This window comes from Tetrao urogallus, assembly GCF_951394365.1.
Source record: "Tetrao urogallus genome assembly, chromosome: 4".
Classification (NCBI taxonomy): Eukaryota; Metazoa; Chordata; class Aves; order Galliformes; family Phasianidae; genus Tetrao; species Tetrao urogallus.
In genome coordinates, this window is record NC_136817.1 from 5,543,255 (window position 1) to 5,604,202 (window position 60,948).

General features: G+C 38.7%; 3 protein-coding genes across 3 annotated transcripts in view; 2 read left to right on the top strand and 1 right to left on the bottom strand.

The window, feature by feature from the left end:
* ANXA10 (annexin A10) overlaps nt 1–7,840 on the top strand; it is a gene marked incomplete at both ends in the record, with an annotated part of 24,664 nt that extends 16,824 nt beyond the window's left edge. Inside the window, 6 exon segments of the mRNA XM_079534580.1 lie at nt 2,124–2,177; nt 2,298–2,391; nt 3,544–3,639; nt 4,334–4,392; nt 6,341–6,463; nt 7,772–7,840. Coding sequence (XP_079390706.1) covers nt 2,124–2,177; nt 2,298–2,391; nt 3,544–3,639; nt 4,334–4,392; nt 6,341–6,463; nt 7,772–7,840 — 495 coding nt within the window.
* Nucleotides 7,841–9,509: 1,669 nt separating this feature from the next.
* On the top strand, nt 9,510–15,741 carry LOC306945950 (tripartite motif-containing protein 59-like; the record flags this gene model as incomplete). Its single annotated transcript, XM_079534848.1, has 9 exons — nt 9,510–9,995; nt 10,194–10,280; nt 10,477–10,710; nt 11,560–11,582; nt 12,416–12,561; nt 13,372–13,457; nt 13,547–13,648; nt 14,547–14,655; nt 15,707–15,741. 9 exons carry the CDS (start codon nt 9,510–9,512, stop codon nt 15,739–15,741), a joined length of 1,308 nt encoding a protein of 435 aa, XP_079390974.1.
* A 4,642-nt stretch (nt 15,742–20,383) lies between these two features.
* Nucleotides 20,384–58,640, bottom strand: DDX60 (DExD/H-box helicase 60; the record flags this gene model as incomplete). Its single annotated transcript, XM_079534866.1, has 37 exons — nt 20,384–20,483; nt 20,592–20,654; nt 21,722–21,873; nt 22,814–22,956; nt 24,157–24,304; nt 26,130–26,251; nt 26,820–26,961; nt 28,005–28,109; nt 28,632–28,832; nt 29,743–29,847; nt 30,047–30,199; nt 30,665–30,809; nt 31,736–31,894; nt 34,451–34,578; nt 35,352–35,480; nt 35,567–35,671; nt 35,779–35,888; nt 36,082–36,227; nt 36,716–36,831; nt 37,524–37,619; nt 38,576–38,695; nt 39,506–39,655; nt 40,626–40,781; nt 41,805–41,968; nt 42,805–43,057; nt 44,108–44,268; nt 47,112–47,227; nt 47,896–47,998; nt 49,256–49,417; nt 50,868–51,009; nt 51,502–51,660; nt 52,181–52,342; nt 53,427–53,534; nt 53,920–54,261; nt 55,031–55,208; nt 58,083–58,152; nt 58,277–58,640. 37 exons carry the CDS (start codon nt 58,638–58,640, stop codon nt 20,384–20,386), a joined length of 5,478 nt encoding a protein of 1,825 aa, XP_079390992.1.
* Between the last annotated feature and the right edge of the window lie 2,308 nt (nt 58,641–60,948).

A 60,948-nucleotide genomic window follows, 5' to 3' on the forward strand; every position in this document is an offset into this window, starting at 1 on the left:
TACGATCACACAGCAGCTTTGACTCAGCATTACCAAACTGCAGTAGTGATCTTCCTGAGAACACAAGTTCCTGTTCTCATTGCAGTCAACATGCTCATTGAAAACCAGAGTGACAAATGATGACAAAACTAATGGCAGCAACACGAATTGCATTTACATCTCTATGTATGTTTGCATGTTTGGGAAAGTGTTTCTAAGATATGAAATCACATTAGGTATCACTGAGGCAGACACATTAAGGGTGAATGTTTCCAAGGTAGAAACTATAAATGAGAAATTTCACCTAATATTGGAGAGCTTTTCCCCTAATAATGAAAATTCCTACATGCTTAAAAACTGAAGAGCTTTAATCTAGGCAACTTCTTGCCTTTACCCAACCCATGAGAAATTTTTACATATAAAGAGAATAACTTTAAAATTAGCAACACCAGATTAACTCATTGCTCCTTATTTTCTACACACCTACGGACACCTGATATCAGCCGCTTCTCAGCTAAGGAAGTCTAACTGCTATTTGATAAAGAATGGTTGCAGGAAATTGCAATTTTACTAACCTATACTGTGTATCTTTGAAGACTGCTAACTGAATCATCCATGTCTGGACAGAGTCTATATTATAAGTCCGTGATATTTCATCAGTTCCAACGCTATGTAACTCACAGAAAATTATTCTAAAGCAACATTTCCAATGTATCCTTAGGTTGTTGGGGTTTTTTGGAAACACACTGCTTTGATTTCTAGTAAATCTCTGGGCTGATGAGGCACACATCTGACTGCAAACAGCAGCCACTGTGTTTCAGACACAGGTAACCAACTGTTCAATTGCTTTAGCACAGTCATTGTGGTTTTGATATGAACACCAAGGCAAATCAGAATCTACAGAAACCTGCTACCAATGAATGTACACTAGCAAAATCCTCTGGATGGAAATGATTCTGAAATAGTAATCCCTACATAAATTTTACGAGTTACAACTTCACGTTAGTCAATGTTCTCGTATGATAAAGAGAAGATTTTTACACTGTTTGCTGTGTACAAACTGAAATAGAAACATTTCCTAGTATTTAAAAAAAGATCAAGTGTTGCATGGGATTCACCAGCTAACTGTGCCAACATGAGTCACTGTCAACCGGTACTGGAGGCAGTGGGCACTTACCTTACATGGAGCACCATGCATCTTCCTGCCCACTTGTCTTTTTCCCCTGCACCCACATCACTTTACGTGGTCACCCCAGCATGATTTCCTTCAGGTAATTGATCTTCTTAGTAGGAATTCTGCTCTTAGCTACGTGAAATTCTTACAATTCTATTACAATACAACTGAACACTTTTAACAGGAAAGAACTACAAAGCAGTCATTCCAAGAGTTGACAGATGATGCATAATTTCAGTCCTCATGATCACATGCACAGAAAAGCAATTGTAAATTCTCAAGTAAGTTGCTTCAAACACATATCATTAAGGCAATGGCAGCATATAGCTTGAGACTACTGAAGAGTTGGCAATCAGGGCTGATTCATATCCTCAGAAGACAATTAAGGTTAAAAAAGTAATTCCTAAACGTGTCTGCTTTTTCCTTTTTCTAACTGCTATGTAATTCAGATCATAGTGTGCTTCCTTAAACACACCATCTTGCTTTATGTAACTGAAAAGCTACTAAATACATGGCAATGTCCAAAGCGCTCTTCTTTGGCTTATGTAGCAAAGTTGTCAAACAGTTTTTAGACTTAGACCTTAATTGTAGACAACGATGGAGAAAAAATTCTCCTGGCAATACACACAGTGATAGGAAACAAGCAGTCAATGATAAATACTACCCTTCTGCTTGCTTTTCTCTGATAGTTACAGTAAACAATAGAGCACTCACAGCACTGGGAGGTGCTAAAACGTCACTTAACATCAGACTAATAATGGGATGGGTTTACCGGGCAAGTTTCTCTACTTCCATGATTTTTTCCTCTCATAACAGTCTGCTATTTCAGTTTCCTCTTTTCAGAAGACATGAAGCTGTAAATTGAAATTTGAGGATATTTTCCACAGTTAACAATTCAACTACTATATTGATTCAGTGTTTTTCTTGCATATATCTCAAGAAGTGAAACATAATTTTTCTTCCCCCCCAGGGAACAAGAATGGAAGGATATGCAGATCCTGCTACAGCTGCTCAGGATGCAATGGTAAAAACAGGCAGATGTGGGCAGGTCTCACATTAAAAAAAAAGAGCAAATGTTGATGTTGAAAAGTGATTCAGAATTATTTAAAATCTTCTGCATTTTTTTCTTTTTCTGGTATAACAGATTCTATGGGAAGCCTGTCAGCAGAGAACAGGCGAACACAAAAACATGCTGCAAATGATCCTGTGCAACAGGAGTTACCAGCAGTTGTGGATGGGTAACCCAGTGCTCTTTGACCATACAGCGTAAAGGAAACATCTGACTTGCTAATAAGGCCATGGTTTATATATCAAGCTCAGTGAGCAGCAGAATATGAGCCTGAACCATAACTGTGAACACTTGGAGCTTTCAGAATCTCTCTGATGGGATTTTGGAAGTAAAGCAAAATTGAACTGTGTCCGATGACTGCAAGTTTCAAGGGGGAGACTTGCACAGTCCACATCTGCTCTATCTTGAAGAGCACAAACACACAGAAACATAGCGGGGTGCTTTTATTTGAAACTAGACAGTCAGGAATAATTACAGATTGGAAAAAAAAAAAAAAAAGGGAAATCTTCCACTGCAGTTAAGAAACTCATCTGCTTGATGACATGTTTGAGATATGTTTTGTTCTGCTGTGGAAAAGCCTGCTTGGTGACAAGTCCATCATTGCACAGGCAGTTGTACTTCTTCTGCCAACTTCTAACAGTAGCTCAAAACTACTGCGGTGTCATGAATTAACCAAGTAATTCTGTCACAACTTCTGTAAGGATGGTGATCATGGGATGAACTAATGTAACACACCTGGCCATGCTACTATTCCCCCACTGCACAAGACTTTGAGGGTTCTGCCTGTAATGTAGTTCACTTTAAGTTTTGTCATTTGCAGTCACCAAAAATCTCCTGCTTTCCTAAGGCTTAAGTAAGCATGCACTGTACTGGAGTATACGTAAGCCCAGACAATGCCCATGTCTGCACAGAGACATGTTAGGCATACTGTGTGATGGCTTCTCATGATCTATGACCATTTGGCCAGCTTCAGCCAAGCGAAGCATGGGACATGTCTTACTGACCTGCAATACTTACAAGGTCTAAAAACAGGAACTGCAGGAGTATTTATTAATTATTATTATTTGTGAAAAACACACTTTGCTATGCATTTATTTTAAATCGCTTACTAGAGAACCTATAAAGAGAATGTCCTGGAAGCCAGGTTTCAGACTACTCATTTAGATTGCCTTAGTTGCATGATATGGACTTAAGGAAACACTGGGAACAAATCAATAGGAAAAAAACCAGTCAAGGGTTATCATCAGGAGGGTGGGGAGGGAGAGGAATGTTGATCACTGTTAATGAACTGGAATCAAAGTGAGATTTCTCTTCCCCCAAGTTTTCCAGGAGTTCCGAACTATCTCCGGGCAAGACCTAGTAGATGCCATCAATGACTGCTACGATGGATATTTTCAAGAATTACTGGTTGCAATAGGTACACAACACATTATTTTACACTTAATATCTAGATGACGATAGAAAGAATTTTCTTTTTCTGATACTCTTCTCCACTTTGCTACGTTGTTTGAGTCAAAGTTCAGAAATCATTAGAAAAAGATACTTGAACAGAACTTCTGTTCCATGCTCACGTAAATCTAGAAATGTACGTGTGCAGCACCAGATTGTGACTGAGCAGTACTACTATCTTTCTTTATTTGATAAGGAACTCGCTGTCATCAATAATGGATGCATTAGCAACTGACTCCACATACCTTAAATCAGCCAAAGAATCACAGAAAGGCCTGGGTTAAAAAGTACCACAGTGCATCTAGTTTCACCCCCCCTGCTAGGTTCAAGCAGACCAGGCTGCCCAGAGCCACAACCAGCCTTGAATTTGGAAATTTTTCAGGACTTAACTGATATGCAAACAAGTTCTAAGCTTCATGTGCTCATTTACAGATTAATAACATTTCTACACACGTGTCACAAGAGAGCATGCACTGATTTTTAGTAAGCCCTTCTATGTAACGAGTGCTTATCTCAAATAAGTACCAGAGTTTTATAACCGATGCATACAGCCATGGACTGGGACCTGAATTTTGAGTTGAGCTGTGGATAGCACTACAAAAGCTAACAAGAGTGATTTCACCATAATTTCCTATTTACCTGTAGTAACATGTCTTTCCTAGTTCTCTGTGTCCGTGACAAGCCTTCCTACTTCGCCTACAGACTCCATCATGCAATTCATGTAAGTAGCCACTCTTCTCCACGTAACAAAAAAATAGCTCCCTATTTTTGTTTGCTCCCTTACACTTAAACAAATAGTTGCAAACCAATCTCTTCAATCCTTGAGGTGGGACTGCGTGCTTTAACACTTTTGGCACCTGAATACATTTCAAAGCAGTAGTACCCACATAGTGGAATGTAACAGAATTTAACACCAGTAATTCAAACATTTAGATTCCTTCAGAGAGCTGTTTGGTAATACTTTTTTTTTTTTTTTAACAGCTCTTATTTTCTTTGGATTGTAGTTCCACCTGCAGTTCAGAACTAAATGTGCACTTTTTGTACCACGCATTATTTCCCCCCTCACAATTCAATAAATATTACAAATTGCATTATAAATTAGTGTGACTTGAAAACCAATAGTCATATGTTCTTGTGTGGCTCTATGAACATTTGCAGGTTCTGTTCTCTTGGCGTATAAAAACTATCACATTAAATCATGCGAACGCCAAGAAGAATGAAGGTAAACGCAAAGAAACACCTACAACCTATTCCTACAAGCAGCGTGAAGACATTTCCTTTGTTTTTCATTCATTAGTGAAAATAAGATTTTATCTTACATAAAAAAAATCAAGTTCAATCTCTTATGTATAATCTTCTAAATGCTACCTACAGAAGATCACCATAAAAGACGCCATGGGTAAAATATTAAGAATCATTTTAGAACAGGGAAGGCAAAGGATTAGATTCAAGGCCAAACCACAGAGCAAAACCATTCAGCAACATTTCAGCAGAGCCCCAGCATCCTCTTGCAGCACTACTGCCACCTGCTTTAACTAAACCTGCAACAAGCGACAGCAGAGAAAGGAAAGGAAAATCCTATACGTACTGGCAAGAGGCACAAATTGAATTGCCCAGAGGCTTCTGGCATATGGTGAAAAAAGCTTGCCAAAAGTACCAGCTACAGGAAAAGTGACGTTCCTCAAAGGTCCTATGGAGACCGATTACAGAAAATGTGGGTGAAGCACTGAAGGAACTAGAAAAAGTTTTGAAGGATTAAGAATAAACATCCACATCCTGTTTTAATTCATCTCTCCCTGTTTTCACAAACTGTTTTAGCCAACGCACAACTCCTGGAACAAACACAAGATTTTCACTGTGCCTACTCTGGCAGCCCGGCCTTGCCCACACTACAACAAAAGCTTTCTGCACATGCACTGCAATACAACCAAATTCACACTGGATTCTCATGTCTGAAATCACAGTGGTTTACAGGAGAGGTTTCAATCCAGCCATCTAAGGGTCATCAAATTCTCCATAAACAGCTTTATTATTATCACTTACTATTTGCCTTCTGGGTAAAGAGATTCCAATATGAAGGAATAGATCATAAAATTAACAGTTTGGCTTTACACAACCTCAGCAGGTCATCATGACTTCAAAGTTGTTTTGATGACTTGAAGCACCACCGGATGCCTTCATGCTCCACACTGTTACAATACAAATATTCGTTTAGAAACCCTTAAAAAAGAACAGCGAAATACAAGTTACGTACATTCAGTCATTGATTCAGAAAATCTCACTGAATTCACAAGGGGGAAACAGCTTGTGAAACAGATTATTGACTTCAATACAGTTTCAATGCACTCCACAATGTCACAACAGCTAATTGTACAACAGGTTATCTATAGCTACTGGAAAAAGTTTCTACCTTTCCTTTTGAAATCTTCATTGTACAGTTACAACACTCACATATGGAGAATACCTACTCACAGATGTGAATTCCATTATTCAGGCACATGAGATCTGTAGAATAAAGCCTCTGAACACTTAGGCATTTAAAACCTTAAGTACCTTCCTAGATAGCCAAATTAATTGTCTATCACAAAGAAGTAAAATAACCATACACAGATGGGCAATAGAGCAATAGATGCTCGCCTAGTTTTTTCACGTATTCTTCTCTTTTTCAGGATTTTGGGTTCCACAATAAAACAGTCATAAGGATTCTCATTGCCAGGAGTGAAATTGACTTGATGACTATACGACAACGATACAAAGAGAGATATGGGAAATCGCTCTTCCACGATATTAAAGTAAGTTTCTAATAACTTCTAGATATATTCAGCATATAAACTATTTGCAGAGCCCTCTCAGAAAAATCCATTCAATCCCTATGGATTAAAAAAAAAAATACAATATCCACAGTATACGTTTCCAATGTCTCCGGCTTACCTAGGTAAACAAGCAGTAAATTCTCAAACCTTTATGATTTTGTCCCTCCTCAGTAGCAGGAGTGATATATAAAAAAATACTCTGAGAAATATTTTTCATAAAAAGTTTCTTACACTAATTGATACCATCTTTTGCACTGTCCTGCAAGGCTAACACCAGATTCCTGTTACCTTTGGTCTTATCCTCATGTTTAAATCCCAGCTTTGAGAATAATTCTTCCTCTAGAATTCCTGCTCTGCATGTTAAACTTTGATATACTGGTGAACAGTATAAAAATGACAATGGCTAAGACTCTGAGCATTTTTTTATGCTGCTATATTCCAGCTGTGAGGTGTGCAACAGCTGCAGGGAACTGCTCATTAGTTTTTGCTATTGGCCTTGAGAAGCATTAAACAGAACTTACCAAATTTTTTGCAAGGTAATCACTTGTAAGCATCCAAGCAACCAAAGCCTGAGATATGTGAAATTAAAAAGTCCTGCCCCAGAAACCTTACAACAACATTGCAATATTTTACATAACCTTACAACTACACTCCAATCCTTGCCACACACAGAAGAAAAACTGCAGTGAAGTTGTTGTGGTTTAACCCAGCAGCAGCTCAGCACCACACACTGCCTTTCACTCGTTACCCCTCCTCACGGGATGAGGGACACACACACACACAAAAAAAAAAAGGGGGGAAATTATGGTTTGAGATAAAACTTAAGACAGAAGAGCATGGGAAAAAATAACAGCAAAGATAATTGTATTCATATATATATTTACAAAGAAAAAGGATGCACTTGCTCACTACCTGCTGACGGTTGCCCAGCTAGCCGCCAAGCAGGGGCTGTGTCCCCTTCAGTTTTGCAGTTCCACAAGCTGTTACAAGATACATCTCTGCCCAGTTTAGGTCAGAGCTGTCCCAGTTCTGTGCCCTCGCAGCTCCTTGTACCAGTCAGCCTCACAGTGACAGGACAGTACAACAAGCTGAAAAACTGAGACGTCCTTGGTTCTGCACAATACTGCTAAACAAACAACTAAAACAATGTACCAAAGGAAAACACTTTTCCTTTAACAAGAAAACTCGGCATCATAACAGGAAATATCAAGAACATCAACTCTCCCAGCTGAAACCAGTACAGAAATACAGTCACAGATTTATTTTTTTCCCCCCCCTCTCTTGCAGCATTTTGCTTCAGGGCATTATGAGAGTGCTTTGCTTGCTATCTGTGCTGGAGATGTTGAAGATTATTAAGAAAGAAGATGATGGATTTTGAAGGCTGTATGAATTGATTTTAAGAGGAAATTCAAGCTATACACAACACATCGTAATTGTGGGAGGTATCTAATCTACTCAAAAGATCAGAAAAATCAGTGCTAAACATTTGACAATTTTATATCTTTTTCTGAGACAAGAAAAATGTAAAGAAACACTGTCAGGAACATGGTTTTACCCCTATTTCAGACTCATGTTTCCGCTACTGTTATTACTGTAAATTAATGGTAGAATTGGTAAAAGTACTTGATGTAAGCACACGTTTATTATTTAATCATGCAACACTCCAAAACCTTAAGACAAGGGACGTGGTGATCCTTCAGTTCTGTTCACACCTGTTTTGATGAAGAAAAAAAATAAATCACGGGAAGATGAGGCATTTCATGGCTTTCTGCAGAGAACTTCCACTCTAAAGGAGTAAATCTGGAAACCTTTGCGCCTTTGTCATTTAAATCATCGGAAGCCCCTCGCGGTGTGAGTTCTGCGCTGGCTCACAACGGCTAACGCTTCCTGCCCAAAGGTTCACAGACGCTGAGGACGACATTTTGTGACAACTCACACCACAGCCCAGGAAGCGTAGAACAAAGCCATAAACCCAAAGACAAGCTCCTTTATAAGATTATCTACAGTCTGTACGTTAAACTGCCTAGCACGTGTATTTGTGTCTCCTCTCTATCGGTTCTGACAACAGACTTGCAAGCATGGGAAAATGAGGTAATATTACACTTCAGGAACTTTCCAGAATCGCTTCTGCCTTTCGCTTTGCCTCATTTTCCTACAGATCTTCCATCCTAAACCAGACCTTAGCTTTGTTCCAAATAGGCACCGTGACTTTCTGCCAGCCGGGCTCAGTGTTACAGAACAAAACACTACCATTACAACAAATATGTGCTCGACTTGGTGCTGCCGCACCACCTCCCGTCTGAAAACAACACATTCCCAGCGTAACTTAGGCTTTCACAAGCACTCTCGCCATAAAGCTTAGCATAAACTTGAGATTTTAAGCGGGCCCCTCTTGCGCTTGAGAAGCTTCAAAATACTTGGGGTAGAAAATAGAATCATTGAGGCAGAATTTCAGACTGAATGGTTCTAAAAAAGAAGCCGCCTGCCCAAAAAGTAAGACGGCGATAAGCTCGCTGCCAATATAATTAGCATTAACGAAACGCTAAACTTGAGCTACAGTCTTGCAAGCGTAATTACAGGTAACCAACTCACCTCACCGCTGTGCAGGGGAAAACGTTTCTCTCAGCCGCAGCGTTTTTCCCTCAAGCGCAAATCCCCCCGCACCGACCCCCTCATGGCAGCGGCCAGGGCGAAAACTTCGCGAAGGCAAACGCTCACAAAATGGCGGCGGTAAGGCAAACGGTCGGCAGGCGTCGCGTGAAAGGGCCTCTCGCGAGCGGCCCAAGCCCCGCTCCGTTTGGACGGCGCGCCTGCCAATCTCCCGCCTCCCCCAATCGGCTCCGTGCCCCGCCTCCTCTCCGCCCCGTGCCACTTCCGGGGAAGTTGGCGATTGCAGTGGGCGGGAGTTACCGTTGCCGCCGGCCGGATGGCGGCGGGGCCCGCCGAGCGGAGCTGCGGGCAGCGGGGAGAGCCGGGATCGGCGGAGATGGAGCCGCGGCCCCGGTCGCTCTTCTGCTCGTCGCAGATGGAGGCCAGTCTGACGTGCGCCGTGTGCCTGTCCCTTTTCGAGGAGCCGGTGACGCTGCCGCTCTGCTCGCACAACTTCTGCCGGGGCTGCGTGTTAGAGTGTCTGGCCTCGGCGGAGGCCGCCCGGCTGCAGCAGCGGGGCCACGGGCAGGTCCGCGGGGCGCGGGGGGGACAGGGACAGGGAGCGGACGGCGACGACGCGGCGGGGGCCCGAGTGTCGTGCCCGCTGTGCAGGAAGCTCTGCCCGCTGCCTCGCGGCGGCGCGGCCGCTCTGCCCGTTAACACCACGCTGGCCGAGGTGGTCAGGCTGTACCGCTCGAACGCGGCCAAGGCCGGGGGAAGCTGTCAGAAACACCCGGGCCGGCTGCTGCAGCTGTATTGCCGGATGTGCCGCCAGGCGGGGTGCGGGCAGTGCGTGTCTGAGGAGCACCAGGGCGTCTTTCACTCCATCAACCTGATCGACACGGTGTACCAGGAGGAGCAGGTGAGCCTGAAAACGCTACTTGAACGTAACAAGAGCACCGGGAAAGCAGTAAACGTTGTTAAAAAGCAGTAAATGGTGTCAGTGAGTCACCGCTTTTGTTTATATGCTGTAGCCCGTGATGTGGTTCTAGACAGCTTCTTAACGTGTTTATTTTATGGGGTTGTTGAAGTCATACTAAGTGTTGCTGTTGCCTTCCAGTTGAACTTCTTCAGCAGTCTAAAAGAAATGAGAATAATAAATGAGAAGCTGATGAATGAGATCTCCAGTCCTGCAGATGATACTGATGTGAGTTACGTGTGCTGGTTTTCTAAGTTGATAGTTTCATGTAATAGCTGGACAACAACACTGGTTTTTGTGATAGGATAAGCACAACACAGCGTGCTGGTACTTTATGTGGCACAGATGCATCCTGAACTTAAAGACATTGCTCTGTGTAGTCGTTGCTGTCGCATCTTCATCTGTTATGTTTTCATGCTTCTAGACGGTGCTGAACAATGAAGCAGAGATCATTGCGCTGGCATTTGGAGAAATTTCCAAAACTCTGGAAATGAAGAAACAGCAGTTGACAGAAGATCTTGAAAATCAAAGGCGTAAAAAGGAGAAAGAGTTTCAGATTTGGAAGAAAATGAAAGAAACTCACAAGAAAACCATTGAGAATCTTTTGAACGACTGTGAGAAGCTAGTTCATGAATGTGATCCTCAGCAATTCCTGGAGGTGATGATCTTTTTCTTTCTTTTTTTCTTCTCACTTGGTATCAGTCGTATAGCTGAGTTCAAATCCTGTGTAGCGCTTGATACGTTACGTAGTGGGATAAAGACTGGATCAGGAAAAGCAAATTTAGCCAATGACAGAAATTACTTGACACTCTGCTTCTTTATAGGGTACTTTTCATTTTGGAAACATTTGACAAGCTTTCTTTAAAGATTATCAGTGACACGTAGTGAATTCAGTAGGTGCTGTTTTCTTTACATTTAGAAGTGATTAAACTAATATTGACTATACAGCTTTTGATTTAACCCTTGCGTATTTTGCTGACAGCTATGAAAGTCAACCTCCTTCGTGCCAGAGGGAATTATTTTGATAGTTCTCCTGTCAGACGTGCAGAACAGTTTGACTGCTAAAAAATCAAAATACAGAGTATTTAAATCTTACTGTAATAGTATCCTAAGAGGTTTCTCTCACCAAAAACTACAAAACAGTCTTGCATTAGAATATTTACAAGGGTCTAAAATGATGACAGAACTGTCATTCTTTAATCAGTAATATTTTTTTTTACTTCAATGCTTTCATTTGTCTCTGAAATAACTTTTTTTTTTCCTTAATATAATATTAAAGGATAAACCATAGTCCAAGAAATATCTTTTTTGTGTGTTTGGCTGCTCTTTTACTTACTTATTTCACGTTAATAATAATGTCAGCAGCTTTATTTCCTACGGCCTTGTGAAATGAAGGCAGGAAGTTTAATCTTTGAGCTATTTTAAAAGCGCAGTAATCTTCTTTTGTGAATTGGAGGAAAATTCTCCAAATACATCTGTGTCTTATGAATTTTTGTTTTATTTATAGGTGGCCTGTGGCTTGAATACAAGGTATATGAATTTCTTTTCATGCTTTGTTAGTTCTGCTCTAACTTGAAGATTGAAAAGTAAGAAGGCAGTTCCTTTGCATACGGTCAGATACGTCATTGCACAGTGAGGAAGATGTTTATTAAATAAGACATTAATGCTTTTTAGACTTCTGGGTGCTCAGTGTTCAGAATTCTAGCAAATCTGTCAAATTCAGTGAAGGATTGTTTGTGATCACAGAGAATTGGCTCTCTGACCAAAATGAAGTGTAGGGATTTGTCAGTGTCACCCTATTTTTCTGTGTTGAGAACACTGAAGCGTCTCTGGAGTTCTTAGATACCCTGCATAGCTCTTAAAGAATATGTCTGGAGATTCCACAGTGGCTTCATTCTCTGTTTGCTATGCACATACCTGGAATATTTCTTTCTAAAGCTTTTTAATTACATCTGCTGCTTATGCGATGGCTTTCTAATCAGAGTTTAAACAGCAGCATTACAAGTGGAGTTCTCTAGAATGTCTTGTAGTACGTGCTAGCAGTACCCTCTGAAGAATGAGTACAAGTTAGATTCAGGCTATAGCAGATAATGCTTTAATAGTAGTTTCCAATCTTTTGGCTGAACGAGAGGTCCAGCTTTTTGCAGTTTGCATTGTGTATTAAACATATTTCAAATGATCTGTCAAGTAGTAAGTTTTAAGTTTAAAAAAATGTGGGAAACGACATTTTACTGAAGATTTAACGCTTTCTGATTTCTTTTTACTGATTTAATTACTTTTTCATTTTTATTAAGCAGCTGTAATCTTCTTGTTGGCATATAAGCCGTAAGAAACAGGTGTGTGTTTGTTGTTTACTTTTCCAGAATGAAAACTCAGCTTGACCTGATGAATATAGCATCCAGCTATAAAAAGCCGCCAGAGAACGCTCAGAAGAAAATGGATATCAAACCTGTGGTTAATGAAATCTTGGCTTTGAAGTTAGTGCCACTTAATGTGGACACAACTAAAGGTAGGATAGAGGGACATATTAAAAGAACGAGATTCAGAACTTCCCTCTCGTAATCCGCAACTTGTTGAATTGATTGTTCAAAAAGAATTGGTCTGCCTGGAGCATGCAAGAGTTAAGAAAGCATATGAGCAAATTAATGAAAGATAAATTGATCAAGGACGTGCTTCTAAATATACTTTGCAGATGGGCTTTCTCTAAAAAGTCCCTAATGTGTATTTCTGGAAGCTGGAGGAATAATTACTGTAATTTACCCGTGCAGCCATTGCAGCCATTGCTGCTGACTTGGAAGTTGCTTAAGTGCTCTTACCCTATCAGGACAGGTGTCTGCAGGCATTGAGAGATACTTGTCAGCGGGCCTCTGTATATCACAGAAGTTTAGCCAGGTGCTAGGATTCTGATTATGTCAGTATAATTTTGTTCTTACTTTGAATCTGTTTAGATAGAAAGGAACCCTTCAGTATACAAAAATAGGAATCAAATATTTATTTAGGTACGACTCTTAACCGTGGCAGCGTAGGTTTCTTGAACTTCTGGTTTTTTGTTTGCCAGTGTCCTTTTTAATGCAATTCCAGTATTAAGTGCCAGTGCCTTTCAGATGTTACCTGTAGCCAATATTTCACTGTCTGTTACCTTTTCTATTTAAGTATCTACTGATTTATTTTAAAGGTGTAAACTTATATTAAACCAGTATTCTCACTGCTTTATAAAAATAGTTTTCAGTTGCAACTGTTGTTTTTTTCTCCTGAAAATGATAGCATTATTTCCCATACTTTGCATGCAGCCCATCTCTTTTTTGTTTGTTTCTGATAGACCTGCCTGCTGGAGGAAATGAGAACTCAACAGAAAATATCGTAAACCAGTGGCAGGACCAGAAGAATACACCCAACTCATTTCTTGTAAGTTGTTGACTATGAGGCAGCAGCTCTGTATTTTGTTTTTTCTTATCAGAAAAGACATACAATGTCTGCTGCAAAATGTTTTTCAGCCAGTAGCAGGACACGAGGAAGCGCTGACAGACAGCGGTAGGATCTGTACTCGCCTCATGTCAATATCAGAAATGCCAGTGTTTCAAAACTTGAGTCACGAGGTACGATTGAGCATCTGTTGTAAGTATGGATAAGTTACTGTTTGTTGTGACACAACTTTCTTCCTGTACTTGTATACTATCTGTCTTAAGTGTTTTGCCTTTGATTGTCGTTTTTAATTTATATCTGTGTATTTTTCATCTAACTTTTCATGTCCACCTTTATCTTTCCGATACAAATCATCTTTTCTGTTCCTTGTTTGAAGATGAAATAATTTGCATGTGCTCTGTTTTCTGAAGATAGTAGAAATTCCTTACATTTGGACACCAAGCTGAGTCCAGTCGCTCTTTAGCATAATTTCCAATGATCTAGTTATACAGACAGATTTTTATTTCTTCCCACTTAATAGGAGTTACACGTGGGTGGCTCAGTGTCTAGTGTTCTGTACAGGAAGAAACTCGTTACAGTGAATGAAGTGTTGCTGGTAGTGATGTTCTGAGAACAGTAATAATGGCAAATGATTTTTTTTCTTTTGTTTTATTAATTGGAGAGCATCTACTTTCTATCCCATTGCAGACATGATTTAGCATAGTTAATTATATCCAGTAAAATACTAAATTGGTTGTCGAAGGTTGTTTTTCATGAGTTCTTAAGTAATTGCCAACATCTAAGCTAGTGAAGTTAGCTATTTCTGTGTTTGGCAGTCACCTGAAATAACTTTTCCCATATTTTTTTATCTTAATGCTTACTTTGTCACCGGGGCTTCATGCGTATCTTGTTCAATTTTTTTAAGGATTTCTTTTTCCATAAAAAACTTGTTCAATTAGCAGCAATGGAAAAATAAATCATAAATACTTTAGAATATATTTTAAAAGCCCTCTGGATCAAGCGAGTTTTATAACCTCTGCACTCACAAGTATCTGCTTTGCTTATTAACAGGATATTTTTCTGTACTTGCAGGAGCTGCGTTACAAATACTACATGGAACATCAGAATCTTAATAAGCTCAAGATACAAACTTTACCTGCAAGCAAAAAGTATGAGTTTGTGGCTGCTGAGGCTTTGAAGAGTAAGTCCTCAGGAATTCCTGTTGTATCTTCAACTACCAAAGCAAATAACATGGATAGAGTAAAAGTGGATACCCTGTCAAGAGAAGGTGGTATTGATAAGACAAGCTTTCCTGGAAGTAGTAATCGTTGCATCCCATCCACCAGTACTAGATTGTCTGAAACAAATGGTGACTTAAGCTTAGCCCATGAGAGAAGTTCAGAGGAAGCAGCCACTCCAGCCTTACCAGAAAACTCTAAAGACCAAGAAATTCAGGAAAATTTGCCAATGCAGTCATCAGCAGTTTCAATATCCAACGAAATGGACACAAATTCTAGTGTTTCATTGGGCTTAAAGCCAGCAGCATCAGTAGCTGTTACTGTTTCAAATTCAAATTTAGATTTTTCTGCTTGTGGCACATGTAGCAACTCATTACCTAGACTTACTAAAGATGCAGCTACATGTTCCTTGAAAGGCAGTAAGTACGCTTTCCCTAAATTTTATCTAGGAAGATGTGATCGTGAAGATAAAGCAGGTAACCAGTGCGAAAGCCAATTTAGAAAATGCAGCTCTGTAGCCAAAACCAGAGCTTCTGATGCTTCAACCGCTTGTCATTTAGAATCGGCAGGAAGTCAGAAAGCAGTTTATTCTTTTTCCAATGGCAGTTCAGAAAGACAATGTTTAGCAGCATCGAAAGTCAGTGATTCATTTAAGACTTTGTCATTACGTTCACTTTTTAACCAGTCTGAGAAGACATCTGACCTAAATGTGTTATCTCACATGGGAAAAAATACATCTCTAAAGAAAACTGCAGATGGTACGCTGAAACCATCTGTCTCATGGGAACAAAACACTAATGCCTCAGAGTCCATCACAACTGTACCTTGTGGTACTTCAGAAACCACCACTGCAGCTGGAGTGAATGTTATCTCTGAGTCCTCCCTTCTCCCCAGCAGTTGTGTATTTTCCTTCAAAAATAGCACTTTTCAGTTACTTCCAAATGAAATTGCTGCTGAAGATATTGTCAAAAATACCTCTGATTCCCTGACTTCCTCCTCTGTGCTTTTGTCTAGAAATGGTACTGACAAAACCAAGAAAGAAAAAATGAAGTCTCTTGGCAAAACACCTCAAAATCTAGGAAATTCTGCGTATCCAGTGTGTGCAGAGCCTGCTTCTAGACTCAGTCATCGAAAATGTGAAGGCTCTTCTTTTTGTATCAACTCACCTAAGAACATGGGAAGTACAGACATACTTGCTAATATTAATTCTTCCTTTACTCAGCCTTTATGTTCAGCAGTCCTTCCTGGTAACAGTGGGAATGCATCTGCCACTCTGCTTACTGTTACTTCAACAAAACAAGAAATAAAGGTAAAGCATCAAGAAAACAAAATTACTGCTGAAAGCAACAATTCCTGTCCCAGGAGGGAAGAAGAATTTGGGTCTGTGCCATTTCAGAACACGGCTTGTTCTGCTCCTGAAGCATGCAATGATTTGCCTTCGGTAGGTTCTGCGCTTGCATTAAGCGAGGCCAGAGAAATGTCAAGTGACAGCGATTCTGACACTGAAAAGCTCAGTCAGACATCAGTGTCCAGTGATACCAGCAGTGCATCAGAATATTTGTCTGTTACAGAAGACGAAGTGTCTGCTAGAAGAAAATCGGAGACATGAAGAGGGTGAAATGGAACACAGCTACACTTAAAATAGAATAAAATAAACGCCGCGTAACATATTAAACAGTGGGAATACCTGTCTTTTTATAGCTGTTCCTTATGGTAATCTTACCTGTTAAGGTATGTGGTAGAAACATAGCTGCTTATCAGCAAGTACCATGTGCTGAAGTAATTTTTTTCTAAAAATCCAAACTGAAAAACAATGAAAAATGTCATGTCTTCTTAAAGACTGAAGAATTGACCGCGTGCGCTGGATCTTTTACAAGCAGAATTGCCAGGAAGCGCTATGTGGGTATTATGAGTAGTAGGGAAACTCAGATGTCTCCAAGAGCAGGCTCAGTGAAGACTCGGTAGCAGGACAAAATATATTGCTCTTTCAGTACAGTAGCACTTGCACTAGGGTTATGGGATAGGAGGGCACTATCATTCTGTTGAGCATGGAAGAGCCATGGGGAAATAAAGGTTGTAGAAGACATGACTAAAAATGGTCTTTGATCTCCTTTTGACTGTATTCTTTTTCTGTGCTGTGTTTAATGGATAAGGAAGGTACAGCTCCTAGTTTACTTTCAATAATTTTATCCATTTGAAATTGGAATACTACCACATTTTTCTTGGTAGTCATGGAAGTATATCAGCTACACTTCTGCAGTGCTACATTTACGAAAAGTGATTTAAATTTCAGTTCCCTTTGGCAGCAATTTGGAAACTAGTAGATAAGTTCTAACTTGTTGTTTTGATGAGATTATTCAGAGGATATAGCTTTTAAAACAAAATCTCCTTCAATCTTCGTGCAACATCAGGGAAAAAGGAAATTGCACTTCTAACTGTGAGTATTAATTATGCAAAACTCATTGATTTTATTTATTTTTTTTTTATTTTGTGAAACATGGCACAGAGTAAAAATTGGGTCATTTCTAATTTATTCACCGTTCTGTTCTGATTTATTCACCTGTTCGCTAAGAGATGTGTGTGCTGTAGCTATTAGGAGATGTAGCTGGTAGTGCAGTATTAAGTTAAAGGTCCTTCCTTTAGTGTTTGCTTTCCAGCAAGAGCTGCTGCCAGATCTTACATAAATCCCCCATTATGTGGATATGTCAACGGGCAAGTTTTAGATCATCAATTCTGAAGCAAAACATTTAGTATCCCTTTGAAAGTTTTCAGTGGCATCTCAATTGTTCTGTTGGGTTTTTTGTTTGTTTTTTTTCCAAAGACTTCCAAGTTCACGATTTAACTTCACTTACATTCAAATCTGTGGGGCTTATCCATTTACTTACTGTGACAGAAACTTAGAAATACTTAAATTCATGTTTTCTAAACCAATTTTGTTTTTTTCTAAATTTTTGGCAAGAATTCACTAGCACTAGCACTGTCTTGGTGCTACTGCATTCCTCCATTGAATGGGCTGAAAAACAATTTCTAGAACTTCCTTATCTTCTCGTGGTGCCTGTGTTACAGTAAGGAAGATGGCAAAAATTCTGTATTGTTAGTGTTATCATTCTTTATGTTCATCCCTTAAGTGTTTTTTTCTGTTTTTTTTCTGAGAATTGGTGTACTTTTATCTCAAAGCATCTGTATGTTTTTTTCAGAATGCACAGGAGAGAAGTGTTTAAAAAGGTATTAAGTTAAATTCTTGTAAGGCCATTATATGCTGACAGTGGCAGTCCTCATGGATCTCTATAATGAAAACAGGAGCAGTGGAGATACACAGTCCCTTAGAAAACTTGTTGCTAGAGCATTGTATTTCTGAAAATGTGGGGTTAATTTTTTTATATAAAAAAAATTCTCTATGACAGGAATATTCAGAAACCCTGCTGAGTGTCTTTAAATTATGTACTTTTGTTGTATCTTCTGTTAATTTCCAGAATTTGCAGTGTTTCGTCAGTTTGATTAAAATTAAATTAGAAACTTTCCCTTTTAGTGGAAGGACATAATTGTAAAATGGTCAAGTGCATAAGCAGACTGTGATGCAGTTTTCAACCAGAGAAATTGTTGGTGCACAGTTTCAGTGCAGTCCTGAAGCTGACTTTTCAGGCATGGCAAATTGTGGTCTGAGGGGGTGAGTGACAGTTTGCACGTCAGCATTTTTCAGGTGAAACAGGGCAGTACTTTTGTATTGACCTTCTACTTTAGGTCATGGTAACACTGCAGCCCAGATAGGCATTAAATTAATAGACAACACATTTTTAATCTTTTCAAAAGTTGATTCCTTAGTTACTTCATCACTTTTAATCACTTAATTACTTTTAGACTTAGTTCTCTTCTGATATTGTACAAAGTCTTGTCTTTGTGATAGTCATCAAAGCAGCGAGGTGTTTCTGATGTGTTACTGAAAGAAAAAATAGACTGCTGTGCCTAAGGCTTGATAAGACAGTAGTCTTCAACATAAAATTAGTGTTCTCTTATACACATAAATCTGTTTTTTCATCCATAATTCACGCTACCTTCTCCAATATGGTTTATTCTGACTTGATTATTTGGTCAGTGAATTAACTGTATGCTAGCTATAAAGGTTACTCCATTAGGAAACATGTACATGGCAATATATAAATAAGGGCAGTTTTACTCTGGCTGCGCAAGACTTGCCTGTGTAGAGCACAACTTGCCAGATGGTAAAGAGTTTTATTAAGTGGTTTTTTTTTTCCACATTGCATTGAAGAGTTATCTGCCACTATGTTCAGTTCTAGTCCTAATTTTTATTTCATATGTTTTTAAAAATGCAGGAAAACTTCAGTCAGTTAACAGTAGTTCAGCAGCACGGCCTGTCTATTTACTTTCTTCCTCAATATCCCCTACACAACACATTGTACTTGAGAATTTAATGTTGCTTAGAGAGATTTCAAGTCAAAAACTTCATCAGTGCTAAGCTTATGAGCACCAGAACTAGTTAATTCAAAAAAGGATTCTGCTTTGTTCTTAGTATATACATTTTACTTATTCTCTATCAGTAATAACTTCGTTCAGTTTGTTGACATTGAAGAGGTTTTAGATGCCCCCACCCTGGAGACATTCAAGGCCAGACTGGATGGGGCTGTGACCAACCTGATCTAGAGGGAGGTGTCCCTGCCTGTAGCAGGGGGTTGGGGCTAGGTGATCTTCAAGGACCCTTCCACCCCCAACCATTCTTCATTCAGTGGCTATGAAGGATGCTTTCAAAGCTTTATTATCCCTCTAAACAGTGAGTGGATGTTGTACCTGTAATATGCTGTATGCACAGCTATATATTTAGACTACAGGTAGACAAAAATCTGGTTAAACTGAAGAACTATTAACACATGAAAAAGTTTGTTTTTTTTCCCCCCTGTAAAAACAACCACCCAGCTACCAACTATAGAAATAGAAAACACTTCAGTCAACTTTTGTTACAGAGAACTTGGTGAAGTGCTACGTTAACGGTGCCTTTGATCTTTCTTAATCTTAAGGGTGCAACAGGTAAAAAATGAGGCAACTTAAGGTACAGAGCATGTTATTAAACTTTATTTCGATACAAGCTTCTTTATACTTAAACTTTTGTAGACTACAGCTGCAGTCAGACTTACGAGCTTCTGCAAACGTTCATGATGGTACTACATATTAAAGCCATATAAAATCAATAGAACAGTTGATTTTATTTGCATTGCCAAAGAAATGAGCTGAAAGTTTCCAGTGCTTTCCTACTTGCAGCTAGTAAGGTTAGCGCCTCAGCATTCTTACACTCATTCAATACATTTGAGAACTGTCTTAATTTAAAACACTGAAAAGAAAATCTGCTTCCACAATGTGCAATTACCTACTTTTGAAATACATTAAAGCTATAATGTAATAGACATTAGAATTACTAAAACAATAATATGACAAGATCAATTTTCTGTGCTAATCTTTCATTTTAATAGTGGGCTTTACTAAAATTTTATAATGAAATACATCTGAACATTCAGTCACTTTCTAATTTAAAAGATAGCCAGTAGTGTTTGTATGGTAAGAATATGATATAGTACTGGTTTTTAGGTTTGTGTTCTTTGATTTTTGTTGGTTGTTTTTTGTGGAGGTTTTTTGTGTGTTACACCCCGCCCTACACACAGTCATCCATTGTAACCAAAAGACTCAGACTGCTTTAAGTTTACTTTCGTAGACTTCTCCCAGTTTTTGAAATGCCAGTAGAACATGATCATTTGGATCATCGCACAGTTCGCTCAGTGAGGTTCTATTTTTTACAAAAAGAAAAACAAAAAAGCATTATTTCACTCTTCAGTTTTTTTTGTTTGTTTTTTTTAAAGTAGTAAATATTCAAAGCACATGTTGGTCATCATACCGTATGGACTGAATCAGGAGTACAAAATCCTTGAGGAGGTAGTAGGCATCTCCTTCATTTAACCTGAAAAAAAAAACAAAATGTGAAATGGTTTTCATCCTACTGCTTTGTTAAAGCCTGCCAAGTCAGTTGAGGTGCAAAGAATGTGTTGAGCAGCCTCGAATTCAGATGTGCTAGTTCAGTGGGGTCACTGCAGAGTAACTGTAAGCTTTGCGTGTAATAGTGCTGTGCAGATGTGTGCTTCTATAGCCATACTAAGCTGTCATGACTCATGGTTGGAAAATAAATTTATTAATATTGGGATATATCTGGAACAACTAAGTGTTCCAAAGCTAAACAGGAAGGCTGTTTGCTTCAGATGAAACTGCTGACTAATTGGAGTAGGAGACAGAGAAGAGTAGCTCTCCGCTCATGTCTAAGATACTATACAAAGAGGATCACTACATGGTGGAATGCAGCTTAGGAAATCTCAGTTCCTAGTCATTAAGAATACCATGAGTATTGTATTGACAATAATGTATTTTTTTGTCTTTTGATAATGTAGCATTCATGCCAAATTTGTACAGAGAGCAATTCATGAAATTTTATGTTGTCTCAGGAAGCAGAGAGAGGAGGTATTCACAAAACTTAATAGGCTTTGAGAATGAAGGCAAAATGAGAGAACAGTAATTGAATTGTGAGGGCAAGTTGCCAAATACTCAAAGAAGATTAAGAAAGGAGGAAGCGTCGAAACAATATTAGTACTAACTTTGAATCATTAGCAAGTTTTGCTTTGCTGGAGTAAGACAAGCTTCTGTAATGACGATCTTCCTCTACACCAGAGTTTGTGGTTTTGATCAAGTAGTACTTTGATTAAGCTGGCGCACCTCAAAATAACCTATCACTCCAGTAAAGACTTTGCATCTATCTTACTGTTTTGAAAATCCATCTGGCGCTTTACAGACGTTATCATTAGAATTTACTGTTACCTGTGTTCTGTGTTCATTGTAACATTCAGCTCTAACTGTATTTAATATATATATTGCATTCCTAAATTCCTGAAAGAGAAGGCTTTAAAAACAAAAAGGTGTACTTATACCACATTGAAAGCAATGATACTGTTTCACTATATTAAAGATGGCAGTGCATACCAGTTATCAGTTGCCACAGCAATCAAGGAGCCGTGCTTATAGAAGTCTAGCGCGTATGCGTTGAGTGGCAAGCTTCTTCCTTGTTTATCATACTTCTTCAAATGAAGCAGAGGGCAGTTTCTGATATTAATTCCAAGGGAGCGTAGTACAGCCTGAAAAAAAAAAAGCCTGCTTAATAACTTGGTTTTTTTGTACGTTCTGTGCCACAAACGTAGAAGCAACTACAGCCCCACAGCTGACACACTCCGTGTTTCTAATCCTGTGCAAGTCAAAATACCTGCACAAGTACACAAAGGCCGTAGATGGAAGCTATCTTGCTCAATTCACTTACAGTGCTTTACAATGATCCGTGAATAATTTATCTAGGCTGCTAGATTTCTTGAGTTCTACATGGGAACTTTTCCATAAGTATATGCTATGTATTCAGACTCTCTTGCTGATATTTTCAACATACCAGCATTATGCACGGCACATCTTAAGGGTGAAAGTGAATTACAAAATCCAAATTGTAGTCATTTGAGTTACCTTATTCTAATCAGAAATGCTGTGATAACTCCCTAATGCTACAAGACGTGTTGAAGGGCACAGCAAAACGCAAGCTAACAGCAAACACGCTGATTTGTATTACACTTTACATATTTCATGTTTTCTCACATAATCTCTAAACGAATAAAGAAAGAAAAGCTCAATGCAATAATGCATGCGTTACTAAGTTTCTTGAAACCACTGCATAATTGAGTGTATTTTTAAAAAAAAAGCAGAAAAAGCCTGGAAGTGTATTTTAAAGCTGAACTTTCCATAAACTGAATAATTAACTCAACAGCCAAAAGAACAGAGATCTTTTTCTCAGAAAGCAAACTGCTTTTTTTTTTTTTTTTTTTTATTTTTAAACACCCATACGTTCTGTGTTTCTTGCGTTGTTATAATGTGGTGCTAATCAGTGCTGGTTCTTCTGAGTCTGTAATTTGTTTTTCCTAAAGAGAAATCCTTAAATCCTTGAGGCCTGCATGGTGAACAGAGGGAAGAAGATGGTAATAAAACATTGTTATTCAAAGGTAATCAAATTCTGCCCTTTATTAAACAATAACTTACGTTATTAACATTCTCCCCATGAAATAGATCATCATCAACCATTCCGGATATACACGCAAAAGGTGAGACAGCAGATATGCGCTTGGTGTTGTCCATCAAATAAGATGCTAGTTCAGTGCTGTGCCATTTTTCAGATGAGAAATCTAGATGGGAAGTTCCAAACACAACAACAGCTACAATACAGACACAGGCAGTTCCAGCAGAGAATTTTAAAATAAGCATGTTTGAGATTTATCCGCTAATGGTAGTAAGAGTAGTTAATCTTCTAAGCTTAAATCCTTCATCGTGTTTGTTTGTTCTTATGAGGTTCTAAGCAATTGATCACAGTGCATAAGAAAAGGCTTTCTCGTGATGAGGGTAACTGCATCTAAATTCTCCTCCCCTTTGTATGACTTAACCTTTCTCCTTGACTTGTGAATTAACAGCAAAACCTAGGAGAGTGCTTTTTCTAGTTACAGGTTTTATTGCATCCTGTGTTGAAGAAAAACAGCTTAAATAGAAACTCTCTTTCCAAATGGCTAACAATTTTACTTCTTGAACTTCACTTCTTGAACTGCAGCTTTTTCTGCTATTTCTGATGCTGGGTATGCTTTTATTACACTCTGTGCCATTCAAAAAAACTGCAGCAGTTTCACAGTGTATTTTCTTTGCAGCATTGCTCCAAAGTTGGTTAAGTACAAAAGTCTCTTCAGATTCTTGAACTTCAGGACACAGTTCAATCTTACATTTCTTTTTCAATAAATCTAATGCAGTTCCTAATATTTTCCTCTTGCAATTAAACAGCTTCAGCAAAGTAGGGAGAGTGCAACTACGCCTTAATGTTAGACTTTTTATTTCAATAAGAAACTTTACCACGTTGGTAGAGGAGTAAATTCAGTTTCTGCGGCTCGCATTCTAAATAAAAGTAGTACTCACAAAAATACTCTAACTGGGGATGCTAATTTTATAAACTGATTTTTATAATTCGTATTTTCATAGGGGCTTTTCATATTCTACAGTCTAGCACTCTCAGTACTCTGAAAGCTATTCAAGCATTGCAAGCATTTCAGGATGTGCAGAAGCGTTCATTGTTAAATAAAAAGGCTTTCAATAAAATTATAGTTGCTTTCATTTTATAAATAATTCCCTTAAATATTTATTTCTGTAAGTTTTTCGAACAATAGCAACCAAAGTGATTTTATCCTGTGCAAAATTTCACGTAATTGGTACAACAGAAGCAAAACATAAACTGTATGCCTCTAACATGTCTAAATTCACTTTTTTTTTTTTTTTTACAAAATGATAATTTATCTTTCCTAATAATGTCACAAATGCTGATTATGCATTTGTTTTTCATTTTCTACCTGTCTTTGACAGTGGAAGTTTGTATTCTTCTTCCATATCTGCCAGCTTAGCTGTTGTCAGAAGAAAATGAGCAAAGTTTTCTTCAACCTTGGTGTTGTACTCATTGACAGCATCTGCAAAGTCTTCTGGCAGATCTTCTAGAAAGACCTGAAATAGCAAGCACTTAATGCCTTAATTCAGGTAATTTCTCCAGATGTGTCACTTGTACTTCGGCACAATTACTGGTACAAACAGCACACGTAAAGGAAAAACTACCACTCTAAACTCTGCCTGATCTGACAGACCAACTACCCATCTAAAATTCAAGAGTTTTTCCCTAAGATGCACATCTGTTTTACACAGAAAAAGACATGGAAAGAAAGAAGCATACAGATTCCTAGAATTTTTACTCAAGAGTACTCAGCTTTATGAAATGATGTTTAGATAGCTAATGGGGTACTTCTGCACGACTACCTAACTCAGATCTAGTTTTGCATACATCAGTGCTCAGGGATTCCCCATCACACCTGAAAAACGCTGCTGCTTTGCTGCCATTCAGTAAGCCCTTTTGTATGAGTAACCACTTTTCAGAAATTGTTCTTTTTTAGAAACTCGACACAGGAGCATTGAAATGCAAAGAAGCTTTGTTTGTTCTCAGGCTGTAGCTAAAATTGAGTTTGCATGGAAGAGGCAGCAATAGGATGTTTCACTTTGTGAAACCCTTAAGTTGGGTTTACTTTGTGCGTAAGATAATGCTCGTCCTGTACTACTGCCCCACTGTTGGAAAAAGACCCTCTTAAGCCTATAGAGGCCTGCAGATGGTGCTAATATCCTTCTGGGTCACTGCTACGTGACAGGAAAAGCTACAGTTGCTTAAGACAAAGAAAAAACTCAGTACTTCTAATTAAACAGGACACTCAACTGCTTCTTCTGTGCTTGAAGAAACAAGGCTTCTTTGTCCTCAGCTGGTAAGTACTTTGTTTTTTTTCAGAAATTTACACTGGGTACAGGTGTCAAGGTTTTAGCAGTAGGTGCCTGCAGAGGTGGCTACTTTGTGAAGAGGCCAGGATTGCCTGTGATTCAGGTGGTTCCAGCCAGCTCTGCAGCAGACCCAGCACAGGGCAAAGATGAGCCCATCAGCTACTGCTAAAGGTATTTACAAAAGGCAAAAGTGTCACACAGGTAGAGGAGTGAAGTAAAAGCTGAGCAACTGCAGTTAGAACACCAAGGTCAGGGAAGAAATAGAGAGGAGGTGTTGCTCCAGATGCTGTAACTGGTGATTTTCTAAACAATGTAAAAGAAACAGCAGTGAAGCAGGTATTTTAACACAGGCCATAGATACAGCAGATGAGTAATTATTTCCCTCCAGCTTGCGGAGAAGTTCATACCACGGCTGATACCCACATTGCAGCCTGCAGAGGAGCCCAGAATAGAGCTGCTGTTTATTTCTTGGAAGAACTGTGGCCTGCACAGTGCCCACGGTGGAGCACATTTATACAGGAGGAACACAGCTCACAGGACTAACCCATGCTAGCACGCTAGGGCTGAAATGAAAAGTAAGGAGGAAGGAATGACAATAGTTAGGAATTGACCTTAGCCCTTCATTTCATGTCCGTCTTAGATCAGGGGAAGTAGAACAGTTTGGAATGAAGGGGTGAAGTTGAACAAGAGAAAGCTAAGTAAGGACAAGAAAGGTGGGTTGGTGTTTTGTTTTCTTATAACAGATTTGGGTATTAAGCAGTAATAAGCTAAGGCTGTATGTGTAATTATAACTGGGTAAACAAACTCCCTGTTTTTGTCTTCAGTCATGAAGGTTTCAATCTTATTTTCTTACTGTCCTGTCATAGAGGAGTAATGAGAAAGCAGTTGGGGAGGGCAGGGGAGGCAGCTGGCTGCTCAAACTACTGAATGTCCACACTGACACTAGTCTGACACGTCTAAACAAATTCATAGAGGCATTTCACGACATAAGTTAGAGCAATGCTTTCTCTACCTTGGACTGGTAAAACCTGTGTTTAAATGCCATTGAGCAGGCTGGAAGATATCTTCTCCCAAACAGATTTGCTAGAACAAGCACTAGCTTCTCTAGGACTTCTTCCGAGAAATCAGTTGAGCCTGTATCAAAGCAGAAAGCACACGGGTTATTTATGAAAACTTAGCCCCCAAAGTTTGCTTAAATTAACTTCCATTCAGGAGTTTCCCTCTCAGTTGCGATAGGCAAGAGTTGACTGCAAAACTGGATACAACTGGATAAACAAAGAAAACTCCATTAGGTAATTAAACAGTTGTATCCACAAACTGATAGAGTGTGTACACACATCACATCTTAGTGCACAAAACAGATTTTACTCATGCAACAAGACAGCAATATTAACTACTTTTTCAAGTTTATATCCAGAAATCATTCATATTATTTTCTGTTTAACATTAATGCTCTGGAGACAGAATTGATTTTTTTCCTAGAATAAAAGAGCTTTCCTAATGCATAGCATTCTTTTTTCTCAGAAATACAAGCACATGCAGAGTTGCACACAGGCAGAAGCCAACGTGGGGATGAAGGCTAGGTAAGCAAAAGACAGGAGCAGCAAGGAGGCACATAAGTCTGAGGACCTTTGGGGTTACAGAGCCTTCCACAGACTCTGTAAGATGCATGAAGTATTAAGATGCATGAAGTATTATTTACCTTCCTTAATTGGCCGGCACAGTTTGTGGAATAAACCTTTCACAAGAAAACTCACTAAGACAAAGTTTGAAGGTTCGTGATAGTGTAAGTGTGTCACAAGCCCAGCAAAGCCTATGGGGTTACCTTCTTGATCCAAGTAGCCCTGTTTGACAGCAAAGTAAGTTTAGTTGTGAACTTCCATTTGACAAAAAAAACACAAAATGGTGGCATTACATATTATAGATAGTCATTCAACCCAATGCATACGTTGAACAACATACTCAGTTTCTTTTTTCAGTTTTTTTTTTTAAAGCCAAAACTGTGTCATTACGGGAAAACAAGGTAACAAACATTTGAGCATTTCTATGGAATATCCTTATCACCTACACAAAGCATAAACATTGACTTCATCATTTTAGTACCAGTGTAGATCATGTTGCCAATGAAAAGTGCATACTGTCACAAAAGTGATATTTGATGGCATTCAAAAACCATTAATCCAAATGTTTGATAGGATGAAAGCAGAACAAGCAGTGATCTGTCAAGTGTATTGTCACAGGATGTTGGGGTGCTGAAAGTATATACAATTTCAAAAGCTAGGCGAGCTTGTGGAATAAAACTCAATTCAAGGCTATGAGTTCTGGGACACCCTCCTGGCATCACACCCTATAAGGAAGTAAGGAATAGGTAGAGAACCATGTTTTTGCAGTTGTTGCGGTTGGTTGGTTTCTTCCACTCTTAAGAAAAGCATGGGAGACAGTATACCACGTACCTGGGCCTGGTTTTAGCCAGTTTTTATGCTAACTGTAACTTTTTGGAAATGTTGTTTATGCCTCCTGCAAACTGACTTCAGATTTTCCTATTCAATGGGAGTATCAGGGGAGTCCCCATCTTCTCCATTCCCACACTTGAGTTTTTTATAAGTACTGATAAGCTAAGATCCCTTTTAGCCTTCTCCTTTCCAGACTACAGTCCCCAGTCTCTCAGCTTCTCCAGATAAGGGAGATGCTCCTGGCCCTAATCATCTCTGTGGCCCTCCGCTGAACTTTCTCCAGTGCTTTCCTGTCATTCTTTAACTAGAGAGCCCAGAAGTTAAAACACATGGCTCCTAAAGCAAAGAGTAGTGAATTATGAGAATCCATAGGTTGAAAGAAAAACAAGCCTGTATTTACACATAGGCATTATTCTGAATGATTTAAAACCTACCTCTTTGATAAGAAACTGCAAAGAAAACATAAAATACATTTTTAATACTCCAACATATCTTTCTCTTTTGAATGACATCAGCGAGTGCTTCAGCACTGACAATGCCTAAACAAAAACAAACAAAAAAAAAATAGAAATGCATATTGTAATAAGCAAACGAATTTAAGATCTAGCTTTTTGATTCCAGAAGGCTACTATGCTGATTCCATAAAGAGAATAATGCACACAACTTTCTCATTGTTTCAACTGAGGTCTCATTTCATAGCTGTCTTTCCGAGGGGAGGATACGTTCACCTCTTTTCCTCAAACAAAGCTGGAAATATTGCAAGATTTTCTGATTCTCCCAAGAAGTGCACGTACTGTATAGAACAAGACTCAGTAAAAATGCTCACCCAATAATAGCATTCCTTTTGACTGTATAGGTTATTGTTAAGAAAGATGGATGAAAACGCATCGTGTGATACCACAGACAACATGAAAGCAGATCTCACTCTGCTATGCTGCTTCTAATACCTGTATTCAGACAGACAGCTTACTTTTGAAATGCATAACTTTCTGCTCATGTTAAGGAGATATTATAACTTAACTTAGACACGATTGAATTCATATTAAGAAAAAATACGAAACCTTTGCTCTGGCATCCATTTTGTCATCAGCCTTTGCAGCCAACAGCATGAGTCTCAGTATTAAGGAGATAGTCAGAGGAAACTGGCCTTTCAGTTGAGGTACATTGGATTTGATAAGTCTTTCAACCTTGGGCAATGGAATATCATAGAAGAACACATCTCCAATCATATCTTGTCCCCGTCTTCCAGCACGTCCTGACATCTAAGAAAATAATATTTGTACTGTTATTTTAATAACATGATAAAAAAGATTCAGTATGAATGTAGAGCAGAGAAAAAGAATAAGGAGTAGGAGTCTACACAAGGGTAAGTTCTTTTGCTTCATTCATCCTTTCTTGCTCAGGTCTATTGTACCAGGACTACACCAGTAGTTGTCCCTTGTAATGTAGCAAAGCTGGAATCATCTCATTTATGCACAGCAGAAGGGAGATGCATGGGAGTCCAATTACTGCACAGATACACTCTCTCTTTGAGAGCTACCCTCCAGCTGATGCTTTCAGCTGCATTGGCAGCTTGGATCCTGAGCCAGAGGCAAACTAGAAGTACTTAACAATAACACAGGCTTGAAAAGTAGCAGAAGAGCAGGAAATGTGCTATTGAAGAGTCTGAAGCCTATCTGCTAGACTGTCGAATAGCTGGAGGCAAATGCATTACTGCATTTGCAGAGTGCATTCCAAGATGGAATTATCTCAGAGGTCCCGATTTAGTCAGAGCAGTTTATCTTCATCACTGTATCCCCACTGAGTGTTCTTACAACATTGTTTTTGTTTTTATTACAAATTCGTAAGGAAAGGCTAGAACAAAACACCTTTTGTTTGTGCTGACTCTTGTAAACGAAAAAGAAATCTATGCATCTTATTTACAGAGCAATTACAATGCTTTTGTTAGTGAAATAGGTCTTTTGAGGATTCATGTTATTTGTGGGCCATCAGTTGTGATACATCAGTAAAATCATAGTAGCTAAAACGATTTTTGTCACCAAGGTAAACAGCTAAAATTCAGTACTTATCCAGAAGTACATGTAAAAGAGAAGACATCATCTGTATTTGTGTGATGACAGCTATGCATCTACTTCTCTTGTAAAATAAATAGCACATGTTCTGCACACATACCTGCCTGTAATTCAGTGCATCTAAGAAGACAGAATCATCAGCAAAGACCACAGACCTACATGGCATGTTGATCCCTAGAGCGAGTGTTGAAGTAGCTGTGACCACCTGTAAAATATTAAATACAACTATGTATGAGAAAGGGCAATATCAGATTTCTTAAGAGTCTGTAATATTCACCTTACATCAGTCAGTGCAGTGTATTTTACCACTGATATGTGATACACTAAACTTTCTGTTTACTAGTATGGAGAAATGAAGCTTGAAAAAAAAAAAAAAAAAAAAAAATTCAACTTGATTTTCCAACCTTGATATATCCCAGCCTGAAAAGCATCTCCACCGTTTGCCTTTCCTTCATGGCCATAGCTCCGTGATGATACCCAATGCCCCTCCGTGCCAGCATTTGATGCAGATAACCCTTTCTCTGAAACCTAAGTCGATAGAAAATCTTCCTCAAAGTCTACAAATAAAAAGAAGCGTTAAGCATTAATCATCACCAAATGTCCACAATGAAAATGAAATTTATCTCTTAGCCATTCGAGTCCAAGCATGTGACAGGGCATTTGAAGAAGATGCTTGGAGAAGCAGTAGAGTCACCACCCTTGAGGGTTTTCAATAAACACATACAGGTAGCCACCTGTATAGGGGTGTAGTTCTAGTATGTAGACTATAGGGACAGTTGTAATGGGCACGGTGGTGATGAGGTGACAGTTGGCAGAATGAAAATTGCTCCATACATCTTCAAAATAAAGTTATTTAAGATTGAGACCTGGAATCAAATTCAGAATCCAGATTATTTCACTAAGTTAGTGAGTATTGTTATGAACAACAATTGCATCACTGACTATGTGCATTTTAGGATTTTTGCGCTAATCCAACCATTTTAAAACATAGAAAGCCAGAAGTATGATTATCAATTACTTACATCTTCATCCACTGCTTTAGGATCAGCATAAGTACACATAGAAGGGATCGCAGTAAGCTTGTTAAGTCTTTCCTGTAGCTGTTTTTTCATAGACAAAAGCATCACCATGCTTTCCATTTTACTAGGTTTCATCTTTTTGATATCGCTGTTTAAAACATGCAATTAAAAAGATTATTTCTTAAACATACATATTTGTATTTTAATATATACTTGGGGTTCTTAAAGATTCAGATGTGTTCTCTTTTCGACTGTAGGCTCAAAAATGAAGGTAGATGTCTTAATGTAGAATTACTTATAATGCTAACGTCTCCATTTTAACTTGGCTGGTATGCAAAACAGTGAATAATTCTGGGCAAAGGAGAAGGAAGGAATTATGGTGATATAAAAAAAATGAAAAATTATTAAGACAGCAACTACAAATACCTTGCTTAGCAAATTAATAAGCTATCACTATTGCACAGTAAAAAAAAAATTTAACATTAAAAAGAAATGTTATCAATTTACTGCAAATAATTACATGGACTGTAGAGATCCGGGGAAGGATTTGAAGAGAAGGAAACAAGAAGCAGGCTTCCAAGCCATTGAGTCTAAACTCATACTGGATTTTAACTCATTACTACTAAGGTCAGATTTTACACCCCATGATCACGAAACAAGGAAGTGGAAAACTAGAGCCAACACAAGGTATAATCAAAGCAAAATGCTGTCACATTTTTGAAGAGCATTTCATCAGCCAGGTGTACCCACATTTCAGAGATCCACTAATATAACCAGACCTAGTGAAATCAAGCTATGAATGTGTTCTTCCACAGTGGCTGACCTCATACATTCAAGTCTCTCTCTCATCCTCATGCTGTAGCACCAGCACTTTACCCAATATCAGCCACACTAGTATTTCCTTTCTCCATCTATGCGCTAGGTGCTGTTATTTAATACCCACCATGCGGGTTGCTAAAGCAACTGCAACTGGCTGCTTGGTATGGGGTACATTCCCAGAAATAGCTTAACACAAAATTTTACTCTGTTGTTATGTGTAAGCTTGACAATAGCATACTAAGTTCTAATACTTACACGTTCTCAGATTTCATTAGTGTTTTATTCACTTTCCTTAATTTCTTCTTTATATCTTCTTTTTCCTTCTCCATTCTAGGATCACATTCATTGCCTTGTTTTTCCAGCAAATTCAGGAAGACATTCGCAGCTGCCTTTTCCACTGAATCTAAGCCAAATCTTAAAGCAATACACATCAGTTAGGACAACTCTAATGGAGCTCTTTATTTGTAATAGTACGTAACGAAAGCTGTTACAATAATACTCAGCAATACTTTTTACCCAACCGCAGTTCATTCTAACAACTGGAAGCACACTTGATTGTTAAATCATAGAATTAGAGTGGCCTGGGTTGAAAAGGACCTCAAAAATCATCTGGTTTTAACACCCTTGTCACGGGCAGGATTGCCAATCACTGGACCAGGCTGCCAAGAACCACATCATAGCCCACATTCACTTAATAACTGCATTTATTTCCAATCTGAGTGGCCATATATAAAATGATTGCGCCATTAAAGTATTTGCAGAAAGCGTGCTCAATCCTCCCTTAAATAATTTTAATCCTTCTCAACTAACCAGTTGAAAAAAAAAAAAAAGTCAATGCCTGTTTCTTCTGGTCTTCTACTACGCTGTTCTTCCTCATAGCCTTTTCAACACTGCGCTGTTTGAAGCTTAACAAGGATAAAGACTGTACCAGCTTCACCCTCAGTAAGCAGTTATCAAATCCTTGTTGCAGTAAGGATTGACAGCAGATCATGTTGACTAACACTAAGAAGTGTTCACAAACACCTGGCATGAGGTTGCAACCTTAGTCTATTAGAATACTCGCAAGTCATTCAAATCCAGCAGTCACCAAGAACAAGAGCAAAAACTGAAGGACTCTATACTTGTAAAGGCCAAACACAGAGCTTAACAATTCTTGCTTAAACTTTCTTTGTGAATGACAGAGCTCAATAACAATCATTTCCCATTTAGTCTTGATTCCTTGGGAGTGAATTCAATTTATTCAGCCACATAAGTAAAAGTGTGGTGCCAGTACATTCCTTTCCCTGGTGTTTTTAAGAGAAGAGGGCTCCAAGTAATGTTCTCCCTACCAAAGGCCACAAAAGCAATTAGGCTGCTAGAACTTCGATACCTGCTCTTTCAGGAGTCTCTGTTAATTCCATGCTGACTTGATACCAGAATGGGTGATCACTTGATTGAGCTGTTGATGAATTAGGTTGTAAAAAGCTTACCACCATCAACAAAGACAAATACCAATCTACTATTCCAAGTCAGCATCTGTTTCTGAGGACTCCAAATCCCTTTCATCTGCCTCACAAATTCTCAGGACTTGGACACATAAAAAGATACAAGTTTATAAAAAACCTGTTTGATGCTCATCCCTTGTCAGAACACAGCACAGAGGAGGTCCACAAAGAGCTGTTACATTACACCGATTCCTTAAAACAGCATCAGATAATACATTTCTCTACTTCAAATCCCAATTTCATGTCACTAGGTTACGCCTCCACACTCACTGGTCTGCAATGTGTACTCATCCCACAGTGATTATTTAGTTATAATTAGTTATTGAAGAGAGGATTCACACTCCATACATAGTGCCTTGTAAGAGCCATACATCACCAAAAATTTCTAAGAACCCATCATTCCACAGCAGATGAGAATAAGCCACTTATCCTTCTCTGTGAAGAGAAACACTTCCTAACTTCCTAGCGCCCCAAAACGATGCTGCAGTTCACAAAGCAGCTGTGAAATCACTCCTTACACAAAGGATTTACAAATAACTGCTGGTAATTTTGAAATCTATTGGTTTGAACTTGAAAGCAGACATAACACTATTTGTCAACTAGACTGTCACTCAAAATACAAAAAGAAACCATTACTAGCATTTAGAGATTCTGACAACCTGTATACTCCCTTTTGCTTCTTCCTTTCTAGTCTTCTTTCAGAAATGCTTTTTTATCAGCACTAATTTGTAAGAAATGAAATGGCAGCTAGCTTTCTCCCCCCACTACTAAATTGTCCGTTGCAAGGAAGAGCAAGGCTTCATATTGGGATAAGAAAACATTTTACCTGATGTGACTGTTTCTTTGCACTGGACAACTCTGTGTAATGCTAAGTAGCTTCTTTTCAATAGTAAGATCAGTGTTAACATACTACTGATACTTTGAATAGCATTGATTATGTTGTCAGTAGCTTGTGCCCATTTGATGCTTTGTGAAGTTACATCTCAGATGTATGGGTTAATTGATCCACTTCACTGGATAAAACACTACGTTGACAGAGGTTTTGCAGTGAAATCATAACAAAAGATACATTCATAGAAGCTCATTTCATCCTTTTCCCTATCAAGCCTGCACCTACACACACTCTTTAAACACTAAATAAAGAGCTGAACTTATACTTAACACACAGGAGCAAAGCTAATGGAGAATTCAACACTTACTTCAGTGTAATTCTGCTTCTCCTAATTTCCCATCATATCACTCACAGATTCTAACCTTTCCAGACAGAAATTTATTCACAGTTTTACTTCATTTAAATCTTCAGACCCATAAACACAGATAAAAATACAAAGTCCCACGTAAAGATAAAAGGGTTGATAGAGCTTGTGAGTCTTTATTTCATACACTTTAAAAACCAACAAAACTAAAACCAAATACATGGCATCTTGCATTTTCCTCATTTTTCTCTAGTCAATGAACACATACTATACGGAAAGTAAATACTTACATAAAAAATATAGCAGGCAATTTACCCATTTCATTCAGTTTATCAACAAAGCGTGCAAATTTCTTCCACTTGTAATGTTCTGAACAATCCACAGGTTTGGGCCTTAAGTCCTCCAGTACCTCATTCACCTGACCAAAGCATTATTAAGGATATTTTAATACCAGAAACATCTGCCTGGAAGGCAGTTTCTATCAGCCCAGATACATTAACTCATGCAGTACTGTCTCATGGCTTACAGACTTAAAAGCCCTGCAGAGCATTAACTGACTTCAGCAATAACTCAAAACACAAATTGTTGGCTACCATCGCTGTGGAAATAGTGAAGTATTTCTAACACATCAATTATATTTTCACATTTAAGTGTCAAATCTGTAAGTCTGGTTTCTTGTTGTCCCCCCTCCCCCCCTTCCCCCCCCACACACATTTTCTTTTATACTTATTTTGGATTCAGAACCTCCTTACACTTCTTTTTATAATATAAAAACATATGGCTGCCAAAGACTTGATCTTTCACCCATTGCTTTAATATCTTTTACATAGAAAGTTATTACAAAAACTTTCAAATGAGCAGCTAAATGAGAAACAAGAGGTAGACTGAAGTAGCAGAACAGTGGCACAATACTGTCACTGGTGTAGGTACCTGAAGTAATCACAACTTCAAATTTCGTGTCAATACCAGACATCTGATTCCCTGAGAATCTGGGGAAAACACAACCTTGAAAAACTTATCAAATTCCACTAATCTTAGTGCTTCTCTTTTAGCACAACAGTAGTTAATACTAATAAGTAGTAATTGTCGAAGTAGAAGCTCCCGTAATTACTGTGAAATAATTTCAATTATGCTGTAATTACATTACATCTGCACATAAGCTTAAAAATGCACTCCTCTAACAACAGTTACCTTCTGTCTTTGTCCAACTACAATCCAGTTGCTTAACTCTTTCTTCAGTTCCTGTTCATATTTCCTCACATCCATCTTTTTTATCACTACCTTATTCTTGAAGGAGACAAACTCCTCAGGATCCATCTCCTTGAAAACAACATCATTATAAAACACCGCGGTACTTGACCTAGTTATTACTTCTACATTTTCTGTCTGCAGCTCTTTAGACCCACCTGGGCCCTTGGCCACTTCTGCCAGACTTTTACCATTGTGTCATACAGCTGAACGCTCTCCCTTGGAGACAGGGAAAGATCTGAAGGAATGCCATAGTTCTCAATCTGCAAGGAGTTTAAAAAAAATAAAGAAAGAAAGAAAATAATCAGCTTGCAGTCTTGAATTCAGTGCAACGTTTGAGAAACATTTTTGTCATCAGTGCAGTACTTACGTGATTGACTGTTAATGCAGCACAAGGGTGAAAATGTTCAATGACAAAATCACTGCCCGTTAGAGAACACACATGCTTCTCCAAATCATTGTATCTTTCTTCATACAGGACTGTGAAGAGACAAAAATGTAAGGATACAATTGTTTGTTTTTAAAATTAAGTGCTTACAACTGCAATACTTATTTTTGAAATATAAGTATCTATGTATATATTTACATTATTGCCTTCATGCAGTATGATTAAAATAATTGCAGAAAGGACACTACATTCATTTGTTAGTTAGAGAAACATGCCAATACTCACCTAATCTAACACGGTATGATTTTTTCTGTTCTTTTACTGTAGATCTTCCTTTATACTTCCCTGCAAAATTCTTCTCAGAGTCGGTAGAGCTTCCTTCTATTTTATTATCAGCACATTGCCAATACCTTTTCACAGACTGTAGCCACCTTCAAGAATAAAAGTCAAAATTTTTCTTCAAAATATTTTTAACAACTATAGAGGAATTACAACTTCCTTCTGTTTCTCCTGCAGAATTTCCAGTCTTTCACCATCTCAGAGGTATTTCCCCCAGCTTATCCCAGGGTGCTGCTCATAAACGTGGCATAGCACCATCATACGCATACATGCACACAAATGCATATAGTGACAGTGTTTTACTTGACTGGTGATAGACAAGGATACTTATTTGGTTTTGGCAAACCAAATAGATTCAAAAGCATCCTAAATTCTTCTGCCCAGCTCATTTAAAGAGCCGTAGGAAATAGCAGTGCCTATTCTCACTGCAGAAGGTAAAGAGTTACATAACTTAGTGTCAATTATGTACAATAAATAAAAACAATTCCAACTCTGCCTCTCAATAGTAATTGAGAGCTGTTTAAGACAACTCAAATCCAGTTTAAATAAGCTCTTGTGAATCTAAAATCTCCAAGCGTACTCAGTCAGGTGATCTGGATTACTGATAGTAGCAGAGAGAGCCAAAAACGGGCACCGAATTGTTACCAGAAGATGCTCCCAAACCTCTGCTCCAATTTCACCACCAAGACAATGAATCTGTATTTTCAGGAAAAGAAAGAGAATTAAAACAAAGAAAATAAGTGTTCCTTCTCAAAGTGAACCCAAAAAGAGTTGCTTCACTACCGTTTTCCTACAGAACTTGGAGAAGAACATTACTGAACACTTCTTACTCTCTAGCTAACAACGAGATGCAAATGAAACGGATACATCTCTCTCCAGACCTCACTGGACAGTTAAACAGCCTATATTTCAATACTGTTTTCACAGTACATAGTCTAGATATTTACTCACATCTTCAGCAATTAATCTGATACACAAGAAAGAATCCAGCACAAATTTTAATTGCAGCAAGGTTAATCATCATTAATCAGAAAATTGGCAAATATGCGACAAGAAAAATGAACGATTCAAGCCTGCAGTACCTCCAGACTCCAATTTCAACTCTAAAGCTACAGTGATGGCCTTTCGTTTTTCAAATGACTGGAGTAAGAGAAACATCAGGGGAATTCCTGTTAACTTCCATTGAACTGAAGCCCCCTTAAGGGCTACGAGAGGATTAAGATGTTGCATTGTAATACATGAAGTCTGTCAGGTAACAATAAAAGCAAGTGAGTCAAAAATAATAGTTCTAAAGTTTTTGCCATCTATCCTGTATGTAATGAATTGAATTGTTGACTTCTTTCCTCTGCTTTTTCATTTCATAATTGATGACTATTGAATATACACACCTCATCAAATATAACGTATTGTATTCGTTTGGTCCAACTCTGGCGATGAGGAGACAGCATCAGAATTTCTAAACACTGAGGCACAGTCACTAGTATCTAGAAATAGAAGTTTGTGAAGTGTTATTTTCAAGTAAATTGGCTAATCAAACGTAATAGCATAGATTGCATGCTGGAAAAAATTCAAATGAAATACCTAATTATTTTTAAAGTAGGCAAAAAACAAGTAGTTTTTCACTCCTGCCTTACAGAAAGGCAAGAAGGAGGAGGCAGAGGACTCCAGGCCTGTCAACTTCAACTTGATCCCTGGGGAACCATTAACCCTTGAAACCATTTCCAGGCACATGAAAGACAACAAAGTCATTAGGAGTAGTCAGCATGCCTTCACCATCCTTCAAGAGGAAATCATGCCTGACCAATCTGATAAAATTATACTATGAACTAACTGTGCTGGAAGGTGAGGAGAGAGGATATTGTTTAATGGTGAGATCTTACCTGATCCTTCTCAAAGGATATAAATGTAAAGAGAGTATTTAAAGAAGAGAGAAGAGGGCTCTTTTCAGTGGTGTCCACCAACAGGACACGAGGCAATGGGCATAAAGTAAAATATTGAACGATCTGTTCAAATTTTCCACTGTGAGACTTAAAGGAAAAAAAAAGAAAAAAAAGGCATGCTCCCACTTAAAAAAAAAAAAAAAAAAAAAAAAAAAAAAAATCAGCCTATCATCAAATTTTCTAAATAATAGGAAAAGTCACACCATCATGAAAATAATGAAAAAAAGCACCTTCTTCATTTGTCTGCATTTACATCAGATGCATGCCTGAGACCAAGGGATTCAGAGGTTGTTCAATGGCATATCCTCTAAGGATGAACAGGCACTTTTGTGTGCACCAAAGTGAAAGTTCCTGGTGAGCAGTACAATCATCTTTAGATTTTTCCTGAGCTTTGTATTTAGTGATGGTACAACTGTTACAATGAAAGTTAATACTTTCAGGAGCCAGATGAAGCGCAGAAGTCATTACTATCCTGTGTTAAAACACCCATAAAAACATACCTGAGAATTCATGACATCGTGGCGATAATCTCGTGTGAAGACTCCACACACCACCAATCCATCCGGAAGTTTCTTGGTGAATCGACTGTATACAGATCCCACCACTTGGTTTACAAGTGCCTTAAGTAAATCAAGTCATTAACGAAACTAAACAGCGTACGCCTGAAGGCATTTGATATTATATACAAGTATCTAGTTTGGGCACTAATGTTAATATGTGAAATTATAATGTACTGTGTAATGTATTATCAACTTTGAACAGATATAGTTCTTTATGTTCAGTTATACTCATGCTTGCAAAGCACTTTAGTGTTCCGTGAAGTGAGTTATGTAGTATTACTTCTGTATCATGATGATTTTTAGAGCTGCTAACAATAAAACAAAAAAGATGACGTTCTGCTGTGTCTACAAGCTATAAGTTAACACCACAGTAAGTTTCGGAAGAAGTTAAGACACTGTGTCTCAGCTTTTAAGTCCATTTCTAACTAGCAGAAGAGAATTTGCATTTAAAAAGAAAAAAAACGTACCACAACAGGCAAGAGTTTCACAAGATTTTTCTTGACGTTGCCTAAGAGTTCTCTCATTTGGAATGAAATTACTTCCTTGATCATTGTTCTATTCCAATATCACTTTCACATACAGTTTATATGTTTTCACTACTCTCACCATTTTCCAAACACTGCTTCTAAGGACTTCAGTACATATTGGTGTTCCTGACCTTAAAATAGCTATATATACAGCAACAGACAAATATAAATCCTACATGAACATAATCGTTTTCAAGATTCTTTGTTAATGCGCTTAATGACATTTATGATTAAAAAAGACATACATCAACTAAATAAGTGTAATAAGTTACTCCCAGTGGTTTTAGAATTATACTGAAAGATGGAGTCAACGTATAGAATACGTAGTAGGACGTAGCCTTACCTTTGTAGGAGCAACGTAGACAACTACTCCTTCATCACTTGTTTTCAGGACTTTCTCCATGCAATAATAGGAAGCATATGTTTTTCCTGATGATGTGGGAGCAACTATCACTGCAGACTCATTATTATCCACAGCATCAAGAAGTTCTCGCTAAGAGAAGAGTACTAGTTTATATCCAAGTGTCTTGTTATTATGTTCTCACTGAGTAAAACAGCTCTGTGAGAAAGGCTTTTTTTAAACATACAGACTTCTAATAGCAATTTGGGACTACTGGAGGTCAAAGTTAACCTAGTTGTTTTATGGCTGTATTTATTTCCCCCCTTCAGACTGTTAGCAGAAAAAGCAGAACTAACAATTCTGACTTGCTTGTTTCCATTATTTACTCCAACAGATACTGAACACTTGCATTCCAAAACTGGGAATTTTAAAACAAAAAATAAAGCCAGTTAACTCAGTGTATAATTTAGATTCAAAAACTTCATTGTTGTTTTACAAAGCACTACTTTTTATTGCATTGTACTATTTACTCAGTACTGTTAAATTCTCTCTTATGATCTTCACATACATTGTTTATTAATTGGTTTTCTTCTTTACTACTGTATTCGTCCATACTTTCTCAACAGGTGTGTTAAAGGATGGAAGGAAGAATATTAAAAGGAAAAATTAGTGTTAACACTATCAATATATACACCATCTTTCAAGTTGCTCCTCAAGCAAGTGACTTGTTTGTAGATATCAGAAAAGTGGCAAATTTAGCTGACCTCCCCAACCTAACAATACAAAGACTTCAGTTAGATTTGCTGCTCTTTGAAGAAAAAGTTTTTTTCTGATCTGACACTATAAGCCGTTCCTTACAGACAAGTAAGGAGAACAGCAGCTTGAACTAATCATCAGATATTCAGCAGAAGCTCACAGACCTAGCATTACGTATGTTGAATGCCTTCAGCTAAGCTCTTCGTTGCAAAGCCCTCAGTGCAAACAGAACACTTACAAAGTCATCTGCTGTCTTCGTTAAGCTTAGAGAAACACTACTTTTCACAAGTAGGATAATAATGACTGTTTTTAAATGAAACAAGGTCACTTCCAATAACTCTATGTAGAAATGGATTTGCCTCAATACCTGCCACGTGTCTGGTATGAAGTGTTCCACTCGGGGATCTGGATCATTCCTCTCTTCTCTGAGCAAGTAGTAGTCCATGTATTGCAGCTGAAAGCGAGCTGGTCCCACCTCAATATCATAGGTGCTTTTACTCCGATCATCTCTTCCTTCTCTCATCTGTAAGGTCATATTAAATTTCAAAAAGATTCTGAAAATGTTATGTTTTTCCCCCCCTGTGGAATTCAGCTTTGAAAATGTATGAAATTGTAGGTAATTTTTAAACAACTTTGTCTGTTGTAGCCTAGTGTCAGAGTCATATCTGGAGGCTACATTTTTGTAATTAATGTCTTCCAGCAGCCGCTGTTGTGGTTGCTTTTGTTGTGAGATAAGCTAACAAAACGATCTAGCAGACAGAGCTTGGCTTCCTTGAGCTACTGTGAGGTACATACTTCTCACACTGTACTTTTTCTCTTCTTGAGCCTGCTGTGACTGTGCAAGAAATCCAAGCTAGGGAAAGAAACCTATTGTAAAGACTAACTGTTATTCTAAATTTCGTAAAGCTTTCAGTTCTAATGTATGGTATACACATTCTACTTAAGGAATAACAATTTTATTATTCATAAATGTGTGTGATTACATAACCAATCCTGAAAGCTGACTACCAAAGCATAACACATTACAACATAAAATCATAGAATCGCTCAGGTTGGAAAAGACCTTAAAGATCATTGAGTCCAACCACAACCTGACCATGCCGCCCTAACTCTAACAGCCCTCTGCCGAGTCATGTCCCTGAGCACCGCATCCAAACGGTTCTTAAACACATCCAGGGATGGGGACTCAACCACATCCCTGGGCAGCCTATTCCAGGCTTAACAACTCTTTCTGTAAAGAAGTTTTTCCTGACATCCAACCTAAACCTCCCCTGGCACAACTTAAGGCCATTTCCCCTCGTCCTCTCACCTGCTACCTTGAGATGAAACCAACCCTGCTCTCACTGTAAGCACCTTTCAGATATTGGAAGACAGCAATAAGGTCTCCCCTCAGCCTCTTCTCCCTTAGATCAAACAGACCCAGTTCCTGTCGCTGCTCCTCAAAGGATACATTTTCCAAGCCCTGTAGCAGCCTTGTTACTCATCTTCAGACCTATTCCAGAAGGCTAGAAAATCACATGAAGCTATACGAAGACTAGAAAGTTACCTGGCCAGTCAGAGTACATGCCAAATTCTCAAATCCAAGAAGTTGTAGATACTGACTCAGCTTCTGCAAGTGTGATTTCTCCAAAAGATCTTGATATTTTTCAAGGAGTATATGAATTCTCCTCATAACTTGGACAGCACTGCTTAAGTCTTCAGGTTTGCTTCCTTAAAAAAAAAAAAAAAAAAAAAAAAAAAAAAAAAAGAAACTCCAGTAGTTATTTGACAGCTAACTGTATCATCGGGAGTCTTCTTATATTAGGTATTTTTAGAGCAGATCTTATCCAACCAGCCATGTTTATGGCAACTTAAAAATACAATTAGAGACTACCACAACATAACTCACATGCGGCAACCGCTGTCGAACAGCAAGCATCCAAACAAATCTAACTCGCTATTAAAGGAAGTTGTACTTCTTACATCTATTTGGTAACAGAAGCTCCCCATTTTCTTCATTGACTCAGGTTTATTACTCAACCCTATTAGCTGCATATTTCCCTCTGATGTTTACAGGTCACCCCAGTATATTTCCAGCAGCGAGACTGGATTCTCTCAACCAAAAGAATAGACTGGATAAGTTGATTCTAGTGAGACTGAAGACAGCAAAAGACAGTAGCATAGATTTTGGTGATAATGAGCATTATTCAGATTGTGAGTTTACTCAGTCAGCTACTTAACAATTCATCTCTATATAGTCATACTGTAGTGTGCATAGCTCATACTCATTAAAGATAAATACAATAAAACATGTATGTAGTGTTTAAAAGGAAAAAACAGAAAAATAGCTGAAATCTAATTTCAACAGATTGCTTGTGTCTCCTTTGAGGGATTTTGAAATTGCAGATGGGGATTAATGCCTGCCAACACTTAAAAGCACCATTACTGCTCCCAGGACAAGAGAGTATTTACATGCCTTTATTCCTACTGAGAAAATACAAATGCACTCACTTAATAGGTTTAGGTGAGTGCAAGCTGAACATTCAGCATGCACTTGGTTATCATACCTTGTTTTCTGCAGTGTTTTTTCCATGCTTCTACACAGGCCGACAATCCTGATATTTCTATGCTGAATTTCACAGATTTACTTTTAACTGTCTTGAGAAACTTTTCCAATTTACTTATTCCAACTGTCAGATTTTCTTTTATTTCCTGCTCTATTGGTATCTGCAAGGTTTTCCATTGCTCCTGTTCTTTCTTTTCTTCTTTAGCTTTTAGTCGCCTGTTGTTTTCCTCCATAATCATTTCTGCTTTGCTTTTCTACGCAAAGAAATTTCAAAATTAATCACAATTATGTGGAAACATCATCTGAAAAAACTAATCCATAAACGCAGAATATATTACAGTTCGCAGTTCACCTTTGTGGTACATCATCATTTGGCAGCTCTTGAAATTATTATTCAATTCTGAAGAAGACCATCTCTGAATCAGAGCATGCTGCTCAAAAGCTTACCTATTCTTTACTTTAGATATCAATAAACAGTGTCATCACAAGTAGTCTAAAAGCACACAGACACGGAAAAAATAAATAGCAGATACCTGAGGATTTTGGGGGTTTTTTTTGTTTGTTTTGGTTTGGTTTTTTTTGTGGGTTTTTTTTTTTGTGGGTTTTTTTTTTTTTTTTTTTTACTTACAGGTAACAGTAACTGTAGTAACAAGGTTTTTTTTTTTAAATTCATTAAATAAAATTCAGAGTTCCATCTTACTTGAACAAAATTATTCTATATATGGTTTACAGATGATAATCTAAATCTTACAGTACAATACTTAATAATGAAGTATTACTTAAATTCCTATTACTCACTCCTGTACATTAGTGTGCAAGTACATACCCTGTGATGTCTGAAAAAGTTCTTAGGTTGAACAAACAGCAGTATTTACAGAACCTTTCGTGGGGACTATTTCCAAACGATGGAGGAAAATAAACAACCAAACAATGGATTTCACAGTATTGCTCAGTATTTTCTTACAGTAAAATAAAATTTTTCAACTGCAGTTTCCTCCATTCCACATTCTAGTACTAGCCAAGAGCCAAACCACACCAGCCTTCACAAACTTGGTATTTATTACTTTTCTTTATTTACGCCTCTTAAAAATTAATTGCCACTAATCCCAAAGAGAAACAAATTTTCTCTTTCCAATTAGACAATTTATAGTACAAAATAATTAAGTTTCCCCAGCTGACAGTGTGACGCATTTGAAGTATAATATTTCATCTCCGGCGTTCAAATAGTAGAAATGTTTTTTTTTGTTTGTTTGTTTTTGGATAATATAAAATAGATATGGAAAGAACTATTTGCATATACTCACGCGTATTTTAGTCTTCTTCACAGCACCAGCAGCCTTCCCTGGAGCATCCTTTTGGCATACAATAAACTTGGAAGAGCTACCTTCCAAAGTGCTTCCATACAAACGATGAAAAGTCTGAAGCTTTTGAATTTGTTTTCTTTCATATGCATCTTTGGACTTCGCTGCAAATAAGCACAACTGATTCAAAACTACACAAACACAATTTTAGTCTACACTATTTCCAAGAAAAGTTAACTGAGCAATGATCTTGCAAATGTACTGCATAACTAATGAATATTAAGATGTTACAGTTACGACATAAACAAGAGAGTATGGCAAAACAGATTATGACAATAAAAAGAAAACAGATAAAAAGCTTACCCCTATCCTGGGCTCACTTACAAAACTCCAGCAGAGCAGATCTCCAGAAGAGATCCTTCCCCACTGGTAGCCAGCTCTTCAATGGGTCTAGGAGGGGGGCAGCCAGGCTTCACCCCTTCCAGTAGCATTCGTGAATTGCCTTCACCTGTGCTCCTCTGGCTGACTCATGGCTCGCCTCAGGTGATCAATCAGAGGTTCAGACCCTGACTCAGCAGTTCCCATACATGTACACATGGCAAAAATTCTTCACTGACTAAAAGACAAAATCACCTATCAAAAGAGGCTTGCTACTAAGACTCACAGAATGGTACTTGGAATTATCTGAGTAGTAAGTCACAGACTCAAATTCGGACAACTTCAGGCAAACATCAAAAGTTATTGGAAAACTTAATAAGCAGGAAACAAACTGACTGTTAGAGCACACAGTCAAGGAAAATGAGAAGGTGCCTTCAAAAGGCAATCAAATAATCAAAGACCTCTGTGAAAGCAAGGCTCTCTCATCAGAACATAAATAATGCTGCTGGAAGAAAACTTTTCCTACTCAATATTGAGCACATAAATATTTCTGCACTCAAGTCATACAATCACAGAATGGTTTGGGTTTGAAGGGACCTTTAAGATCTTCTAGTTTCAACCCTTAGTATAGGCAAGGACACCTCCCACTAGACCAGATGGCTCACAGCCCCATCCAGCCTGGCCTTGAATGCTTCCAGGAATTGGGCATCCAGAGCCTCTCTGGGCAACCTGTACCAGTGTCTCACCGCCCTCACAGTAGAGAATTTCTTCCTAACATCCAGTCTCAAGCTCCCCTCTTCCTGTTCAAAGAGGATTCCCCTCATCCTGCTGCTACCTGCTCTTATTAAAAGCCCCTCCCCAGCTTTTCTGTAGGCCCCCCTCAAGTATTTCTTAGGAACACCGAGGTTGCACTAGACCTCCAAGATCATCCAACCTGAACCTCTTCCAGCACATTAAGGCCATTACCTCCTGTACTATTGCTAGTTACTTGGGAGAAGAGGCCAACCCCCACCTTGCCACAACCTCCCTTTAGGAAGTTGCAGGGAGTGATAAGATCTCCCCTGAGCCTCCTCTTCTCCACACTAAACAATCCCCACTCCTTCAGCTGCACTTCTCTGAAAATGCTCCAAGGCCTCTATGTCTTTTTTCTAGTGAAGGACCCAAACTGGACAGAGCATGGAAGCTGCAGACTCACCAGTACCAAGTACAGAGGGATGATCATCTCCCTGCTCCTATTAACTACACTATTCCTGATACAAGCCAGGATGCTATTATCCTTCTTGGCCACATTGCTGGTTTCTGTTCAACCAGCTGTTAACAAATACCCTTACACTGTTTTCCTCTGCACAGCTCTCCAGCCACTCCCAAGCCTGTAGTACTGTACAAGATATTTCTCTGTACTTAAAAAAAAATAATGTTTTGAATGTGACAATCCATCTTGGAAGATCTTGCTGTTTTGCGCAAGATGGAGATGATACAAGCCAGTGTTCAGAGAACTCATGCAAAATGTGGAAGAGGAAGGATGTTAGCAGGGGACATAAACTTTCAACTCCAATATCATGGAGGATGCACTAGCTACTCTTCTGCAGGTTATGCTCAAAGTGACTGCTCTCCAAATTTTTTGTTGGAACCACAGTGTAAATAAGAATGAAAAAACTACCCTACCAGAAGGTGCAAAAACTTAAAAGAAACTATTATATGTAACATTAATAATTAAGAGACAAATAACTTCTTCTTTTACGTATGTTCGCAAGTGAGATAGATTGGCTATGCATGTGCATTGCCAACAATGAAGTTGATTTTGCCCATAAATGATTTTACTTAATAACCATTATACAAACAAGAGATTTATACACTAAACTGCAGATGCACAATAAGTTTGCTAATAAGTAATTGAGAAGCAGCTTGCAAGCACAAGGGAACGTACCCCAAACACCTGAAGAATGCTCCATTATACCCCTTACAGCTTTAAAAAATACATAACATACAATGCATATAAATACTGCAAAGCATCAGCATAAGTATAATTCAGCTGCTTTGGCACACGCCTAAATGACTGCGAACTCGTGCGTTGCAATACATAGACATTAGTTTTTCGATCTCATTCAATTAAAAGCTACAGCACTTCCTTTCCTAGAATAAATAGCATCATCTTCAGAGAACTGAGATTCAATTTTACTTATTTACCCCTACGTCCCTGAAAAAAAAAGACACGTATATGCAGACATAGAGATCTTCTCCATCCGGAAGTTGTCCATGGCTCAGGGTTGGTCGAGATACCAGGAGAATCTACCAGCTGCTGAGGAAATGGAGTCAGTGTTCACTTAATTGGTTTTATTTGTTGGCATTCTTAGCTTTGGTGACATCAAGAAATCCCAATCTACCTTGGATTGAGAATGGAGAGCAACTTTACTTCAATGAAGTCATCGGAATTCTTTCCATCCTGATTGGAGGACATATTCTCAGCCTTTATTAACCACGAGTAACTCCTAAGTTCTTCCAGCTCTGTCTTCTTTTTCTTCATCTCTTCCTTTTCCGTTACATTATGTAACCAACACTCCTCTAAGTATTTTCCTTCAAGTTGTTTCCTAGCTCAGGCAAATGAATGGGTTTCATTAGCATTTCTTACCGTCTGCACTGCATGGCACTCGTTCATATTCCTCAGTCAGCAGTCTGCCAGAATGCCAGTGATGAAGCTCATCAAATTCTTTGTACTTAGCAAGTGAAGTAACTACAGGATCATTGCTAAAACAGGAAACAGTGCAGAAAATAAAACGGTTTTTGGCATCTCTAATGAAATGTTCACAACAGATAAGAAAACCCCAATATTTATCTGAAGACTTTTACAGTGTCAGATAACCAATACAGGGCTTCATCCTACTCCAGTTTGCCAAGGTAGCCTCAATTTCTCAGAAAGATCTGGCACCAAATTAAAACTGCATTTTTCCCCACTTACTTTCTTGCAGTTAAATCACAATGCAGTGTAACTACATAACTCACAGAAACACATCCGTTTTCTCTAACTGGCTAAAAACAATTTGTGTACACAACCCACCTTCATAAATAGCACAGCGGGGCAAACGCTAAGAGAGATTATCCTTTACTTCTATGTAGTATTGTTATTCCACTTTGTTCCTGGAAACCATCTGAGCTTTGCAATTTAGGAAGAGACCTTTTAGATACTAGAATAAGAATCTTAAAGGCTAACACAAAAACATAACTGATCAGAAAATAAGACAACAGGTTCTTACTCATTCTTGTTCTGAAGCTCCTGTTATTATTTATATTAATCGTCGCAGCGAAAGCATTTCTGAACTTGCACAAATTGAGCATAGTACTGATGTACAGTGCAGGGGAGTGGGAAACGAGCCCCTACGATCTTACCGCATTACAAACAGAATTCATATACGTACCTTTTCAAAACAGGTAGGTCTTTCAAAACATCACCAGCATATTCTTCGACAAGATCACATTTCAATGGGATTAGTCCTATATCAGGAATTTTTTCACCACAGACTTTACAAAATAAAAAGAGAATGAACAGTGTCTGATTAAACATATACACAATTTCATACTATATCTTCAAATTTCTGTCAGGATGCAAAAAAAAAAAAAAAAAAAAAAAAAAAAAAAAAAAAGAAATTCAAAAAAGCAAAACATAGAAGTAAGCAGCAATTCACCAGTTCCCCTGTTTCTTTTCTTTCTCCAGTACAACAAAAAGGGGAAATAAGCAGGCATGACTGCCTCTGATTTGGTCATCTCATAATTTATTTTATACTCCTACACTACTTTCCTGAAGGCTACCACCCACCCCATCTCACAAGCATCCACTTTCCTGCGCCAATACAGAAGCAGGCAGTAGAAATGCTGTCCAAGAAGAAGCCTTCACGTGTAAAGTTAACAATGAAAGTTGTTGTGAGTCACTGAAGTGCCCACGTGACAGCCACAGCTAGCTGAAAAACATCCATAAACCTCTGTGGATTTATGCTCCCATCTGATCACATTCTTACAAACTGTCCCTTTTTAAGATCTATACAGTTTCACATTGCACACAAACATTTCCAAGGGTAACAAAAACGTTTCTTCAGAAATGTGAGAAAGCAGACAAAAATACCTGCCTACTTCTTCCAGATATTCAGAATAGACGCATAGTTCCATAAAAACAAGTCCTCTGTGAGCCGAGTATGCCCTTTCCCAACTACAGGCTACTAAAAAATGTCATAGTATAACTTAAGACAATGGTAAGTCACGTTTCTGAAACATTCAAGGATAACAATGTAACATACACCGATGGCTAGACATTCCACTACCTTAGGGAGACAAATCTTCATTTCACTGCGTTTTCTCCTCTCACATCTGTCAAATACCTGCGGAACCACATGCTAACATGTACAAGAAAGTCAGTTTTAGTGCAGAATAATGAGTGCATGCCACTTAATTATGATCATTCATTATGCCTTCACTATTGTATGTCTCACACCAGCCACAATGTGTTTTACAAAGCATGCAACAGATTTGGGTTAGCAAACGCTGGAGCTAGAAGTAAGTAGTTGTGAAGTCAGTAACAATACTTGTTCTGTCTACAGCGGAGTCAGAATTTCAGCCATAAAGGTGAAATCTACCAGATTTACTAGTGGAATGAAAGGAAAGAGGATCCACCAATAACAGGTTAGTTTTGTGATCAGGATAAAATAAGATCACTACTTCCAAAACTTGCAGTGACAGCAATGACAGCTGTATTTATAACCGTTTAATTTGCGGACTTTTCAGTACCTCTAAATGATGTCTGCTGGTGATCAATAAATACTTGAGAAGTGTTTCGTATTGGGAAAGCATCTCCAAAATCGTAATTCACAGTCAGTTTGGTTACGGCGTTCCATAAAAACCTGTATTCTTTATCCATTTCTTCCCCCAGTTCCTTTTGGAACTCCAATCCTAAACAAAAGGGGAAAAAAAAAAAAAAAAGAAAAAAAAAAAAAAAAAAAAAAAAAAGAGAGATTAGAAAAGAAAGAAGGGAAAGAAAAGAAATTAAGAGCAACACAACTGTAGTTTCCTTAAACAGAAACTACTCATCCTCCTGATTCACTTGTGCAGCATCAAGCACAGAGTTCAACTCCATCCAAGTCTTTGGAAATTGGAATAAATGAAAACAGGATAACACATTTCATCAGTTTCTATTAGGTATAAGAAAAAGTATTTTGTACAGAAATCCAGGTTTAGGCTGTACATGGAATCCCACAGTTAAAGAAAAGTTAAACCTATGTTACAGCTGAAAAAGATTGAATGTATAAAATAGGAAAAGAAACAAACAGGGAAGGAATGCTTCCCTGTATCCAAAGATTAAGGTTCACAAGAAAGATTCCACAGAGGAGGGATCTCCTGAAAGAGACTCTTCCTGCTGGCGCTCAGCCTTAAATGGGGTCTACGAGAGGTGCAGCCAGGCTTCACCCCTTCTGGTCACACAGCTGAATTACCTTCACCTGTGCTCCCAGGGCTGACTCAGTCCTTTCCCAGGTGATCAATCAGTGGTTCAGGCCATAACTCAACATTTGCCATACACCTTTCTTTCACCTCCTGCAGGGCAGGATCTTGAATTCAGAATTTTATTTTTAGTGCTCAATAAACATTAGAAATCATATATTCCTAATTCCTGTTTCCTTTAAAAAATCCTCTGACTTTGCTTTATTGAGGTGCATGCAGAACATCTTACGAGTTGATACATAAAGCTCTCTTTTACTGTCGGACAAACTGACTGCCAGTGCACGTTACGGAAGATGACAGGTAAACAGAATTACTGTGAAAGTAATTTTGATACAAAACATTTTTCACAGCCTCTTGCTCTGTCAGTTGTCTTGAACATTTTTATTTTCAACACATACAATAATGTTCTTAAAGTTTCAGCTCCCAAATACATGTATGCACAAGACAATATCAGATTTTGTCTGATACCAATGAACCAATCTCTATCTGAACCAATCTCATCACGAGATAAAAAATACTTCAGATATCACTGTGGCAGTATGGATATAATCCAGTCTCCATTCTGAGTATGGTGCACTACAATTTCAGAATAGAAACTGGCTTTTAAACAATAGTGGAGAATACTCAGTGACAGTGGCTCAGAATCCTTATGCTTTCTTTCACTAAGTACACTGAAGGTAGGACAGGGGAAGGCATTCTGAATGACTTCTGGTGAGACAATTGCGTGTGATTTTTTAGACTTGGCTATGAAAAATGTTTCCCTATTGTTCCACAAAACGTATCCATTATCATACAGATAATTAAAAAAATATGATCTATGCTTGTAGAAGCATTTTCATTTACATTCTGCAGCTTAATAAAGTTAGAAATGTGCAAAAGAAAACTGCTTAACAAAGATAAATACCTTCAGAGTATTCGATCTCATAGTAATGTGCAAGATTTCTGAGCAGCGAATCATCATTTAAGTCAGGCAGATAAGTTAAATCCAGTTTCCAACCATCTGTATCACTTAGCTGTTTCAGAACAAAATGTGCACACATCTGTTGCTGTTAAGATAGAGCCATCGGTTAGCTGTTGTGGAACGCCATTTCATGCGGAGGGATCAAAGTATCTCTGAAATAAAGTTAATTACTACAGGTTTTATTGGCATGCAAATCAACGCCTCCTTAACGTTACTTCTCTGGAATCAGGGAGCAATTTAGTAGCACAGTTCTAGATAACTGCCTTCACAGCTCTCTTTCACAATAATACAAAGGTTGGCCATAGGACTCCCCATACTGGCTAAGGGTCCATCTCGTCCAGTATTCTAATACTAGGGCTGGCCAGCTGCAGATGCCTATTCATTGGTCACTACACTGCAGTATTCCCTTAGCCCCACCGATTTGTAGCTTACCAGACTCCTGAACCGGATGAGATTTCTTTTTAGTGGTTACATTAAATTCTTTGATCTCATCAGACTACTAAAACAACAAGAAAACTGAAAACCGAAATGGTAAATGCATCAAATGATGGGAGAAGCAAGACAGTTGTGTGCGTACCATTTTTATTAAGGGTAAAACTTGTTTAGTCCAGCGGGATTGCATGATCCTGATCTGAGCTCTCTGAGAAAGAGGCATATGCAGAAGAAATACTGTTGTAAGACACTGCATTCTACAGAGGTCAGTGGCTTCTTCTGGAGATAGTGGTTTACTTCTTTCCTGTGGAGAGATGATGGAAAATATAGTCGAACACAGCAATCCATCTGTGCTTATCACTAGTAGGTCAGCCATATTGATGTAGGTATTCTTTAGTCCACTGAAAATGACTCTCACACAATATTACTGACGTACTGCTTCTGCGTTAAAAAACAAGGCTTCTAGTATGAGCACAAAAGTGATATCATGACTGTTTGGATCTAGAAAGAAACATTCCTCCTGAAATGCCTTGCTTGTATGAGGAAAAGCATATTCTCCTGTGAAGTCTACTGGATAAAACGTAAACAGTGAGCTCAACAACATTCTACAGTAAAACATGCCATGGAAGTAATCACTCTTAAGGTATAACTTTCCCCTGGAATAGCCACTGTTGCATGGGGCACAGTAATAACCACAGACAGATGACGCTCCTTTGGAGAAGGTATGGCCCTACTAATTGTCTGAACCAGACTGCTCCTAGTTGCAAGCAAAAGGAAGCAGATGGCCATGTTAAGCCCTGATAAGACATTTCAAAACTTCTTACTCTTTGTGACTGCTCCAGTTTTGCTCCCAAGGAAGCACGTGTACTTTCCAGCACATCACTGTACAGTTTTAATCCCACTGCACAAGTAAGAACGCAGATCACACGACGAATGTCAGATCCTTCAGGCCACAGTTTTTTCAACAGAAGGACACTCTGGTAAACCTGCAGTCACAAATTACCAAAACAAAGTGGACAACTCTTATCTTTTACAGAGTTCCATCACAGACGAAAAACGACATGAAAAATGATATCAAAACTATAGAGGAAAAGTGCAGAGAATCGCACAGAACTGCCACTTTTGTCATCTCCATGAGGGCGTCAACAGCTCAGGAACTCCCTGCTGCCCCTAGATCTCCCCCAACACCACCTATGGCCTTGGACTCCATTTCAGACCCCAGGGCCAGAGGCAGAGACAGGGCTAGAGCTGCCCCAGCGTCTCCAGCTGCTCAGCTCCTAGATGGGATGGAAGGACAGGCCCTGGCTATAGGGCCCTACCTTGAGGCCCTTAGGGCATCTCCTGCAGCCTCCTGCACACAGAGAGCAGCTGCCTGTCCTCCCTGTGCACCAGTGCTTCCTTTTTCCTCAAGTATCAGGAGCTGGCCTCAGGAAAAATAGTTACAATAAAATGAAATGGCCACAGCAGGCAGGCAACTGCGTTCCTCTTACTGACTTTAAGATGCCTGCAAGCAACAACATTGTTTTTCTAAACTGAAAATTCAGCTTGCTTAACTCAGTTCCATTCCCTTTCAAGCCCAAGGAAGCCTTGCTGTTGCTGTCAACAGGAGCAGAAGCAGAGTCATAAAATGGTCAGGGAAAAGGCAAAAGTATATTATGCACCAAAAGCAATAATCATTCTACAAGAATTTTTTTTCCTTTTTTTTTTAAAAGTCAAAATATTCTAAGATTAGATTAAAGAATGAGCCTGTTTCCATGTTCTACGAGACAAAAGTAGTTGCCACAGCAGAAACACCCCACGAGCAGCATCCTCCCGATCAAACTCCAGCTGAAGTATCCTACTTTAGTGAACCATAAAAGAAGAAACAACTTTAGTCCACTGTAAAGAAGAGTGGGCACAGAGAGAACCTTCCCATCCTCAGGGTATCAATTCAGAATAAGTAAGAGAGCCCCCCATTCAGACAGGAGAAAATTTTAGTTAAAGGAATGGAGCAAGGCACTCAACCTGAGGGAGGAAGAAAAAACAAAAACAAAAACACCACCACTAGAAGGGTGAAAGAGGTCAAATTACCTCATTTTTTATGCTTTTCAGGCTCAGCTTGAGAGGTGCAGACAAGTACATGGACGGTTCTTTGTACCTGACTATAGCTTCACAGGCACACCGCAGATCTTTTTCATACTAAGAAGTGCAGAAGGCAAATCATGTGCAGAAGTCAGTTGATACAGTGCATCAGGGACTTCCAGCCACATTAACAGAAGACATTCAGACAGACAACAAACCTCACCATCCAAGAAATACTTACTCTAAATAAAACCTCTAAACATTACAATTCTCAATTAAACACTAGTCTTCTCTGATATATTAAAAGTCAATTAGGACTTAAGAATTTGTGCCAATCCCAATATATTCCTGTTGAGACTTTCAAGATAATTAGATGAGCCATCAGCACATTATGATTTTAATATATAAAATATAATATGTATAATGCATAATTTTAATTAAATCTGTTAGGTAGACTTAGCATCCTTATTTAAAACCAACAAGGAAGTTGTTTTTAACTTACCTTTTGAAAAAAGATTCTGTGTTTCCACATACTCTGAAGATGATATCCATAAACTCTAAGAGTGTCGTATTCCTGTCCAAAAGCATGTACAACATTGATTTTCTTTGACAGTGAATGAGCAATAAAAATAGTCAGATATTTGGTTTGGAGAGAGGTCAGTCCTATGTCAGATATGATGATGAAATATGGATAGGATTTCTTCAGAAAAATCTCCCATTGTGGTGAAAAACAATTGGAAAATTCTGTGTGAACGGAGATGCACGTGTTGTGCTTCAGATGTTCTATTAATGCAGTACGAAAGAAAAGAAACTGAGGATGCTGGAAGTACATCTGTTCTACATCCTGGGGAAAACAAAAAGAATGAAATTATTCAGTTACATTCCAGTAAATCATATTCAAATTCTGATCATATAAATACTATGCAAGCATATATTCAAATTTTATTTACAGTTTCTGAAGTGTTAGAATGTTCTTTCATATAACACATCATTAAGGTTCTTCTGTACGCTGCTAGTCATTTTGCTCTAGTCCTGTCTAGCAATTTCAACCAAAATTAATTTTCAGACATATAAATCTTTAAGGGTTTCCAACTTCGCATGATGCTAGAAAATCATGCTGAAAATCATCCACAAGGCAATGAGTATAGCACACCAGCCATTCTTGGATGATCATAGAATCAGAGAATCACCAAGGTTGGAACAGACCTACGAGATCATCCAGTCCAACCGTTCACCTATTCCCAATAGCTCCCACTAAACCATGTCCCTCAGCACAACATCCAGCCTTTCCTTGAACACCCCCAGGCTCGGTGACTCCACCACCTCCCTGGGCAGTCCATAATGATTTAATGGTAGATGGCATAGTGAAAAAATGGTATGACTTATAGTACTAATTTCTAAAATGTTGGTGAAAAAAACACAAAACAAATTCCATACAAAAGCAAGAGATGGAGGAAAAAAAAAAAAAGCTTGATGTTATTTCTAGTGAATGTCATTTATCTTTTTATTTGCTGACACACTCATGTTTCCACAAACTGACTGTACTCAAACAGTTGCTTTTGAAAGACTGCAGTGGTATAAATAGCAAACAAATAATGTGGCTCATTCGTTACCTTGAAGAAAACAATGATGTATTTTGCTCCTTTTTGAGTGAAATCATGCAGAAAGCATTCAATTAGGTAAAATAGCGTTAGATGTTGTACTTTCTCATTTAGGAATATAAGAAGTAAGGAATCCCCATCTATCACAAAGAATTCAGACTCAACGAAGTCTTTTAACAGACTGACAAACCTGAAAGACAAGGAAATAGCAAGTTGTGGTTACAGGACGGAAGAAACTTGCTTAATAATAGCTTTTAAAATAAAGATTGTCATTAATTAAATCCACTAAGTATTAAATGCATGAAATAAATCCGCGGAAAACCGTTTTTTCTTGGATCTCAGCCTAGCTCCAGGGAGCTTGAGCTCCTTTCAGCGATTGTGAAAGCAACTCTCTCCTCTACGACTCTAAATTCTTTTGTAGCATCTGAAGCTTCTGCGACTTACGCAGCACCTCTTGCCCACGTTTGCTTCTCCAGAAGTTTGCTCTGTAAAGAAATATCACCCGGTGTGGGATACAGATGGTCGCTGTACTGCTAACCAGCGGCAAAGCTCAACAACAAACGGCGGCGGACGGAAACACCCGCAAGGCGCCAAGCCTTTACACGTTACCAGACTCGTTTGCGCGGGAAAACTGGGGTGAGGCGCGGGAATAAAAGGCTCTGAGCACCTGCAACAAAAGTCCTTTGTGAGAGTGAAAAGGAGCTGGAAAAAACACAGGCTGAGGAAGACAAAGTGGAGCGACGTCTAACGGGGACGTCCTTACCGAGAAGAGAGGTGAGGGATCTGGAAAAATGGATTGGGAAACAGAGATAGCAGGGAAGTAAGGAAATTGGGAAGGACAACAGCATCTGTTACTGTCGCTGCACTAGAACAGGGCCCGAGGACCCAGAGATTCCCTCAGGGAAGAGGTAAGGGAGCTTGGAAGGGCTCAGGGAGAGTTTCGCTCCCACTGGACTGAAAGCAGCTGGGGAAGCGGGGTCAAGAAGTTTATTTCCTGGTGCCTCTTACTCTTGACGGCACATCAAGAACAATTCAGAACCTGGCAGGACCCAGGATAAGGCTACAGATGTAAAAACCTTTCTGTATTTTGTTTTGTAGAGAGATCTAATTCAGTGGTTTGTTCTATTTTGCGGGCAGGTGTTCCATCTGGGCTCAGTATGGCGCACTGGCCATGCACATGTGGAGCACAAGTGGAAAAAACCCTGCAGACCCTGAGAAGAATAAAAGCAGGAGGGAGCCTGCAATGGGTGAGTAAGGAAAAATGCACTAGGAAGTAGGGGATGCCCTGCTGGCACTGCCTATTGCATCCACGTCGGCGTTTCTTCTCTCTCCTTTCAGTTTGCTGTCTCTCAGGGGTCCATAAGTAATACTACATTAGCTTGGAAAGTTTCCATTTCCCACTTATGGAATTGTCAAAAATAAAATGCCTGTGTGAATGCGTATATATCGACTCAAAAAATCATACCTTCTATTTAACTTTTATGTTTAGTGCGTTATCAGCTGAGGCTTTGATTGAGTTATGGTGATTATGTTATTAATATAGTTAGTGCTATTGTTTTATAGTGTGGTAATAGATTGCTAATAAACAAAAAAGGGGAAGTGTGGGTATGAGCCCTCATGAAAGAATAGCTAAAGCATGTTACGTTCTTAATTTTCTAAATTGGTGGACAACAGAGGGCCCCCCAGTTTACAGGCGCTTTGGCCAAAATCTCAGCACCAGCTGTAATGTGATCACTGCGCTTCCAGCAGTGGTTTGGACGCTCAAGTCACTCTTGGTTTGTCAAGCGGCCTCACCAAGGAATCATAAGAACTGGAATCGTTGGGAATTGGTCAACATGGACTTATTGTTTGTATTCTAAAGAGCCCATCGTTTGTTCAGTGCCTTAATTTTGGTTTGCTACTTTTAGAATTGTTTCTGAACTGTACTGCTTTTCCTACTAATAGAAAAGGGGGAGATGTGGGATAAAGATGGTCGTTGTATTGCTAACATTTGATAACATTTGTCTTAATAAGTCTTAAGCCGGACAAATCCTCTTCACTGTGACACTGGTAGTGCATTAGGGCACTATCTAAGTAGTTTTGAATACATCCTAGAGCTGATTGCATTCTCCTGCTCTCTCAGTACCTGTGAAAGGCCAGGGATATTATATTTTTTGTTGTTTTGTTTTGTTTTACACCAGGACAGACCAAATAGGCAAAGAACTTTCACAGGTCCAGATGAACAAGCAAGTTCTTCCAGTAAAGGTTCTCCTTTGTGATGTTTGTCTGCTACATATTACTATGTAATATGCAGTGTAATATGTAAGATTGCAGTGCTACTACATATTATGGGAATAACCACACTCTAATGTTAAGATTCTGCTTATTTTCTTCAAGGTTGTTAAAACTGTCTGATACACAATTGTCTGATACACCTCGCCTCTGATCCACACTTAAGATACAGCTTGTCTTTTTGACTGGGATCAAAAGGCTCTGTTTGTACACCCTGACTGATACGAGATAGAAGAGCAAGAACAAAGCTATGTAAACCTATCTCATACATTTAAATGGTCTGCCTTTAATTAATGCTAATCTCAATGACATGTCAGCTCCAGAAGCAGAGAAGGCATTTCATTGTCTACATGGACTGCGCTACACTTAATTCGTTACAGCATTGAACGGGGAAAGGAATCTGGAGTTGCACGAGGCGTAAGAGGCTCAGCAGATATATATGATGCAGAAAAATTTGTAAAGAAAAATGTATTAAATACAAAAAACATATGATGAAATATGCTCAAAAAAGCAGGATGGAGAATTTGAAAAAATGGCTATAGTTGAAATTGTGGGTCAACTCACAAAGCATGCAGACAATCTCTAATCTCTGAGAAAGATTTTTATTATATTAAGGATCTTCCTTCATGTTGCTAAGAGTATTAATTCCTAAACATGCCCTAGATCTGCAGGTTTTTTGCAAACCTAGGTGACAATAACACTAGGGGATAATACACCGTGATGTCTAAAAAGTTCAAAGAAACTGTTTCCATTACATTTAACTCTTTCTTTCAGTGAACTCCAGTGTACTTACGATGCTTTTGATAGAGATGGCCAAATGTTTAGCTTCAATTTCATCAGAATTTCATGATGTTTTCTTATTTCTGAAAGAAACAGATACGGTTACTGATAGAACCATAACCCACCAATTAATTGCGAAAGAGCCAAAAGGTAGGATACAGCAAGAAAAAAATTGGATCCAAGTTTAAAATGGCAGCAGCTCCTTACCAGGGTTTTGGGAATCCAGTTTATTCTGGACAACTGTGAAATCTCTGCTTTCATTGTCTGATTCATGCCGTATCATTTCATCAGTGGTCAAGATACAATAAGTTTCACCATGATCCGGGTCTTCAGCTTCTTTTTCCCTTTCTTCCTTTTCTTTAAGCATCTGCACAACAGCTGCTTCTTTATCGTAATCGGCTGCATCCTCCTCACTACTGTCACTCGTACTCTCACTCTCTTTGTCTTCCTCAGTTGCAGTGAAGTTTATTTTCTCACTATCAACACACTCGCTGTCGTTATCATCGCTATCAGCACTCTCATTTGAATAATAAGGAGCAGCCTTCTTCAAATTATCTTCTGCAGAATTCATCGCTGATCTTGATTCTAGTATCCACAAAAGAAAATTCTAAAGAATCAAGAGAGAACATTCAGGAAATATGGTAAAATCTGTGGCTTGTACTACTAAGTTATCTACTTCGTAATCAGACTGGAAGAACATCTGAAGAAAAATCAGAAAGCATTTTATGATCATCCCTATGAGACATGTTTTTGTTTTTAAACTCATAAATATTTTTATGAAGGATATGGAAAATATCAGCTTTTGTTACTGCCAAAGAAGAGCAAGACGATTACACATTTGTTTTTTCCTGTCCATCTGAGGATCCTTGGTGGGGGTGAATCATAAATGGCCATATTGTGCTATGGATATATTGTTGTATATAAAAATGGCATGCTCCGAGGAATGATCCCCATGTCTGAGTGACTTGTATACACTTTGCACTTGCTACTCCACTCTCAAATAGACCAACAACGTTTCCATTGCATGAAGCATTGATCATGGTTTGTTATCAAACCCATTTCTTTTAACTTTTTTTTCTTCTTTTTTCCAGTGGTAAGATTATCAAATCTCACATAATCATACAACTGTACGAGTTAGGATAACTCTTCCCATTACAAGGTCAAGGTATTCTGTTCCTCTGAGCTAAAGAACAACAGAACAAAGAGCAGCTTGAGATAACTTTGCATGCTCCCTGCCACATCACTTTTGTTCTTTCAAACTTTTCTTTCTCTAGTTCCCATCCAGTTAATGCCTTATGCAGTAATTTTTGTTGCGATACTCAACAATGCATTACTTATAGGCATTAGGTATATTTGTCATTCACTTTTCTAAAACGATTAAAAAAATATTTTATCCTTCAATCTCATTTCTAGCTTCAGAGCTTTTTGTAAAAAATAAAAAAGAGAAAAATTAAATCACAAGCTGCATTTTTCAGATCTCATGAACTGAGACCAAAACTAGGCTGAAATTCTCTTCTTGATTTCTACCTTGCTTTAGTTTGAATTCCTACAAAACAAATAAATATATACATGTATGCATACGTATATATGTGCATATATATGATATACATGAATGTGTGTGTATGTATGTATACGTACACATGTAAATATGAACACATATCTATACAAACATATCTATGTTATATATCAGTGTATATATACACTAAGATAAGCTATATGTTAGTACATGTGTGTATATACATGTATATACATGTCTATATAAATGTATGAACCAATCATACACATTTTTTCTGCATTTTAGTGGTATCTACTTGTAAAATAACATTAGCACGGTGCTATATTATAGTGATGTGCTTAATGCAACTTGAATTTGAACTTTAACACCAATTTTCATAGAATCATAGAATCATAGAATCACCAAGGTTGGAAAAGACCTAAGAGATCATCCAGTCCAACCGTTCACCTATTCCCAATAGCTCCTACTAAACCATGTCCCTCAACGCAACATCCAGTCTTTCCTTGAACACCCCCAGGGTCGGTGATTCCACCAGCTCCCTGGGCAGTCCATTCCAGTGCCTGACCACCCTTTCTGAAAAGTAATACTTCCTCATGTCCAGCCTGAATTTCCCCTGGCGTAGCTTGAAACCATTCCCCCTGGTCCTATCACTAATGACACGAGAGAAGAGGCCGACCCCCAGCTCACTACAACCTCCCTTCAGGAAGTTATAGAGAGCAATAAGGTCTCCCCTGAGCCTCCTCTTCTCCAGGCTGAACATTCCCAGCTCCTTCAGCCTCTCCTCATATGGCCTGTGCTCCAGACCCCTCACCAGCTTCGTTGCCCTTCTTTGAACACGCTCCAGGGCCTCAATATCTTTCTTGCAGTGAGGGGCCCAAAACTGGACACAGTACTCGAGGTGCGGCCTGACGAGTGCTGAATATAGGGGAACAATCACCTCTCTGCTCCTGCTTGCAACACTGTTTCTGATGCAAGCCAGGATGCCATTGGCCTTCTTGGCCACCTGGGCACACTGTCGGCTCATGTTCAGCCGAGCATCAATCAATACCCCCAGGTCCATTTCCTCTACGCAGTCCTCCAGCCACACCGCCCCAAGCCTGTAGCGTCGCCTGGGGTTGTTGTGGCCGAAGTGCAGGACCCGGCATTTGGCCTTGTTGAAACTCATCCCATTGGCTCCAGCCCAGCTCTCCAGCCTGTCCAGATCCCTCTGTAGGGCGTCGCTACCCCCAGGCAGATCCACGCTTCCAGCCAATTTGGTGTCATCTGCGAATTTACTGAGGGTGCACTCGATGCCCTCATCGAGGTCATCTATAAAGATATTGAAGAGGACAGGCCCCAGCACCGACCCCTGCGGAACACCGCT